Source organism: Hyperolius riggenbachi, chromosome 10 (assembly GCF_040937935.1).
Source record: "Hyperolius riggenbachi isolate aHypRig1 chromosome 10, aHypRig1.pri, whole genome shotgun sequence".
NCBI lineage: Eukaryota > Metazoa > Chordata > Amphibia > Anura > Hyperoliidae > Hyperolius > Hyperolius riggenbachi.
This window is the reverse complement of record NC_090655.1, coordinates 4428406-4490756: the sequence shown is the minus strand read 5'-3', so window position 1 is coordinate 4490756 and position 62351 is coordinate 4428406. Positions and strand designations below refer to the sequence as shown.

The 62351-nt window shown below is 46.1% G+C and overlaps 1 protein-coding gene across 1 annotated transcript; it reads right to left on the bottom strand.

Moving 5' to 3' along the window:
• Nucleotides 1-8596: 8596 nt before the first annotated feature.
• HOGA1 (4-hydroxy-2-oxoglutarate aldolase 1) lies at nt 8597-52392 on the bottom strand. Its single transcript, XM_068257911.1, has 7 exons — nt 52142-52392; nt 48065-48193; nt 45777-45904; nt 43392-43526; nt 35412-35508; nt 18865-18998; nt 8597-11256 (listed from the first exon to the last, which is right to left on the bottom strand). The coding sequence occupies exons 1-7, from the start codon at nt 52353-52355 to the stop codon at nt 11107-11109; spliced, it is 987 nt and encodes a 328-aa protein (XP_068114012.1). The 5' UTR covers nt 52356-52392; the 3' UTR covers nt 8597-11106.
• Nucleotides 52393-62351: the final 9959 nt, after the last annotated feature.

The following is a 62351-nucleotide window of genomic DNA, read 5'->3' as shown; positions in this document are numbered from 1 at the left end:
CAAGAAAAGCGGCATATTTAATGCTGCATAGGTCACTCTCTGGCAGGCGTCCCCCAGGTTATTTAAACCTATTAGGTACAGCGCCCCCGGCCCCCTCCAGACCATAAGATACAGGGGGAGTCCCAAACTAGTTTATAGTTTTAGTGGGACAGAAACATACAAACACTGTAAATACAGTGAGGTAGGGGCAAAAAAGAAAAAGAAAAATTGCAGGCAAATCTTGCCCGTACGTCCTACCGGATCCCATGGAGCAAGGTGATCGAGGAAAAAAGACTGGGGGGGGGGCCGGCTTAGTTAAGATTTATAGTAGTATGATCCTATGGGGTAGAGGGGGCGGGGCAACTACCCAGGTGTGATGACATTAAGCATAGGGAAAGCTATGCTGTGTTCCTTTTTTTCTTTCTTTGCATGAAAGAGTTAAATATCAGGTATGTAAGTGGCTGACTCAGTCCTGACTCAGACAGGAAGTCTGCTGCTGTGGTGAAATCATCCTATTTTCACCTGAAGAACATTGCAAAAATCAAGCACCTCATCCCTAAAGAAGATCTGCCAACCTTAGTCCACGCCTTCATCACATCCCGACTGGACTACTGTAATGCTCTCTACACTGGCTTTCCAAAAAAAGGTCTTGTACCGCCTACAGCTGATACAGAATACTGCTGCCAGACTGCTAACCAACCAACCCCGTCACTGCCACATAACGCCAGTCCTGCATTCCCTTCACTGGCTACCTATAGAATGGAGGGTCCTATTCAAGATCGGCCTACTGACATTTAAATCCCTGAATAATCTGGGCCCATGAAAGAAATGAATACATGAAAGAAATGTTACAGCTGCGTAGCAATCCCCGCATTCTCAGATCCACAGGTTCCAATAATCTAGTCATACCCAGAGTCCACTAGGAAACTTTTGGTCCCAGAGCCTTCTGTCATGCTGCCCCTACGTTTTGGAACTCCTTACCTCAGCAGATCAGGACAGCTCCATCCCTGGCCGTGTTTAAATCCAGACTGAAAACCCACCTGTTCAGTTTGGCATTTGCAGAATTCATCCTACTACCAATTACTGAATCTGAGAGAGCCTAAGCGCTTTGAGTCCTATGCGAGAAAAGCGCTATAGAAATGTTATTGTATTGTATTGTAAGTAACTACAGTGTGACCCTCACTGATAAATTCCTCTTTTTACCTCTTTCTTGCTCTCAGAAGCCATTTCCTGCTAGGAAATGTTTTATAGTTGGAATTTCTTATCAGTGAGGGTCACACTGTAGTCACTTCCTGTCTGAGTCAGGACTGAGTCAGCCACTTACATACCTGATATTTAACTCTTTCAGGCAGAGAAAGAAAAAAAGGAACACCGCATAGTTATTTGTGTGCTAGGCACTGTACATACATACGTCTGTCTCATCATGTCACTTCGAGTATCCTTTAAGCTTTAGAGTCTGTGGTCTTGGCTTCACGTGGACAGATGCATCAAATCTAAGAAACCTACACAGAGGGCGCCACATTCGTAAAGGGGAGACGAGTGAAAAACGTCTCACACTGGAAGCCAACATCCAGCCTCCCCATTCTCGATTTTTAATCTTTGGAGTGGGTCCAGCTGGCTACAGACATCAGATAATCGTTGCCCGGTACAACCATTTCAGATTGGTTGGGCAACTGTCTCCACTGGCATATACTGAGCTCTTGGGCTGACCTGACTTTAGTGGTTGTCCTGATTGGATATTTCAGAGTCTCAAAAATTGACGTTGTGGATACCTATGTGCTTATCCCCCTCTCCATAATAATGAATAGTGATTGGTGCAGCTAACCGTCTGTCAGATACAGGATTTCGCATCCCACAATCGTTAACATCCAGTAAATCCCGATGATTAGTATTTCCATCCACGATCTGACAATAGAATGGGAAGAATCAGAACGACGGTCTCCAATAATCTGAACACAGAAAGTGCAGCCATATTGATTACATCTGCAGAGGAGATGCTGATATAAATGGTATGTTTGTTATATATTGCCTGGAGTTCATCTTTATAGTGGTGATCTTTGAATGGATGATAGACTTCCCTCAATGGAGAGATTTCCCTTCTTACACCACTGTGGACATACAGAAGCTGTAATTTTCAGTTCTCCCTGCAGTGACCTCTGCTGGCAACTATCAGCAACTACACTTTTATAGTCAAGAGTAACAGAGGCTGCTATCAGAACCTCCTTCTATAAAGATCCTTCTATTCCTGCCTGTAATACTGATTATTATCTCTGTATAACCTATACGTTAGACGTCTCGGCCCACATTAGTCTGTTTCGCAGTTCTAAGGAGGCCGATATCCGCAGAATATAAAGCGCAAATATTATAGGCAACAATAGTGGTGCATGTCCTACACATCTAGAAATGCTATAATGTTATGTACGTTGGACAGTATGAATGTATCCACCACCATGTCTCACAGTTGGTATTGTAATCCACTGACTGAATGTTGCTGCTTTCTTTTCCGCCACCATGTCTCACAGTTGGTATTGTAATCCACTGACTGAATGTTACTGCTTTCTTTTCCTGGCACTCGCGCACACAGCCGGGCGACTCTGCTGGGCTGGACACGTTTGCATGTGATGAGCTTGCACTTTCTGGTTTTAGCTTTTATGGGATGATATTCCTGCATGTTTACATCATATGGATTCTGGACAGTTGGGAAACGAGCGTTAGATGTAAAATAGGCTGTCAATAATGGCCGCCCTGCCTGCTCAGATACTGTCTGTGGGCTCAGTGTTACCGTATTCGATGAAGCCCTGAATATATGTCCATCTCATTTACATTTGGGTGCTCCTCTCTGCTTGGATAATATTACAAGCACATCTTCCTCATTGCTGTAAAATCAACCCGGGGTAAGAGTGATATGGGGGCTGCCATATTTGTTTCCTTTTAAACAATACCAGTTGCCTGGCAGCCCTGCTTATCTAGCCGAGCTCTGTATTCCCAGAGGAGCTCCGCCTCTAGCTGGGCTCAGTGTCCCCAAAAGAGCTCCGCCTCTAGTTGGACTTAGTATCCGCCTCTAGCCGGGCTCAGTAACCCTGGGGGAATTCCACCTCTAACAGGTCTCTGTGTCCCGAGAAGAGCTCCGCCTCTAACTGGGCTCAGTATCCCCAGGTGGAGCTCCGCCTCTAGCTGGGCTCATTGTCCCCAGAAGAGCTCCGCCTCTAGCAGGGCTCAGTGTCCCCAGAAGAGCTCCGCCTCTAGCATGTCTCGGTGTCCCGTGTGGGCGTGGCAGCCGTGTGGATAGATGTACCAGTCTTGCACGGATCTCACTGATATGATATGTTTGTTTAGAGCATGAATGACGTATCCTACCCGCCTATAGTTCCTATAAGGCTAAGAGCATTGCGCTGCAACCAAACATGCTACTGTATGATAGAGCGCTGACATGTGATTAGTTCTATGGGCTGCATTATGTTGTAAATAGTCCATGTCCTGTGCACTGGCTACGTAAATACGCACAATACACGATAACACTGAAGCTCCAGTCACATTTACCTGCACATATTCTGTAGATTTTACAGCACAACCCGAAAGCGAAATTTAAGCTCCACCCACGTGTGGCAATAGGTGGCACATTCCAAATTAAGTACAAATATTTGACAACATTCAGTGTGAGTTTCCTGAGATAAACAGCTGTGTGCTCATTCTATTATACTTATGAAAATTGTTATAGGATTAACTTTCGTGGATCGCTACGCCCCTTCCTCAGGGCACAGGAATCTGATTGTAACACCTGAAAATCCAAATGCAAAGAGGCACTTTTGTCGCCTAATGCTAGAATGCAATAGCTATATACACCATTATAGATAGGATTCCAGGGGCGTGATTGAGATGCGGTCCCTACAGATGGTCGATGAGATGCAAATATTCCTATCTTGCGTAGAAATTGCATGTAAATGATATGCTACTTAGAACTGGACCTATCAAGGTTGGCAGAAAAAGCAATTGATTGGCTGAAATTCAAACTGCTGTCAACCTATGTTGTCCAAACCAATCATGATTGTTTCTTCTGCTTTCTGGTGTCCCCTGTCACCCAATGCCTGGTCACGATCGCCATTTTCCAGTGCAGGTGCCGGAAACACACTCACGCTCCTCCTCCTCTCGCCATAGAGAACATGCCGATCGGCAAATACTGTATCTCAGCAGCCTACAGAGAATGGCTGCCCAAAATCACTGAGGCCCTGGTTCAATTCTCTTTTTCTCCTAAGATTTCTCCTAGATTTTTTAATTTTCTGTTTAAAATAACTTTTCAGCAGTCATTCAGATTTGAAAAGTACCAAAAAGTAGGTAAAAAAAAGTACTGTAAAGTGTTTTCTTGCTTGTTGATGGCTGATGAGGCATTTTATTGATATGTTTTCTCTTAGGTGATATTTTTCTAGCTTATGAGAAAAAGTGAATGGAATAAGAGCCAGAGAGTGATTGGCTGCCGTATATGGGCCTAAAAGTGTATATTGGGCCTAAAAGTTACTCATATGTTGCAAATATAATACCATTGCTGATACTCTGAGGCCACCCTGATTTCACTGTGGACAAAGTTATTTGCATATGGGCCAGTGATTCTTGTTAGGTTTTACTGGGTAAAGCTGCTGGAAGCTGTGGTGGGACTCTGCTGCGATGTTAAAACGCTATGAATGTGTGTGGTGATTGTGAGAGAAGCAAAAAAAATATTGTAAAAATGCTTTTTAGCAGCCGATTAAAAAAAAAGTTCTTCCGGGAAATCTTTCGGGTAAGCTAGTCCCCATCTTCAGGCATATTTTCAGATGTTAGCTGAAGTATCATAGTGAGGCTGTGACAGTATGCCTGAAGAAGGGGACTAGCTTCCACGAAAGCTCAACTCTGGAAAAATGGACTTTAGCCTGGAAGAGGAAACAGAAAGGGTAGACAAACTGCATGCATAGAGGGAAGCCCATACAGGCACAGAAATATACAAACTCCATGCTTAGAGGGAAGCCCATGCGGGCACAGAAAGAGTATACAAACTCCATGCATATAGTGTCTGACCAGTGAGACGGGTGCCAGACAGACATCCAGGAATCTATCAGGAACAGTGTTACTCAGCAATGGCTTCCTGGACTCATGTATATCTTTAAGGAGTCACCTTTAAGAGATGATGTAATATATGCTAATTACTAACGTTACTAGCTTTTATTGCTTATTAATGTATGTAGTCCTATATTCACTTACAGGTACTGAATGTCATGCATAGATATAAATATATATATATACACTAACACTTAACAGCATCTGTCCGTATTGAGAATTGTGCCTTTCACGTTTGGATTCTGCTATACTTGAAAATAAACATTAAAGTGATATAAAGATATTCCGTCTCTTGTTCTGCCTTTCTGACCTCAAACCCGACCCCACCCAAAACCGAGGGATTCGCTTCTGCCTGGAGTCCTACAATAATCCCATCGTGGCTTTTACCTCGATAATGCAATCGTTCTGCATTCATTGGGCTCATCGGCTTCCCTGTTTTTATCCAATTCCCTCTGAATTATCTGATGGAAAATAAGATGATCCATCTGGTCACGTGGCCACAGAACTCCTTGCTGATCTAGTACTACAGGAGAGAATTGCATGATCAGCTGACAGTGGACACACAGAGGGAGGAAGGGGCAGGACCATCATGCAGAAGCTGATTGGTTAGTGAGGAGGGGGCAGGGCCCTCAATCAGAAGCTGATTGGTTAGTGATGAGGGGGCAGGGCCCTGAAGCAGAAGCTGATTGGTTAGTAATGAGGAGGCAGGGCCCTCAAGCAGAAGCTGATTGGTTAGTGATGAGGGGGCAGAACCCTCAAGCAGAAGATGATTGGTTTAACAGGAAGAGACAGAAGCTAATTGGTTAGTAAGGAAGGACCAGAATCCTCAAGCAGAAGCTGATTGGTTAGTGAGGAAAAGGCAGGACCCTCAAGTAGAAGCTGATTGGTTAGTGACCAGCAGCAATGACATAATGGGCATTGGCTGCCAATATTAAAGGATACCCAAAGCGACGTGACATGATGAGCTAGACATGTGTATGTGCAGTGCCAAGCACACAAATGCTGCAATGCTGTGTTCCTTTTTTTCTTTCTCTGCCAGAAAGAGTTAATTATCAGGTATGTAAGTGGCTGACTCATTCCTGACTCAGACAGGAAGTGACTACAGTGTGATCCTCACTGATAAGAAATCCCAACTATAAAACTCTCTCCTTGCAGAAAATGGCTTCTGAGAGCAAGAAAGAGGTAAAAAGGGGAATTTCTTGTGAATTTCAGTGAGGGTCACACTGTAGTCACTTCCTGTCTGAATCAGGACTGAGTCAGACACTTGCATACCTGATATTTAACTCTTTCAGGCAGAGAAAGAAAAAAAAGGAACACAGCCTTGTTATTTGTGTGCTAGGCATACTGTACATACACATGTCTATCTCATCATATCACATGTCACCTCAGGTATCCTTTAAAGAGACACTGAAGCGAAAAAAAAATTATGATATTATGATTTGTATGTGTAGTACAGCTAAGAAATAAAACATTAAGATCAGATACATCAGTCTAATTGTTTCCAGTACAGGAAGGGTTAAGAAACTCCAGTTGTTATCTCTATACAAACAAGCCATTAACTCTCCGACTAAGTCTTAAGCTGGCCATACACTGGCCCGATTTGCCGCCGTTTCGACAGCAGATTCGATCACTGGGATCGAATCTGCTGCCAATCGTTCGCTACACGCCGAATTTCGATCCATTTCATCCGATCCCGTCGATCGCTCCGTGCGGAAAATTACCGTCGATCGCCCGCGGGTAGGGAGCACGTCGCTAGCGGCGTTCGATTGCCCGACGACCGACGCAATAGAGCAGCAATATATTACCTGCTCCGCCGGCACGACTACCCCCGGTCACCGCTGCTCCGTGTCCGTGCTGGTCTCCGGCATGCTTTAGTTCCTCCTGCCCGGCAGGAAGTTTAAACAGTAGAGGGCGCTCTGTTTAAACTTCCTGCCGGGCAGGAAGAAGTAAAGCATGCTGGACCTGGAGATCAGAGCGCAGACAGAGCAGCGGTGACCGGGAGGACTCGCGCCGGCGGAGCAGGTAATGTATGCGGCGGGGGAGGGGAGCGGCAGCACCACCACCGCAACAGATTGTGAACGGTTTCAGGCTGAAATCGGTTCACAATCTGTTTGCAGTAAAGGTAGCCATACGATCCCTCTCTGATCAGATTCGATCAGAGAGGGATCTGTTGGTCGAATCTGATGGCAAATTGACCAGTGTATGGCTACCTTTAGTCCTGGAGAGGGCTGTTTATTATCTCAACTGTAAGTGCACTGTTTACTTTTTCTCTGACAGAGGAGAGGTCATTACTTCACAGCCTGCTCTGAAAGACTCATTTTGAATGCTGAGTGTTGTGTAATCTGCACATATTATAGAATGATGCAATGTTAGAAAAAACACTATACACCTAAAAATAAAAGTATGAGAATATTTTCTTTGCTGCTAATCTTCTAGTAATTATTCATAGTACACAACCAATTCACTATATCATATTTTTTTTTTCGCTTCAGTGTCTCTTTAAGCAACACAATTGTAGCATTTGGTTAGTGCACTCCATACAATGCAGACCTGTAGAAGGTTTACTTTAAACAAAGCAGAAGGACTTGATTGTGTCTTGGGATATTTCCTCCACTTGAGATCCCTGCAGTAAATCCTCCCGCAGGAACATGTCATTCAGCAAGCCTCTGATGTGAGATGAGGCCCCCAGCTTGGCAGGAGCACACGGCTAATTGTAGACGTATTTGGTGGCGGTGGCGCTGGGCGGTAATATAATCACTCCGCCTTCGCTCGTGTGTATTGGAGAGCCCCGCTTACACGCATCAGAAATGTTAATGTTATCACACCCGGCGGATTCGGTGACACTTTGCTGTCGCTGGCCTCGCATTTCATTCATATTCTTTGAAATCAGAGCGGGGTGTTTGTATCTGCGGACTCAGGGGGACACGTGGCTGTGCGGATCGAATGTGCTACCTTGCCTCACCCCTCATAAAACCCCCGTTCCGTTATCCGTCACTGCCGGCTGACAGCATGATGCCAGATGTCTGGTGTGTTGGAAGCATCCAGCTAAACGGGGCAGCAGACCTCCATAACAATAGGAACAGGAAGTAATAAGCACAAGGCTGCAGACCTCCATAACAGCCGGAACATCAGCACAAGGCCGCAGACCTCCATAACAGCTGAAACAGGAAGTGATCAGCTAGACACATGCATCTTTTCTTGCCTGAGAGCCTTATGGTGTCCAGCTAAACGAGGCCTGAGACCTCCATAACAGCTGGTGATGGAAGTGATCAGCACAACACACTTTTTCCTACCTGAGCAGCCCATGGCATCCAGCTACACAAGGCCCCAGATCTCCATAACAGCTAGAACAGAAAGTGATCAGCAGGACACACGCACCGCTTTCTGCCCGAGCGGGCCTGGCCTGTACATAGCCACTTGCACATTTCAGTTAATTGCCTGCTAGTTGCCCAACTAGCCATCAACTGAGAGATATGTTGTATTATTTTAACCGTGCTAAGTTGAAGAATACATTTTAGGGTTGAGGCCTATGTCTTGAGAATTCTTTTTAGTGACAAACTGAATCAAAAGCATAACAATGTTTATGTTCACATATTCTGTACCAAAATAAAAAGTAAAATGAAAACAAAGTTACAGAATTTAAAATAGAATACATAAATTGTTACCTTTGGGACTTTTTAAATATGTATGCCAGGAGGGTATATTGCTCTAATTTATGAAATAAGGGCTTGGCGTCATGTACGATCCTCCCCATAGAGAGACCGGAGCTGTGCGGGGAGGCTGCGCCGATCACTGGAGCCAGGTTGGGGGAGGGGGGGGGGGAATCGGAGGGCGCCGGCCACCTATACTAGCAAGCCTAGTGCCAGCTAAGCCTTTTGCAGCCATGTAATCAGTTGGATTAATCCTAGAGACTCTAAAGCTGCAAAACCTCCTGAGCGCCGTAACACTCAGGACGTTCACATTCTACAAGTTTTTGCCATAGTGTAAGAGCAATATGGAGGCTGCCATAATTATTTCCTTTAATACCAGTTACCTGGCAGCCCTGCTGATCACTTTGGCTCAGAAAAGGATAAAGATGAAATGGGGCTTTAGGCAAGATAGTATTTTTGCCCAGCGCTGATGGTCACCTGGCTTCTATAGTAAGATTTGCTGGGGGCTAGCATCCACCAGGCCCCTAGATTCTCTTCAGCCCCTAGGCAGCTGCCTAGGATTTTCTTGTAGATGATCCGGCTCTGCTTTGGATGCAGTAGTATCTGAATCACATACCTGAAACAAGCATGCAGTTAACCCATCACATTTCAGTCACCTGACCTGCTGCATGCTTGTTCAGGGGCTATGGCTGAAAGTATTAGCAGGACAGCCAGGCAATTTGCATTGTTTAACAGTAAATAAATATGGCAGCCTCCATGTCCCTCTCACTGCAGGTGTGCTTTGAAGGTACCTTAGCATTTTCTCTCCTTTTACTCACTACTATTTTGTAAACATAAAAACAGGTTAAAATTAAATGAAAAAATAGACATTTGCTCATGGTACCAAAGCAGAATTCTTGTTAAAATATCAATTTTGACAGATTTTATCATCACTGTACAATCTAAAGTAAAACACTGAAATCTGGATGTATTACCTGAGTGTGTTAGTACTGATATATATATATATATATATATATATATATATATATATATATATATATATATATATATATATTACATTATACATACATATTCATATAATGGGTGAGAACACTGAAGGACAGAAGTAATTGGGCATCCCCCCCGGGCCCCTGCACTGTTTCTGCAGCATAGCAAGTCATGGAGAAGAGGCAGCCAGAGGGAATGAAGACAGAGTGTGTGGATGGAGCAGCTGTCCCTGCTGAAATGTTATTATAATAGTCAGGGCTGGACTTGCATCTCAAGATCCTATAAAAAATCCGATATCTTTTAACTTCACCCATTAACACACACCACGCCCCGGTAATATATTTGGCAGACTGAAAACGTGTCTGTGTGTATACTCTGTGTTATAATGCACACATATGGACAGCTGTAAATGTTCAGCAAATTAAGAAATATCACACCCAGTAGGTGCCCCTTCCGGCAGTGGGGCCAGTAGGCATGTTCCTAGGGTGCCTCCTGGGAGATTCAGCCCTGACAGTAGCAGTCATGTGGTATGCACAGCTCAGGTTTTTGAGAGAGAGCGAGATTCAGACTTTCCTGCCAATGGGTGGCTGTTACTGTACAAACTCAGTTTCAGCACTCCTTTCTGCATTCTGATATGATCCATGTGAGGGCTGTGGTGTTGTGACTAGTTATGGAGAATCGTTAACCCTTTTGGGACCGGCCATTTTACATGCCGGTGGGGTGTCAGGCAGCCGGATCCCCAGTATGGCTAGCTAGACATGCTGTCCCCAGTGTGGCCAGGTATCCCCCAGCAGCCTCTACTCACCTCCCAGGCTCCAGTGATGAGCAGCTCTACCCCTCTGCTCCAGCCGGCATCCTCGCTCGCACTACCGTTAAGTTCCAGGTCGCGGCTTGATGACATCATCAATTCGGGACCTGACACATCAATGTGAGTAGAGATGCCGGCCAGAGCGGAGGGGAGTGCCGACCGCCGTCAGGAAGGTGAGTGGATCCTCTTCTTCCCTTCAGACCACCACTGCCAATAGTGATCACTACGATCCATCCGGCGATCGTAGTGATCACATGATCAGGAGCCAATCGCCATGGCTCCTGATCACTGAGGGGAGATGTCAGCTGTCGTATGACAGCTTAATCTCCCCTCTCAGATGCGCACGATCGCGCCGGGAGCAGAAACGGCAGGTGGCATAAATCCTACGCTGCATCAGATTTAGACAGCCACAAGTGCAGCGTAGGATTTACCATTAGCGGTCCCCAAAAGGTTAATAAATCGAGTTTAGATTGTGCAATGTGTGTCCTGTATTTTCATGATGTGTAAATTTCCATGATGTGGAGTAAAATGTATTCAGAGGGTTGTGGTGATTGGTTCTGTATCCTATAACAGATATCGTCCCGCGTTCTGATAGCGTTATAGCCAGCCGTTGTCCGTGAAGACCTTCCTCAGGTCCTTCTGCTCTTGTTCCGCCAGCGGCAGGAGAGGGGGCCGGCAGAGACCACCGTGATACCCAAACCAATCCATGGCGGTCTTCAGACCCGGGATACCGAACCTGCTCGTCACCTGTAACGGTACAAATACAGAGACTGATCATATCGTCCTCATCACTGCACAAGCCAGTTACCCAACGCATGAAACCACCTGCCGAGCATTGTGCAGCTTCCTCCCATCTGACCTGTCTGAGCATGGACTGCGCAAGACCTGTGAACCTGTGCTGTGGTATCTGACTGTATGTCTATAATACATATAATACACTATCAGTCTATAATATAGAGCAGCTCCCCCTAGTGGTCAGGCCTGGACTCCCCAAGACCTGTGAAGGTGTCCTGTGGTATCTGACTATAGATCTATAATACATATAATACACTATCAGCCTATAATATAGTGCAGCTCCCCCTGGTGGTCAGGCCTGGACCCCACAAGACCTGTGAAGGTGTCCTGTGTTATCTGACTATAGATCTATAATACATATAATACACTATCAGCCTATTATATAGTGCAGCCCCCCCTGGTGGTCAGGCCTGGACTCCACAAGACCTGTGAAGGTGTCCTGTGGTATCTGACTATATATCTATAATACATATAATACACTATCAGCCTATAATATAGTGCAGCTCCCCCTGGTGGTCAGGCCTGGACTCCACAAGACCTGTGAAGGTGTCCTGTGTTATCTGACTATAGATCTATAATACATATAATACACTATAAGTCTATAATATAGTGCAACTCCCCCTGGTGGTCAGGCCTGGTCTACACAAGACCTGTGACGGTGTCCTGTGGTATCTGACTATAGATCTATAATACATATAATACACTATAAGCCTATAATATAGTGCAGCTCCCCCTGGTGGTCAGGTCTGGACTCCCCAAGACCTGTGAAGGTGTCCTGTGGTATCTGACTATAGATCTATAATACACTATCAGCCTATAATATAGTGCAGCTCCCCCTGGTGGTCAAGCCTGGACTCCACAAGACCTGTGAAGGTGTCCTGTGGTATCTGATTATAGATCTATAATACACTATTAGCCTATAATATAGTGCAGCTCCCCCTGGTGGTCAAGCCTGGACTCCACAAGACATGTGAAGGTGTCCTGTGGTATCTGACTATAGATCTATAATACATATAATACACTATCAGCCTATAATATAGTGCAGCTCCCCCTGGTGGTCAGACGTGGACTCCACAAGACCTGTGAAGGTGCCCTGTGTTATCTGACTATATATCTATAATACATATAATACACTGTCAGCCTATAATATAGTGCAGCTCCCCCTGGTGGTCAGGCCTGGACTCCACAAGACCTTTGAGGGTGTCCTGTGTTATCTGACTATATATCTATAATACATATAATACACTATCAGCCTATAATATAGAGCAGCTCCCCCTGGTGGCCAGGCCTGGACACCACAAGACCTGTGAAGGTGTCCTGTGGTATCTGACTATAGATCTATAATACATATAATACACTATCAGCCTATAATATAGTGCAGCTCCCCCTGGTGGTCAGACGTGGACTCCACAAGACCTGTGAGGGTGTCCTGTGGTATCTGACTATATATCTATAATACATATAATACACTATCAGCCTATAATATAGAGCAGCTCCCCCTGGTGGCCAGGCCTGGACTCCACAAGACCTGTGATGGTGTCCTGTGGTATCTGACTATATCTATAATACATACTATACACTATACAGACCGCTACCTCAATACATCTTCACAGGTCTTGTGCGGTCCAGGCTGTTTTAGTCGTACAAAGAGGAGCCAACGTAATATTTCACAGGTTCTCTTAGTATTGTGGCAGATCAGCAAGTTTTTTTGATATCAGTTTTGTAAGAACCGTGAAATACGACCTTAAAGCAGACCAGTGACTGCAGCATTAAAAAGAACCCGAGATTTGAGACCTATGGAGGCTACCGTATGTATTTCCTATTAAACAATACCAGTTTCCTGGCAGTCCTGCTGATCGCTTTAGCTGCACTAGTGTCTGAATCGCACACCTGAAACAAGCATACAGCTAATCCAGTCGGACTTCAGTCAGAGCACCTGATCTGCTGCATGCTTGTTCATGGTCTATTAGAGGCAGAGAATCAGCAGGACTGCCGGGCAATGTGTATTATTTAAAAGGAAATAAACATGTCAGTCTCCATATCCCCCTCACCTGAGGTTCCCTTTAATATTCTAGGCGTCGGCCTCTCATGTGATCAGCCCTCCCAGCTTGAAGGAACGCTGTTCATTGGAAGCTCGGAGAGGTATGTGAATAGCAGGAGGCTGGTGAGCGACACGATGGACAGAGGCGGGGGTCATGCCCATCCTCCACCTCATCCCCCTCACGCTCCATCCATTAGCTTCGCTCAGTCACGTTATATAAATAGCCCTGAACAATTGATGGGAGAGTCATATGACCGGGGAAATGTGTGTAAGGTTCCTGCAGGGTACATTATGTCAGTCCCCTTGTCATATTAATGTCACTGTACCAACCCCAGCATACCTCTGACTACAACAACACGAGGACAGCTGCTCTGATACGCTACACACCCTTCTATGGCAAACATGATTACTCCAGGATAAGAATACCCCCATCTGCAGCATAACTCAGATCATAAGAGGAGCAGACACAGACAGAGCCTACAGCATCGTCACTATACCGGCCCCAGCATAACTGACTACAACACAGCTGCCCTGACACGCTACACACCCTTCTATGGCAAACATGATTACTCCAGGATAAGAATACCCCCATCTGCAGCATAACTCAGATCATACAATCAACAGACTCAGACAGAGCCTACAGCGTCGTCACTATACCGGCCCCAGCATAACTCTGACTACAACACAGCTGCCCTGACACGCTATGGCAAACATGAGTATCCCAGGATAAGAATACCCCCATCTGCAGCATAACTCAGATCATACAATCAGCAGACTCAGACAGAGCCTACAGCAACACTGGGAATCAAGGGCCTAGCACACTCCTGGCTCAACTCTTACCTGTCTGGACGTTCTTTCATGGTCTCCTATGCCAATACCAACTCCTCTCCACGCCCACTGTCTGTGGGAGTACCACAAGGGTCCGTCCTTGGACCCCTCCTCTTTTCCATTTACACCCATGGCCTGGGACAGATAATAAGCTCTTTTAGGTTTCAATACCACCTCTATGCTGATGACACCCAAATTTATTGTTCTGCCCCAGACCTCTCTACACTACTATCAAAAGTCCCCAAATGTCTATCCGCTGCATCTACATTTGTCATCCCGCTTCCTTAAACTCAATATGAGCAAAACGGAGATTGTGATATTTCCACCTTCACTCTCTGTTCCACCTCCCACTGTCACAATCAATGTAGAGAACACCCCAATAGCATCAACCCCCAAAGCTCGTTGCCTAGGGGTAACTCTGGACTCTGAGCTCTCCTTTAAACCACATATTAACACTTTAAACTACCTCCTGCTACTTCCATCTCAAAAACATTTCCAGAATCCGTCCCTTCCTTTCACAAGAAGCAACTAAAATGCTTGTGCATGCCCTAATCATCTCCCGCCTCGACTACTGCAACACCCTACTCTGTGGTCTACCAAAAAGCAGACTGGCACCTCTCCAATCCCTACTAAACTCTGCGGCCCGTCTCATCCACCTCTCTTCTAGATCCTCTGAGGCAGCCCCTCTCTGCCAATCCCTCCACTGGTTACCAGTTGCCCAAAGGATCCAGTTTAAACTTCTCACACTTGCATACAAAGCTCTACACAAGCTGTCGCCTCCATACATTTCCTCTTTAATTTCCAGATACCTCCCCGCTCGGACCCTCCGTTCCTCACAGGAGACCCTTTTGTCCTCCAGCCTAGTCACCTCCTCTCACTCTCGCATCCAGGACTTCTCACGGGCGGTCCCTCTCCTTTGGAACTCTCTCCCTCAGCCGGTTCGGCATGCCACGAGTCTGGAAACCTTCAAACGTACTCTGAAAACACACCTGTTCAGAAAAGCCTATAATTTGCTATAGGCAGCACTGAAGGCACACTGGCTCACCCACTCATCCTGGTGTTTCCTTCCCCTTTGTTTCCTCCCCACTACCCTCTAGATTGTAAGCTCGCATGGGCAGGGACCTCCTCCTAGTGTTTCTCATACTGCTGTAATTTTAACATATGCATATGTACCAACTACATATCAACTATGTATGTATCTGTATTTATTCTATTCAATGTCATGACTGTACAGTGTCTTGTATTTCTTATGTATATTTGTTCCCCATTATTTGTTTGTACTATGTACAGCGCTACGGAAGATGTTGGCGCTATATAAATAAAAAATAATAATAATAATAATACAGCATCGTCACTATACCGGCCCCAGCATAACTGACTACAACACAGCTGCCCTGACACGCTACACACCCTTCTATGGCAAACATGATTACTCCAGGATAAGAATACCCCCATCTGCAGCATAACTCAGATCATACAATCAGCAGACTCAGACAGAGCCTACAGCGTCGTCACTATACTGGCCCCAGCATAACTCTGACTACAACACAGCTGCCCTGACATGCTACACACCCTTCTATGGCAAACATGATTACTCCAGGATAAGAATACCCCCATCTGCAGCATATCTCAGATCATACAATCAGCAGACTCAGACAGAGCCTACAGCATCGTCACTATACCGGCCCCAGCATACCTCTGACTACAACAACCCGAGAACAGCTGTCCTGACACACATGGTGGGCACTGCCAGTGACGGGACACGCATGGTGGGCACTTCCAGTGACGGGACATGCATGGTGGGCACTACCAGTGACGGGACACGCATGGCGGGCACTGCCAGTGACGGGACACGCATGGCGGGCACTGCCAGTGACGGGACACGCATGGCGGGCACTGCCAGTGACGGGACACGCATGGCGGGCACTGCCAGTGACGGGACACGCATGGCGGACGCTGCCAGTGACGGGACACGCATGGCAGGCGTTGCCAGTGACGGGACACGCATGGCGGGGGCTGCCAGTGACGGGACACGCATGGCGGGGGCTGCCAGTGACGGGACACGCATGGCGGGGGCTGCCAGTGACGGGACACGCATGGCGGGCGCTGCCAGTGACGGGACACGCATGGCGGGCGCTGCCAGTGACGGGACACGCATGGCGGGCGCTGCCAGTGACGGGATACGCATGGCGGGCGCTGCCAGTGACGGGACACGCATGGCGGGCGCTGCCAGTGACGGGACACGCATGGCGGGCGCTGCCAGTGACGGGACACGCATGGCGGGCGCTGCCAGTGACGGGACACGCATGGCGGGCGCTACCAGTGACGGGACACGAATGGCGGGCGCTGCCAGTGACGGGACACGCATGGCGGGCGCTGCCAGTGACGGGACACGCATGGCGGGCGCTGCCAGTGACGGGACACGCATGGCAGGCGCTACCAGTGACGGGACACGCATGGCGGGCACTACCAGTGACGGGACACGCATGGCGGGCACTGCCAGTGACGGGACACGCATGGCGGGCACTGCCAGTGACGGGACACGCATGGCGGGCACTGCCAGTGACGGGACACGCATGGCGGGCACTGCCAGTGACGGGACACGCATGGCGGGCACTGCCAGTGACGGGACACGCATGGTGGGCACTGCCAGTGACGGGACACGCATGGTGGGCACTGCCAGTGACGGGACACGCATGGTGGGCACTGCCAGTGACGGGACACGCATGGTGGGCACTGCCAGTGACGGGACACGCATGCTGGGCACTGCCAGTGACGGTCAGGCATGGTGGGCACTGCCAGTGACGGGACACACATGGTGGGCACTGCCAGTGACGGGACACACATGGTGGGCACTGCCAGTGACGGGACAGGCCTGTGGGTAGCGTGTTTCTGTGAATAGCAATGGATTCCTGTCACGCTGAGCCTCTAATCCCTATTAAGGCCTCTCATACTGCAGAGAACCGGGTGACCCTGGAAGGCGCGAGATGCCTCCCGAGCACAAGCAAAACACTCCAGCCATATTCTGTTACCTGGAGAGCTGCCAACACGACAGCTGCACAGCCCATTACTTAACAAAATGCCAGCTGCCATGCCAAGCGGGCACTACGCTGCCCCTGCTGGTGTTCTCTTACCCAGCATGCGGGATACAGGAGACGGCGGCTGGAGACGAGCTACACTGCTACAACGGGGGAGAAAAAACTACAGAGCTGAAAATTATCTATACAGTAAATTCAAACAATTCAAGTATAAACAGAAAACACTTCTCCATATTTACCTGGGAGAGCTGGTAAAAATGTTTGACTAGATTAGAACCCAACTGCACCCAGCAGCATGTCTGTTCCTCCATCCTGCCAGTCTTGCCAGCGCTCTTGTCCTTTCTTGCCAGTCCCACCTGCACTCTTATCCTCTTCCCCTGCCAGTCCCACCAGCACTCTTGTCCCCCTTTCCTGCCAGTCCCACCAGCACTCTCGTCTCCAATTCCTGCCAGTCCCACCAGCATTCTTGTCCTCCTCTCCTGCCAGTCCCGACGGCGTTCTTGTCCTCTTCCCCTGCTAGCACCCTTGTCCTCTTCCCCTGCTAGCGCTCTTGTCCTCTTCCCCTGCCAGCGCTCTTGTCCTCCTCTCCTGCCAATCCTGCCAGTGCTCTTATCCTCTTCCCCTGCCAGTCCCACAAGCGCTCTTGTCCTCCTCTCCTGCTAGCACTCTTGCCCTCTTCCCCTGCCAGTCCCACAAGCGCTCTTGTCCTCTTCCCCTGCCAGTCCCACAAGCGCTCGTCCTACTCTCCTGCCAGAACTCTTGTCCTCCTCTCCAGCCAGTCCTGCCAGAATTCTTATCCTCTTTCCCTGCCAGTCCCGCCAGCGCTCTTGTCCTCCTCTCCTGCCAGTCCCACAAGCGCTCTTGTCCTCCTCTCCTGCCAGCACTCGTGTCCTCCTCTCCAGCCAGTCCCGCCAGCGCTCTTATCCTCTTCCCCTGCCTGTCCCACAAGCACTCTTGTCCTCCTCTCCTGCCAGTCCCACCAGCGCTCTTATCCTCTTCCCCTGCCAGTCCCGCCAGCACTCTTGTCCTCCTCTCCAGCCAGTCCTGCCAGCGATCTTATCCTCTGCCCCTGGCAGTCCCGCCAGCACTCCTGTCCTCCTCTCCTGCCAGTCCTGCCAGCTCTCTTGTCCTCTTCCCCTGCCAGTCCCACCAGCGCTCTTGTCCTCTTCCCCTGCCAGTCCCACCAGCGCTCTTATCCTCCTCTCCTGCCAGTGCCCGCCAGCACTCTTGTCCTCTCCAGCCAGTCCTGCCAGCTCTCCTGTCCTCTTCCCCTGCCAGCACTCTTATCCTCTTCCCCTGCCAGTCCCGCCAGCACTCTTGTCCTCCTCTCCTGCCAGTCCCACCAGCGCTCTTATCCTCTTCCCCTGCCAGTCCCGCCAGCACTCTTGTCCTCCTCTCCTGTCAGTCCCGCCAGCACTCTTATCCTCTTCCCCTGCCAGCTCTCTTATCTTCCTGTGCCAGTCCCGCCAGCACTCTTATCCTCTTCCCGTGCCAGTCCCGCCAGCGCTCTTGTCCTCCTCTCCTGTCAGTCCTGCCAGCGCTCTTATCCTCTTCCCCTGCCAGTCCTGCCAGCACTTGTCCTCCTTTCCTGCCAGTCACGTGGTGTTACATACTTCGAACCTCTCATTAGTGAGATAAAATGCAGACACTTACCGCCGCATTGGGCTCAATCAGCCGGTACTGGAGCTGCCTGGCCTCGTCCCACAGAGCATTGGCACACAGACGGTGCAATTCACACAGCTGGGCACCGAGTACATTCGCCAGAGCACAGACTCCTCCCACCGCGCCTGAGGCAACACAGAACAAAACAGGGTTATTATTATTTAGTATTTTCATAGCAGAACTTTACAGAAGAGCTCGCAATCTAATCCCTATCAATAGCTTATGTTCCTATTGTAGTCCGAGGCCAATTTTTGGTGGAACCAATTAAACTATCTATTTTTGGGATGTGGGAGGAAACCAGAGCATGCAGAGGAAACACACACACAAACAAGAACCATGTTGATAGTGTTCTGGCCGAGATATGAACTGAAACCCTAGTGCGCTATTCAATGTACAACCGTGGCATGGCTCTTACAGCTTCTGCATTTACCATAAATGAACAATTAAAGGTTTTACCTGCCTCTCCCAACCGGCGGCTTCTTAGAAGTAGGGGAGGGCCGATGCGATCAGAGAGGGACCGGGTCCCTCCCCACATAGTAAGTGAATTTCAGAGCATCGATCAGACTGATAGCATTTCCCTGCTCATTGCAATGCTCCGCTATGGGCCACAGATCATCTCCTGGGGCCATTGAGCCTGGCTTGTTGTGGTCCATGGGGTCTCAAAGTGTCCGACTCGACTCATTAACGACTAAACAACAATACACGCTCAATTACTGTCACCCGCAGAGATTGGGACTCCATCCCTTGGGCAACAGCTCAAGGCTAAAGCTAGCCACACACCATACAATTTTTTAAATATCTGTTCAATTTAAGAATTGCAATCAATTTTTCTGACTGATTATAACATTTCAAAAATATGACCAATGTACCACACACCTATGTTCAATTTTTACTCAATTATGATAAAAATGATTGGAAACTCTGACAAAATTGCTAGGATGTCTATATTAATAAATTGACAATCTAACACACGCCATACAATAATTAGAAGGATTGAAGAAAAATATCTGGCATTCCGGATCAATAAAAAATCGAAGAAAATAGGAAATCCGATCGGATTTTTCAGTCGAATGAAAAAAAAGCTTTCGATTTTTTCGGGAGATCCGATCGTTTTTATCGAATTGCTGTAAAAATCGGATCATTTTATTGTATCGTGTGTGGCCACCTTTAGTTGTGTAAGCTGGCAAGGGCAGGGCTTTCTCCATCTTTTGTGTCTTGGAAACCATTATACATTTTATTTATCATGTTACTTTTATCACTGTCATTACCAATTCTGTATTCTGTCACCAATTCTGTATCTTGTATATTGGTGTACACCATTGCCTGCATTATTATGTACCCCGTGTTTGTTTCTTACTTTGTACAGCGCCACGGAATATGTTGGCGCTTTATAAATCAACTAGTAAAAAGACCCGCCTGTTAAAAAACGTGCGCTAGGTCACAGCCGCTACCCCAGCAATGCGCGCACATACACGTCCCGCCTGCTCGTTCCCCACCACTGTCTGTATATGCACACAGGGAGCTGCTTGCTTGGCAGTCGGAAAAAGCTGTTATTTCCCACAATGCAATGAGAACCTCTGTGAACCACACACAGCAAACTGTCAGATCCGGCCCTGTGTCCTAACTGCCCTGGCTGCGCACATGCTCAGTACAAACAAGCCAGGGACACACAGACAGGGAAACAGGATGACGCAGGGACAGTTAGGCCCCGTTCACATTACAAACGCGGATGGCCATGCATGCGGAACGCAACGCATGTGAACGCACGCCATCCGCGTTTGTGTGCGTTGCGTGGCTGATCCCATCACTGAAAAGTGAATGGGACAGCCACGCGTTTTTACAAAAAATGCGTGCAGTGTGAACATCAGACATTGCACTCTATGCACTGTCTGATGTCGTGCGTGTCGGCCACCTGCACGCGTTTCCAAAACGCGGCTGGAAACACGTGCAGTGTGAACGGGGCCTTAGGTTTTATTATAGAGGATAATAACAATAATAATGTGCCTTGCCTACAGAGTACTATGTGTTCTGTTGCTATGGAGAGGGGCGGGGAGGAGGGATGATGGGGAAACGCATGGCATAGTGGTGAGGTTGAGTAGAAAAATGATTGGCCAGGGTGATCTGCCAATCCAGATCTCTCAGCAACACATCAGGGAGAATCTGCCCCCCCCCCCCCCCCCCTACACACGACCCGACTGACCTCCTCGGCCGAGAACCATCTAGCGTGTTTACAAGGCTTAAGCATAAGTGCATTAATTTGTTAAAGCTTCAGTTTAATACATAACCTCCTGCTGGTACAGGGTGTATAACTGTGGCCACACGTCTGCACAGGGCCGTGCGTCCTTTCAGAGGGAAGTAACATATATCAGTGCAGAGATGTGGTGACAATCAGTGAGCTGGAATAAGGATTCTGAGTCACGAAACAAACGTTCTATAAAAGAGCCACGTAACACATTACTGACTTTTAGTGGAACGGCGTGCTGCAGATCGCCGGAGCCTGGCCGCACGATGCTTTTACACGTTTACGATGCAGCTAATGGTCTCTGCATGATAGCCGGTGTTATTAGCTCTTCCGAGAGCAGCTCTGAGAGGAGCAGTAATGATGAAAGTAAAGACAGATGAGCCATTAGCTACGCCTTGGTGGCCGCCAATGCTGGAGGGGCGGCCTAGTGCTAAAAACATGACTGCTACGGAAGGTAAATCATGCAGCAAAACACCAAATAAAACACACATGAGTAAAGTGGTGATAAGAGCAGAAACAAACTGTGATGTTAATGCATTACTGGGGAGGGGATACGATACAGGGAATGTTAGAAGATAGAAGAAATGCTAGTGTTCTTAAATACCCTCTTCAAGCTTAACCACTTCACCACTGAGGGGTTTTTTCCCTTAAGGACCAGAGCAATTTTCACCTTTCAGAGCTCCTCCCTTTCATTCACTAATAACTTTATTATCACTACTTATCACAACTAAATGATCTATATCTAGTTTTTTCCCACCACCCTTTAGGCTTTCTTAGTGTGGTACATTTTGCTCAGACTTATTTTATTCTAAATGCATTTTAACAGGAATATTATGAAAAAAAATTGAAAAAAATCATTTCTCGGATTTCAGCTATTATGGTTTTGAAATAATAAATGCTACTGTAATTAAAACCCACATATTTTATTTAACCATTTGTCCCGGTTATTACACCGTTTAAATTATGCCCTTATCACAATATATGGCGACAATATTTTATTTGGATATAAAGGTGTATTTTTCTAGTTTTGCGTCAGCCACTAACTACAAGCCCTTATTTGCAAAAATAGCAATAATATACCCTCTTGACACACATATTAAAAAAGTTTAACAGCGAGGAGAACGCCAGCGCATACCACTAAGGCTGCATCTGAAATGACCACCAGCTCAGTGTGAAGCACCAAAATAGATTTTCTGCACACTTTGCATTCAATTCAGATGCAAATCATATGCAAATCTGCTACTACTTATTATGCAAACAGGAAACTCAGGAGGAGGGGCTGGGAGCAGCTAACCTGACAGTTACAAAGTTAAAAAAAGATGGGGGGAAGGGCTGCGCGTCCCTAAACACATGTTGCAATTGAATGGTTAATCGCACAGGCATACACCGCCTCTGCCAGACTGAAAAATGCATGCCCTGCATCCTAGACAAGTGCTAACATTTATTAAACTAGGAGGAACTTTAGCTTCCAATATGGTTTGCATGCAAAGTATATTATACTAGACACTTGCGCCACGGTGAGGCAAACATCCGGGCAAGTGACCGGTATAATATACTTTGCATGCAAACCATATTGGAAGCTAAAGTTCCTCCTAGTTTAATAAATGTTAGCACTTGTCTTGGATGCAGGGCATGCATTTTTCAGTCTAGCAGAGGCGGTGTATGCCTGTGCGATTAACCATTCAATTGCAACATGTATATATAGTTATTTTGGTTGAAAAAAGACATACGGCCATCGAGTTCAACCAGTACAAAGTACAACTCCAGCCTGCTCCCTCACATATCCCTGTTGATCCAGAGGAAGGCGAAAACCAATGTTAGTTACCTGGTAACATCCTTTTTAGTAACCTCCAGGACAGGTCCACCATGAGATGACTTAGGCTCCTCCTACGAACAGGAAACGTCCAGATAGAGTACTCTAAATTTTAGATCAACCCCTCAATCACTAGTCAACTACAAGAACTGTTCACCTACTACTAAAAGGGGTTTTAATATTAATTTTACATACACATAAACACACACATATATATATATATATATATATATATATATATATATATATATATATATATATATATATATATATATATATATATATATATATATATATATATATATATATATATATATATATATATATATATATATACCCATATTAGGTTGGGTTACGGACCTGTCCTGGAGGTTACTAAAAAGGATGTTACCAGGTAACTAACATTGGTTTTTCCTTTAACCTCCAGGACAGGTCCACCATGAGAAGATGAGCAAGAATCTTACCAAATTAGGGTGGGCCGACTGCTTAGAGAAGGTGCTTAAACTTGACCACGTAGCTGCTCTGCAGATCTCTTCTGGCGTAGCACCTGCTCTGTAAGCCCATGAAGTGGCAGCTGCCCTAGCTGAATGAGCCCTAACTGTATCTGACACAGTAGCTCCTGTAATCTTATAGGATTCCTCTATACAAAGTTTTATCCATTTAGCTATTGTTCTTTTTGACATTTTTCTGCCTTTTGTAGCACCTGAAGTGTTGATAAAAAGAGCTCTAGAGTTTCTAAACTCCGCTACTCTGTCTAAATAGCATATAAGGCATCGTCTGACATCCAAACCCGGCTCTTCCTTAAACGATGGTAACACAATCTCTTGGGATCTATGGAAGTTTGTAGCTACTTTAGGAAGGAACTCCTCACAAGTCTTTAATATCACTTCATCCTTAAAGAGACTCCGTAACAAAAATTGCATCCTGTTTTTTATCATCCTACAAGTTCCAAAAGCTATTCTAATGTGTTCTGGCTTACTGCAGCACGTTCTACTATGACAGTCTCTGTAATAAATCAACTTATCTCTCGTCAGACTTGTCAGGCCTGTGTCTGGAAGGCTGCCAAGTTCTTCAGTGTTGTGGTTCTGTGATGCATCTCCCCCCTCCAGGCCCCTCTCTGCACACTGCCTGTGTATTATTTAGATTAGGGCAGCTTCTCTCTTCTCTCTTATCTTTTACAAGCTGGATAAATCCTCCTCTGAGCTGGCTGGGCTTTCACATACTGAGGAATTACATACAGGCAGAGCTGTCTGCACTCTGCAGGAAGAAACAGCCTGACACTTCAGTGGAAGATAGCTGCAGGGGGAAAGAAACACATAAATGATCTCTTGAGATTCAAAAGGAACGCTGTATACAGCCTGCTTGTGTATGGATGTATTTTCTATGTGTGGACATACTGTACATCAACCTACTTCCTGTTTTGGTGGCCATTTTGTTTGTTTATAAACAAACTTTTTAAAACTGTTTTTAACCACTTTTAATGCGGCGGGGAGCGGCGAAATTGTGACAGAGGGTAATAGGAGATGTCCCCTAACGCACTGGTATGTTTACTTTTGTGCGATTTTGACAATACAGATTCTCTTTAAGTGTAATACAGAAAGGTTCATCACAACATAAGGCCTCTAACTCGCTCACACGTCTAGCAGAAGTAATTGCTATTAGAAATACAATTTTCATTGTAAGTAATTTGAAAGGAATTTCTGATATGGGTTCAAAAGGTTCTCCTTTTAACCCTCCTGGCGGTATGAAAAATTTCGCCAGGAGGGAGTGCAGCAGTTTTTTTTTTTAAATCATGTAGCGAGCCAAGGGTAGCCGCTGCTCAGCGGCATCCCCCTGCCCGCTTCGATCAGGAAATCCCGTTCAAAGAACGGGATTTCCTGGAGGGCTTCCCCCGTCGCCATGGCGAAGGGGCGGGATGACGTCACCGACGTCAGCGACGTCGTGACGTCATTGGGAGTCCCGATCCACCCCTCGGCGCTGCCTGGCACTGATTGGCCAGGCAGCGCACGGGGTCTGGGGGGCGAGCCGCAACGGATAGCGGCGATCGGGCGCGGGGCGGTGGCAATCAGTGTGCTGGCGCAGCTAGCAAAGTGCTAGCTGCGTCCAGCAAAAAAAAAAAAAAATTATGTAAATCGGCCCAGCAGGGCCTGAGCGGCACCCTCCAGCGGCTTACCCCGTGTCACACACGGGGTTACCGCCAAGGAGGTTAAGACCCTCAAAACTAAAGCTAAATCCCAACTGGGAACTTTTCTATTTATCATTGGCTTCTTTCTATTGATTTGAAGTACTGGATAATAAGGGGGTCCCTTGCTAACATCCAAAAAGGTAGCTATTGCTGCTACCTGCACTTTTAAAGTACTTAGAGCAATATTCTTTTCTACACCATCCTGTAGAAATTCTAAAACTGTCGGTACCAATTCACCTGTGAACCCTGACTCTTCCTGCCACATATTGAAAGTCTTCCAATATTTTAAGTATATTTTCCTTGTCACCTTCTTTCTGCAATCTAACAATGTACTAATGACTCTTTCTGAAACTCCTCTTCTTCTTAGAGGAGACCTCTCAGAAGCCAGGCAGACAGGTTTAGATTTGGTATGGAGCTTCCACTTCTTCCTGACCCCTGAGATAGTACTTCCCTGTGCGGAATTCTCACTGGACCCTCCAGCCTCATCCTTAGTAGCAGTGGATACCAGCTTCTTCCTGGCCAATCCGGGACTACCATGATTACTGTTGCCTTGGTCTGTAATAACTTCTGTAAAACGCGAGGAATTAGTTGTATTGGTGGAAATGCATAACCTTTCTCGAACATCCAGTTCTGACTGAGCGCATCCACTGCTTCCGCTCCCTCGTTTGGGTTCAAGGAGTAGAACCTCCTGCATTTTGTGTTTAGTTTGTTTGCGAACATGTCTAACCGAGGACGACCCCACTGCTTGGTTAGATTCCTGAACATCCTGTTTGATATTTCCATCTCTGAATTTGATAGTCTGTGTCTGCTTAGAAAGTCTGCCATCGTGTTCAGTGACCCCTTCAAGTGTATTGCCGATAATGACAGGAAGTTTTCCTCTGCTATTGTTAATAGCTCCATCGCCAGGTCCATCAGCTTTCTTGACTTTGTGCCCCCCTGCCGATTTATATAGGCCACTGCTGTGGTGTTGTCTGTTCTGACTTGAACATGATGACCCTTTAGTATCTGTAAACTCTGCTTCACTGATTCCTTTATTGCTGTTACGGTAGTTCTCTGTAATTTGATGATTGATTTCTTATCATTCTTGGCCATAGACCTTGAAACATCTTTCCTTCCAGATGCGCTCCCCAACCTAAAAGACTCGCATCTGTTGTTATGATCTTTTGTGTTGGTATCGTCCATATCCTGCCTTCGGTGAGTATTCTTTCAGATAGCCACCACTCCATCCTGCCTTCGGTGAGTATTCTTTCAGATAGCCACCACTCCAAGGATTTCAACACTGTTATTGGGTATATCACTTGTCTTTCTAAATCGTCTTGTGTTTTGTTCCAGACTTCCATCATCCAATTTTGTAAGTGCCTTGTGTGCATCATCGCCCACTGTATGGCTGGTGATGTTGAGGTTAGAAAACCTAACACCTTCATGACTTGTCTTATTGTCATCTTTGGATCTCTTATACACTCCTGTATCATTGCCTTCAACTTTCTTTTCGCTTGTTAAGTACATTCTCTCTGTTTCTGAATTTATTATAACTCCTAGAAACTGAATCTTTGACGTTGGCTGTAGGACCGACTTGTCCCAATTTACTATCCATCCTAGGATCTGTAACTGATCTAGTACTTTCTTTGTATGTTCCTTTGACTCTTGGTATGACTTTGCAACTACTAGTAGATCATCTAGATATGGAATTATGAGAATTCCCTCTGCATGGAAGTACTTTATCACTTCTGCCATTACTTTCGAGAATATCCTCGGTACCGATGATATCCCGAAAGGCAAGGACCGTGAACTGAAAGTGTTGAAGCGTCTTCTTTTCCTTTATTGCAAATCTCAGGAACTTTTGAGACGACTCTCTTATTGGAATGTGCCAATAAGCGTCCCTCAAGTCTGTTTGTCATCATGCAGTTTGGGGTTAATAAGTTTCTCACAGAGAATATTGATTCCATCCTGAATCTTTGATAAGACACAAAGGGGTTTAATGATTTTAAGTTCAGAATTAACCTGAACTTTCCCGTCGGCTTCCTTACCAAGAACACCGTCGAATAAAATCCCTGACTGCCAGGAAACTGATTTCCCGGAACCGGCACAACCACGTTCTCGTCTAACATTGACTTTATGATGTTTTGTAATGCTAACTTTTTCTCTCTGTCTCTTGGAAGAGGAGTGGAAATAAATCTTCTTGCTGGAAGGGACTGAAATTGAATCTTGTACCCCTGGCTTATAAGATTGAGGATGAAATCGTTTTTGCTTATTTTTGTCCATTGGGAATAGAATCCCGATAGACGACCCCCAACCTTTTCTTTGGCGTCAATTCTTTTCTTGGTTGTCTTGGTTCTGAAAAAGAAAATTCTTTTTCGTTCCCTCTCTATTAATGGCCCAAGGTCTCCTCTTCTGCTGAGGTTTTTCCTTGTTCTCCTGCCTATTTCTTCTAAAAAATCTTTTGTTTTGTATAAACTTTTACTTCTTCGGAAATCCCTTTTTTCTATCCGAAGTTCTTTCTAATATTTGGTCTAACTGTGTTCCAAATAGTAGATCTCCATCAAAGGGAATATTGCATACTCTGGCTTTTGAGGCCTGACTGCCTTCCCAGTTTTTTATCCATAGATTCCGCCTTGCTTTATTAATTAATGCCGAAGTTCTTGCATTTACTCTAATATTCTCGGCTGCCGCATCAGTTATTTAATCTGTGGCCTTGGATACTACTTCTAATGATTCCAGAATCTCCTCCTTAGAAGCTCCCTTTTCCACTTTTTCCTGTACTTTCTTCACCCATAGAGATAAAACTCTTGCCACACATGTTGTGGCTGCTGCTGGTCGAAAATTTGCCCCTGCTGCAGTCCAGGTTTTTTTTAAGGGCAAACTCAACTTTTTGATCTTGTGGATCCTTCAGGTACCCCAAATTCTCAAAGGCTAATTCATTGTCTTTATTGACCTGAGAAAATGCTGCATCAATTCTAGGACATCTATCCCAAGTCTTGACGTCTTCTTCCGTAAATGGAAACCTTTTCATAAATCCCTTTGACATACACAACTTCCTGTCTGGGTATTTCCACTGACTTAATATAGTATTCTTTGTAGATCTATGTATAGGGAAAGTTAAAGATTCTTTTGGTTCCATTCCCTGATACAATTTATCATGCATTGATAGTTCTTCAGATTTCTTAGATTCAATATTCAGAGTCTAATTAATAGCTAAAATAAGCTGCTCCGTCTCATCCGCAGGAAATCTAAACCTGGAAATTTTTCTGGCTTCTGTCTGGCTGTCTATACTTTTAGAAGAAGAATCTGACTCGTCATCATTCTCATTATCTTCACCTTCCATATCTTCTTCCTCAGAAGAAGATACAATATGGCCTCAATTCATAAAGCATTCCCGCATTCGGAAATGCTGAAAACGGCTCACTTTACTGACCACACAGCAAAATCTGTATTCATAAAGGCTTTTTCTGCATGAAAAGCCGACATTCGCGAGCAGAGTGATAAATCACCGCCTTGCGCGGTGATTATCATAGCAAAAGTAACAAGTAGTCAATTCATAAAGATTAGAGGTAGCGGTATGCGGACGGGTATTACCGCTACCTCTGATGTGGCGAGAAGCGTGCGGAATACAGTGCAGTGAATGGGACAGACCTCCCAAGCAGCTGCAGAGAGAACACCGCACGGAGGGATTCCGCCTGCTTCTCCTGTTTCCGCATGCGTACAACAGCCTAACGCTAGCCTACAGCGGAATATCTCCGCACGCCTGTCACATCTAGCTACATTTTTATGAATTACCACCCTGAAGGCTGAAATACCGACAGCGGTGTTTCCCCGCTCGACTTTCCCCGCTAGACAGCACTTTTATGAATCGAGGCCAATGTCTCTTAGCAGCAGTTGTACTTTTATTCTTGTGCTTAACCGGTTGTTCAGGCTGAGAATCCTCTGTATTGGGTATATCAACAGCCGCACTGCTTGTACTAGTACCCGGAATTACTGCCTCTGCTGCCGGGGTCATAGCAGAAGCAAACACCTCCTTTAATGATTTCATTGTCTCAGCCATCTCCGTTTTAACAGCTGACATTAATTCTACTTTTAAACCTCCTGATTGTTCCTGTATTAATTTTACTAGGCAAGGCTGACAAAACTGCTGCTTATAAGTATGGGCCAACTTCGTATCACAGAGCGGGCACCGCCTTCTTGGCCTTGGCGGGTCAGTAGACTCTGTGCCCTATAACAACAATCAAAAACAAAACAAAAATGGTGTCACCTTTCTTTTTACAACTACAGAAAGAACACCCTGGTGAGTATATATCAAAGAGTGATACTTAGCCCTGAACCCAAAGGGTAAGAACATGTATAGAAATATCCTATACATATGATCTAACTGAAGACATGTAATAATCCACCCATAGATGTTGGAAGGATATATCAATACCAGACTTGACATCACAGTTATATATATATATATATATATATATATATATATATATATATATATATATATATATATATATATATCCATAATGGCCCGCATACTTCATAGATATACACACACTATTTATATACACAGGCAATGCAATTGAAGTATATGCCCATTATATATCTCCAGCTATAACCAAATAGCTAATACAGACCTCAGATCAGACGCTAAGCCGGTTCTTATCATATTGTACAGTCATATAAACAAATAACAGACCTCAGTACAGACGCGGCATAAGGCGTACGGTTCATACCATATAGGTCTCCAAGCCTCCGCCACTCTTACCTTTCCTGGCTCCTGCTTAGCGTCCATCCCGCTCCGTTCGCAACACGAGAATGCCGAACCATGAAGGCTTCCGGCGTCTTCACCGGCGCGACCGGAAGTGATGCCTCGTAAGGGCGGAAGTACGTCACTGGGACACCGCCACTGAGGGCAATCAGCCGCCATCCCTCCGAAGGCCTGCGTGACTTCCCACGTCACCTCCGGCGCGCCACTTGCCTCCGCATTAGGGGAATCATAGATGCCGCGCGTGTCCTCCGGATCCACCACATCACGGGCAGCCAGGACAGCCACAGGAGAAGGTAAACCCCGCTTCTCCATACCAGACCGCACACCTCTCTAGGCAGGTCCACCATTCGCCGCCAACCGGGTCCCAAACACACCTGGTCTGACGGACCGGCGAGCGGCTAGAGCACTCCTTGTTCCCTGGAACAGGAAACGTCAACTGGTGATTGAGGGGTTGATCTAAAATTTATAAATTTATAGAGTACTCTATCTGGACGTTTCCTGTTCCTGGGAGGAGCCTAAGTCGTCTCATGGTGGACCTGTCCTAGAGGTTAATGGAAAAAAAACCTTACAAGGCATGGTCCAATTAGTCCCAAAAGGGAAACATTCCTTCCCGACTCCAGATGTAAAAAAGATGAAGCGGGCACCATCTATGTAGTTCTTCTGCTCCTTTATTTGTCAAAGCATTTCCAGTAAATAATGCAATGTTTCAAGGCTGCACGCCTCTTTGTCAAGCTTAGCTGGAAGTTACAAACATATGAAACATACACTGACATTTATAGCAGACATGGTTAACAGCAGCCAATCAGTTCAAATTACTAACCACCAATCATAATGATCCTGCTCTGTCGGACCTGATGGGGAACTTACATGTGGCTGCCCTGATAGGACACACAGGCTGAACCTTCCCATCTATTCAGCCCCTCCTGGCCGCACGCTCCATGACCTCCTTGGTCCGCCCATCGTCACCCCCACTCCACCCGCCCGCACTGGGCGGACCTGATGGGGGGCATGAGTGACGTCACGCCAGGGGCGGCGCCAAAGCGCCGTACCGGCGTGTCTAGGCGGAAACTTGGGAGACGCAGGCGGCGAATGGCCGCTGACGTCACCTATCAGATGTTAGGAGGCCCGGGCCGCCGGCCAATCGGCGCTTACCTATACTGATGCGGCATAGCTGTCACATCCAAATATCCGCATATACGCATCCACTCGGATGCATAATGGCCACATGGCTAATCTGCAAATATAAACAAACTTACGCTTGCAGCAAACTATAGGAGATACTCCATATTATTGAATTAGGAAACAGGACAGTTTTAACAGACAAACCAGGGAGGGGAAGGGGGAGGAAAAATAGGGAAAGAAGGGAAAAGGGAAGAAAGGAAAAAGGGGGGGGGGGGAACAAGGGAAACACAGAAAAACGAGGGGGCTATTACTCCATAACACTACTCCATTATTATCCACGCCATGACATTCTGGATTAAGGCATATAATAGTCAAATACTGAGTGCTTTAATAATAGATCTCAATGAAATATACAATACACATAATTAAGACTGGCCACAATGGAGCAAAATCATAAAAAGGGCAACAGGTCAAGTTCCCCGTTTAGACCCCTAGGCTCCATTGTGTCCAGTCTTTTAATCCAATACGCTTCCCTCCAAAGCAGCTTCTTCAGTCGGTCACCCCCTCTTCTTAATTGCGTAACCTGCTCAATAACCATAAATCTCAATTGGCTGACATGGTGACCTGCTTGTACAAAATGATATGGTACAGCCTGATCGGTGAGTCGTTCCCTGATAGCATGTTTATGAGATGACAGTCTCTTTTTTAATTTCTGGGTGGTCTGTCCAATATATAATAAGCCACATGGGCACTTAAGGGCATAATAAGTCAGGGGTACAGCAATAGGGTCGAATGTGGCCCCGACTGATTAGTGCATGCTGACCTGACCTCTGATACTAGTATAACACAGACACATAGAAGGGGGACCTATCCCTGCTTCAACTGTGTACATTGGAGCTCTGTAATTAAGGGCCCGTTTTTTACACACCCTCACCAAGGTACTAAAATTTCAATAAAGGGGTGCCACACATGTGACTCAGATTATGCCGTTTATGCCCGGCTTCATCTTTTTTACTTTGCTGAATGATCCAGAGTGCTGCGGGATCGCTGGCCAGGCACATCGAATTGAAAGCCACCGTTTGGGAGGGTGCAGTCACATCATTATCTTCCTGACTCCAGATGGCAATCAGATAAAATCCCTGGATCAACATCATTAGGCATTACCTAGTAATTGTAGCCATGGATGTCTTTCAACGCAAGGAAAGCATCTAAGCCCTCTTTAAATGCAGGTATAGAGTTTGCCATAACGACTTCCTGTGGCAATGCATTCCACATCTTAATCACTCTTACTGTAAAGAACCCTTTCCTAAAGAAATGGCTAAAACGTTTTTCCTCCATGCGCAGATCATGTCCTCTAGTCCTTTGAGAAGGCCTAGGGACAAAAAGCTCATCCGCCAAGCTATTATATTGCCCTCTGATGTATTTATACATGTTAATAAGATCTCCTCTAAGGCGTCTTTTCTCTAGACTAAATAAACCCAGTTTATCTAACCTTTCTTGGTAAGCGAGACCTTCCATCCCACGTATCAATTTTGTAGCTCGTCTCTGCACCTGCTCTAAAACTGCAATATCTTTCCTGTAATGTGGTGCCCAGAACTGAATTCCATATTCCAGATGTGGCCTTACTAGAGAGTTAAACAGGGGCAATATTATGCTTGCATCTCGAGTTTTTATTTCTCTTTTAATGCATTCCAAAATTTTGTGTTTAGGGACGCGCAGCCTTTCCCCCCATCTTTTATTAAAAAAGTTTAGTTCACTTTTTTTTATTAAAGTGTTTTATTTTGGTAGCTATGGGAGGGCAGGTAAGGGGTTGATTAATAGGGTATTATATGCATTTTTATTTCATGGCAAGTATGTAGGTGTAATTTTACTTTTTGGCCTTTAGATGTCCTCCGGTTTATTCAGATTGTTTACTTTTTACAGGAAATAATGTGTGTTTGCTCTACTTTCACTTTTGTCAATGACCACAGCTTCTCATTGCTGCAGGTGATCATTGATCACAGGCATTTAGATCGGTGAATGGGAACGGTGTTCCCATTCACTGATCTGGGCAGCGACAAGAACGCACGCAGGAGTGAGCGAGAGATAGTGCGCACAGTAGCAGTCGACGAATATCTACATCCCTGGGACTTCAGATAAAGTCCTGCAGGGCGTAGATATAATGCATGATGTGCAGTAGCTAGTTAAAGAGGAACTCTGGGCAAATGATTTACTATTGGGCTAGCTTCAGGGATGGGCGATCGTATCAGGGGTGGGCATGTGTGAGCAAGGTCTGAGCATGCTCAGTAAAATGGAGCGCATGCGCACCGAGAAAAGAAGCCATGCACTAGCAGCTTCATTCTGGGCATGTGCAGACCTTACTTGCACATGCCCAGTCCGGACGTGCTCATTCACGGCCATAAGATGAAGAGGGGGTCTGTGCGTTACCAGTGTGCTGCAGGAGGATGCGGGATGTCTCCTGACCTGAGTGGAGATGGGTCTGTCCTCCACCACCTGCCCTAGAGAAGTGGCTGAGTGTGGCGACATTATCCCCGAGTATATATTCACGGACAGGCTTTAGGTTATTCTACACTTAGCGGTTCCCGGCAATCTCCTCATGTCTCTTTCTGCTGCCCCTGGAGGCGCTGAATTTCATAGAGGCAGCTTTTAGTGTCGCCTCCCTGGTGGGAGTGCAGAGGTGACCCCTGATTTCGTACAGGGTGACTTCACACATCCTATTCCAGACACAGTGTGCCTGCATTCTCTCCGCCGCCTGTGTTGGAGGAGCACGGGGACGAGTCTCGCACAATGAAATTCACATAACGCTCACTGGTCCCTGAGGGGTTCGGGGAACAGAGAGTCCTGCTATTCCGAGGAGCGTCAGAGCGACGTGCTGCAGGCGGGGAGGGTTAGGGGGATAAGAGGCTTTTACACTCTCTCCAGGGAAGATCTGGCTTCTTCCTCTTCTGCTCGGTCATTTCTCTCCTTCTTAGTGTATCATGTGACGGATCTTTTGTTTGATTAATGGCATCTATGTACATACCATACAATCCATCATCATATAGAAAAATAGAATTGTTCATATAAAATTGTACCATTAAAGGGAACCCGAGGTGAGTGGGATATGGAGGCGGCCATATTTCCTGTTAAAACACTATCAGTTGCCTGGCTGTCCTACTGATCTTTGGCATCAGTAGTGTCTGAATCACACACCTGAAACCGGTCAGATTCGATCAGAGAGATCTGTCTCTTGGTCGGTAGATGTATGGGCAGCTGAACACTAATCTTTACTGCTACAACGAGATGTGAAATCCACCAGATGGAGTCACTGGAAAGGAAACAGGTGCTGAATAGATTGCCTTTCCCACAGACAGAGGAGAGGATGCTGGAACTGCGGAGAGCAGGCCTGTACCGGACATTATATCAGCGGCCAGAGCTGTCCTTGTGCTGAAAAACACTTACCTAATCTAACTTCTAACTTTAAAGAGGACCTCCTTATACTGCTGTTGCTTACACTAGGCAGAGATTTTGGACTAATCCATCTCCTCATGGGGGGTTCTCATTATTTCCTTTATTCTTTACAAAAGCACTCCCTAGAGAGGATCTATACAAACATGCTGGCCTTTCTACCTGTTGTGGCACTATTGTGGCAGTTGGACTGCACCACTGCCGTTCAGGAAATGCTTTTGAAGTCTAAAACCAAGAAAAAAAACAAAACACTACAACAGAACAACTATATAAATCTTCCTTTCTCAAAGTAACGTAGTCTTTGAACTTAAAGGTGTACATAATATGTAACATATTTATACTGTATATATTCCAATTTAGTTTTATTAGCAGTCAGAGTCTGTACATGATTACCATTTCCAGTAATCTGAGACTTTCCTGCGACTTCACAGCCCTGATGATAGCAGTGACAGTCATGTGACTACTGCCGCTCCTCGTTTCCCCCACACACCACTGCATTGCTTTATGGGAAGGGAGGTGTGGCCGAGCTGCTGCTCCATGGGGGAGTTTTATCAACGCATTACCAACAGTTTTTTCTTCTTAATCTGTTCTAACCAGCAGGGAGAACAGTCCTGCATGATAATAAGAACCTTCTTAAATCCTAGGTAATAGTGGCAGTTTAGCATGAATTTCTAGAGCTGCACTACAGTTAAGAGAAGTGTAAATCCATCCCTAAACTGGCACAGATTTAGAAGTGCTTGATAGCAGTTCTACAGGCTAGACATGGCTGCAGAGTGCAGGCTAGACATGATTTGTGATGTGCTCCTCCCCCCTGCTGAATTCCTCAGTCAGAGCCTGCTGCTATCAATACAGCAGATGTGTTGGTTACCTCAGCCACAGCAATTCCCCTCACACACTGCACTGTCTGAGAGACCTTCCTAGCTTCTTCTATTTTACAACTGCTTTAGAAGGAATCTGCACTAAGATCAGTAATCGCACTTACCTACGGAGTATCCCGCCAGCAGGAACCCAGCAGATCCCGATAACACTTGGAAGCCCAGATGCCGAGTTTTGTGGATAATAAGTCCCATTCGTGTCACCTATGGCAGAAAAGAAAATTAAATTGTATGTATATATTACCGTCTAAAGAAAGGAAACCCTAACTTGTACTGAGCTGAGATTACTTTGGGATAAAGGCAGGCAGGATAACTATATGGGCATTAAAGCACATCTGAGGCTAGTTTCACATAATATGCGGTACGATTGTCCTGCGGCAGGAAACCCTGGGGGCAGGTAGATCGCACTGCAACATGACCACAACACGATGCGCCGTGTGCAGTATGAAAGCAGCCTAAAGTGAGAGGGATATGGAGGCTGCCATATTTACTTAATTTTAAACAATGCACATTGCCTGGCTGTACTGCTGATCCTTTGCCTATAATATATTATGCCGTAGCCCCTAAACAAACATGCAGATCAGGTGATCTGACTGATGTGTGACTGGATTACCTGCATGCTTGTTTCAGGTGTGATTCAGACACTACTGCAGCCAGAGAGATCAGCAGGTATACTTTTGACCTCCACCTGACTCCGGATCAGCAGAGTTGCTGCAACATAGTTACATAGTTATTTTGGTTGAAAAAAGACATACGTCCATCGAGTTCAACCAGTATAAAGTACAACACCAGCCTGCTCCCCCACATACCCCTGTTGATCCAGAGGAAGGCGAAAAAAAACCCACAAGGCATGGTCCAATTAGCCCCAAAAGGGAAAAAATTCCTTCCCGACTCCAGATGGCAATCAGATAAAATCCCTGGATCAACATCATTAGGCATTACCTAGTAATTGTAGCCATGGATGTCTTTCAACGCAAGGAAAGTATCTAAGCCCCCTTTAAATGCAGGTATAGAGTTTGCCATAACGACTTCCTGTGGCAATGCATTCCACATCTTAATCACTCTTACTGTAAAGAACCCTTTCCTAAATAAATGGCTAAAACGTTTTTCCTCCATGCGCAGATCATGTCCTCTAGTCCTTTGAGAAGGCCTAGGGACAAAAAGCTCTTCCGCCAAGCTATTATATTGCCCTCTGATGTATTTATACATGTTAATTAGATCTCCTCTAAGGCGTCTTTTCTCTAGACTAAATAAACCCAGTTGATCTAACCTTTCTTGGTAAGTGAGACCTTCCATCCCACGTATCAATTTTGTTGCTTGTCTCTGCACCTGCTCTAAAACTGCAATATCTTTCCTGTAATGTGGTGCCCAGAACTGAATTCCATATTCCAGATGTGGCCTTACTAGAGAGTTAAACAGGGGCAATATTATGCTAGCATCTCGAGTTTTTATTTCCCTTTTAATGCATCCCAACATTTTGTTAGCTTTAGCTGCAGCGGCTTGGCATTGAGTACGATTATTTAACTTGTTGTCGATGAGTACTCCTAAGTCCTTCTCCAAGTTTGATGTCCCCAACTGTATCCCATTTATTTTGTATGGTGCTAGACCATTGGTACGACCAAAATGCATGACTTTACATTTGTCAACATTGAATTTCATCTGCCATGTATGTGCCCATATAGCCATCCTATCCAGATCCTGTTGCAATATGACACTATCTTCCTGAGAGTTGATGATTCTGCACAATTTTGTATCATCTGCAAAAATAGCAACATTGCTCACTACTGCATCTACTAGGTCATTAATAAATAAATTGAAGAGCACTGGACCCAGTACAGACCCCTGTGGGACCCCACTGCTAACAGTCTCCCATTTTGAGTACGATCCATTGACCACAACTCTTTGTTTTCTGTCCATTAGCCAGTTCCCTATCCATGCACACAGACTCTTCCCCAGTCCTTGCATCCTCAACTTTTGCACCAGACTTTTGTGGGGAACAGTGTCGAAGGCCTTTGAAAAGTCCAAGTATATCACATCTACAGTATTCCCAATATCCATATTAGCATTCACTACCTCATAAAAGCTGAGCATGATAGTCAAACAGGACCTGTCTTTAGTAAACCCATGTTGATGCTGAGAAATAAAATTATTTTCTACTATGAAGTCATGTATAGTATCTCTTACTAACCCCTCAAATAGTTTGCATACAACTGATGTTAAGCTTACAGGTCTATAATTTCCTGGATCTGATTTTTTGCCCTTCTTAAATAATGGGAAAACGTGGGCTGTACGCCAATCCACTGGGACTCTGCCAGTTGAAAGAGAGTCACAAAAGATAAGATAAAAGGGGTTTATTTATAACTGAACTTAAAGCAAGGCTCCGCTGGGCACGGCAAGGTCACATACAGCAGTGTAACTGACAGACCCCACAGATCATTGTCCTACAACGCTCTAATGAGCAGAGCAAGGAGGGCGGGCACAGGGTAGCGGAACCATCCTCTGGATTCCCGCCAGGCTGCTGTCACCATGCCTGGTACAGATGACAGGAGGCTTAGAATAGTAACATCAGAATAATATGAGATAATAGGTACTGACGGCCTGTAAGCTAATTATCATGCTAAGCTCGGCCTGACGCTCCTCCAAGACTTCAGGAATGGATAATATTCCATAAAGGCCCGCCAGCGGCTTGTGTACAGGGCTGGACGTTCATCCAGGAAAGAGTTACACCCCTAAATCCTGACAACGCAAAACCTCCACCCCACTGGGGCTCATTCATACAAGCAAGTTAAAGGGACGCTCATTAAGCCATCCTGACGCTTGCAGGGCGCCCCCTGTCTGCCCAATAATAAGTAATAAATTGAGATAGATGGATTCCTTTGCTCTGCAGTGGTTGGCTGCCGGTCTTGTGCCAGGAAAGAGCTGGAAAGCTTTAGAAACGCCATATGTTACATTCAGGGGGGCAACCAGACTGCGTCCGTCATTCAGCTCGCACTGTGTCGGCATCATCCTCAATGTCCTCCCAGAGGGGCGCCAGTCATCATTGCCAGCCAGTGAGGGGAACGCCAGGGGTGGGCTATGTCCAGTATCTCCTTGCACAGCGGTCTTCCTCCTTGCATAGCGGATTTGCTAACTTATCCTGTATAATGAAATGCCAGGGTAGCTGTGTCCGCCTGCATCTGTTCCAGAGCTGATCACACTGGAAATCACAGGAAAATTGCAGGGCTGTGGAGTCGGAGTCGTGGAGTCGGAGTCGTGGAGTCGGGCAATTTTGGGTGCCTGGAGTCGAAGTCGGGAAAAAATGCACCGACTCCGACTCCTAATGAATTTGTAACTGTAATTAAAATAGAAAATATGATAAAATGTTCTATTTCTCAGATAATAGTCATTAAAAATAATGTATATATACACTATATATACAGTAATAGCTGTGCTTAGTCCACAAAAATGAAATAAACCAATCAAAATTAGTTACTTGTGCTGCTTCAATAAAGCAGTCCCCGTATTTTTAAGGTCAGATATACATATCTGATTATGACTGTATATATGATGTGTACACAGGAATCTCTTATATATACTAAATAACATCTATGCTGTAAGAATAAAGCCTGATGTTTAGCTGTGTCACTAATAGAGATGGTCAACGAGATGGAAATAATTCTGCATTGATGCTGATTTATGCAAATGTATGCATTCCCTTTGCTGATGAAATCAAATAATTTGATATGTTGTTAAAATTTGGTTTGGTGACTACAAATTAAAGGGTACCTGAGACGGATGAAAAGTAAAGTTTTATACATACCTGGGGCTTCCTCCAGCCCCCTTCAGGCTAATCAGTCCCTCGCTGTCCTCCACCACCCGGATCTTCTGCTACGAGTCCTGGTAATTCAGCCAGTCAGCGCTGTCCGGCCGCATGCCGCTCCCACAGCCAGGAACATTTTGCACCTGCGCAATAGTGCTGCACACAGTGCACAGGTGTAGTATGCTCCTGGCGGCGGAGTGTGTGCATGCGCACTACGCCCGACTGACTCAAGTACCTGGACTCATAGCAGAAGATCCAGGTGGTGGAGGAGGACGAGTGACTGATTATCCTGAAGGCAGCTGGAGGAAGCCCTAGGTATGTAAACTTTAATTTCATCTGTCTCAGGTTTACTTTGTTACACAGTAGTACTATACTCTACATATGCACTCCCCACAGAGCTGCAGGGAATCCACTGAGAATGCTGTGCACATTGAACACAGAGGTGTTGTCTGTTTACAATCTCCTCATTCCCCTGCAGAGTACCTGCACATCATTCTTACATGTACCCACAGTTACATTGCCTAGGGCCTGATAGATGTTCTTTGTTCCGGTTTGTACCTTTTACAAGTACTCTTACCAAGGACTAGTTTTAGTCTAAAGGGAATAAATATAGTAGTCTACATATCCTTCTCACTTCAGTTGTCTTGTAAAATTCCTAAGCGTTGGCAGTTAAGAGACGAATTTCACGTTACATACTTTTAATCAACAAAATTGTAATATGCAAATTAGAGGAGTCGGAGTCGAGGAGTCGGAGTCGGTGGAATCCTAAACTGAGGAGTCGGAGTCGGTGGATTTTTGGACCGACTCCACAGCCCTGGAAAATTGTGCTTATGATTTTTATTCAGTGAATGAAGACTGTTGCAGAATTGTTCCCAGTAGAGTCAGCCCTTTAAAGTCCGCCGTTGTGCGAATGCACGATTCCTGGTGGCAGATCCGCTGCCCGCGCATGCACACAACAACAGCAGACCGTGACAGCGACTGGTGGCGGGGAGGGGGGGGGGGGGTGCCTGTTATTCTACGGCCTAAGGTCTAGTTGTCAGAGTAATCCATTTCTTCTTTGTTCTAAAATATTTTTACAGCCTTAAAGAAAACCTGTACTGAAAATGAAAAGTCAACATAACCATACACAAGTTATACTTACCTGCTGCATAGTCTACTCATCAATCTCTTTCTCCTCTCCTGTGTCCTGTATGTCCACTGTGACCAATGGAATTCTCTGTCCTCCATTTTGAAAATAGCCAATACCCCATAAAAGCTTCCTGGTCAGCACACTGTTAAACTGTAACATTGCCCACTTGAGCCATAGGGAAACATGGACACATCAGTTCTCCTCTCAGCTGTAACTGACAGCAACTGGTATATTTCAGTTCTGACAAAATGTCAGAACTGGAAGGGATCACTGTAAGAAGAAAATGGTGAGCTTCTGAGAGGAACTGATGGCGAAGTAATTATGTAATGTTCATTTGAAGTTACCTCATGTGTTTATTTTAAATAATTTTACTCAGTACAGGTTCTCTTTAAACCTACTAGCACAAAAAAAAATTGTAGAAGAACAGCATTCAAGCAGTTAAACAGCACTTTTTCCTGCAGTGGAAAGCCCCTTCAGCTTGTGATCTGCATCCAGAGAGGAGATAACATTATCTTTTATTTACATTCCTCGGCTGTTACATTATGTGTAACAACTGAAAAAGGAGCTCTCTCTTCTTCAAGCATGTACACAATTCAGAACAGCTCACTTGAAGATTTTAATATATAATAAAAAGCAGCTTGAATAAAATGCAACGGCAGCTTTCAGAGCAGATAAACTGTGCTTTGGGAACTTGTAATTTGTAGACAGACAATATTGCTTGTGCACAAAAACAAATATGGTAACTGAATGGATAAGAAGTAAGAAAACACATTTTCATTGAATGTTATGTCAGAGTTTCAGACGACTTTGAAGTATACCCGAAGCGACATGTGACATGCTGAAATAAACGTGTGTATGTACAGCACAGAACATTAATAACCAGGCCCTAGCAATAAGACTGCCTCCATTTACTCCTATATCAAGTTCTCGGTCACCAGAGAGAGCCCTGTTGCGCTGCTTGCGATGACCATTGTGGCAGCATTCACTCATCACCAGCAGAGACCCCTCTTATGTGGCGTGTATCTGCTTCACACAGGTTCCTCCTGGGCACAAAGCTTAATAAGGGAACTTGGCGGGAAGCCTTGTAAGAGTGCTACCAGCCCCCCAACCTGCCCAGCTCAGCCAGTTTCAGCCTGTAGGTTGTCAGCTAATACTCTTCTGTTTATAGACGCTAAAGGATTTTTACCTCATAAACTTAAAGTGGATCCGAGATGAACTTTTACTCATTGCATAATTGTGTTCCTTTCATATAGGTTATAGGGCATTCCTCACGCCAAATACTTTTTTTGTTTTAATACACTAATTCCCTATAAACTAAACAAGCCTCGCCCACAGCTCCTTTTGTGCCTTGGTACTGTAGCAAGGGCTTATGGGAGCTCAGTCTGGGAGGGAAGAGGAGGTTACTAGCCAGAGATTTCAGAGGCAGAGGGGAGGAGGAGAGGGGATTGAATTTACACACAGACAAGCTGATAGCATCTCCAGCCCTCAGCCTGTGAATGTGACAAACAGAACATGGCCACTCTCATTGTATCACAGGAATAAATAATCATAAACTGTTGAAGTTTTTTGCAGGTAGATTTGCTGTGTAAACTATCTAAACTTTAGATAAGATTTACAGACAAGTTACTTGCTATAGTTAGTTTTTCATTTCGGATCCGCTTTAACACTGGCTGTTCACCACAGGTTTGGCGGGAGAGATCGCGAGCGTGACCGGTCAGCTTTACATCAATGGAGAGGATCTCTTATTACATAACAGGAGACTGTATGGTAAAGTGGAATTACCGGGCATTCTGTGTAAGGTTTACCAGTGGTGAGAGCCTCCGAGGAAGGGTAACACTGCAATGGGCTTCCCTCGCTAAAGTGGTGATCAGGAGTATAAGAAGGTCAGTCAATGTCCTTACTGTGGAGCAAAGTCCCTGGACCTGGCGACTGGCAGCAAAGACCTGATCCTCTCTATGGGGATACTGTTTGTCATCACAATCTTTTAATGGAGATGTATCTGAGATGGGGCCACATAACAAATGTATACATACCTGGGGCTTCGGCGCAGTCTGACCAGGAGCGCTCCTCCGTGTTCTGCGCCTGGACAGTAGTACTGCGCAGCATGCGTAGCTGGCCCCGGACTGGAGGACTTTCCTGGGCCAATTGCGGAGGAACAGGGAGGCGGAGGAAGATGGCAAGGAAGCTAACAGCCTGGAGGAAGCCCCAGATATGTATATTTTATTGTTTTAGCCCCTCTAAGGTTCCCTTTCAGTTCTCAACTGTAAACAGATCTCTAAAGGCGCCCATTAATGATCCAATTACCCAAAACGATTGTTCAGGCCCGCCGCCGGAGGGGAAAATAATAAGAAATCAGATCAGACTAAAAGAATTGTTCTGAAATTCTGATTGACGGAACTATCGATAGAACAATCGTTCGTCATCACAATTAACGGCACCTGATTCCATCGATCATACATTTGGAATGGATATAATCCTTTTGGCACAATCTCCAGCAGGGTCATATGCCATTTTGTGCATTGCAGTGCGATGGGGTGGGACATTGCACTGCAAACGCACTTTTCAAGTGTAAATCCGGCCGAACTTCATCCCAATCAGTAGCTGATACCCCCTTTTACATGATAAATCTATTCCTTTTCACAAACAGATCAGGGGGCGCTGTATGGCTGTGATGTCAGGACCATGGTTCTCACATCACACTGTGGGAGACTTGTTGCATTGTGGGAAATAACTGTTTACAGCTGTTTCCAACTGCCTAAAAAGCAAGCAGTATCTCCTTCCACTGACATCACCTGCCAGCAGTAAAAATGTCACCATGTGATAAATGTCAACATGTAAATCAGGGAGAGGAAAGAGTTTACAATGGGCAAACACAAACTAAATCATTTATACATAATTATTGTAAAAATTAAGCACTTTTGTTCATTCCGTTATGTTCACTAGAGTTCCTCTTTAAGCTCTGCCTGTTCAGTAAGCCAGCACCTATTCAGTAAGGAGTTTCTTGGGCAAGTCTCCTTAACACTGCTACTGCCTACTGAGTGCGCTCTAGTGGCTGCCTCGCAAGCGCTTTGAGTGCGACAGGAGAAAGGCGCTATACAAATACTGCCATTATTATTATTAAGCTGCCATTACTACACATGAGCTCCTGGCATTACTCACGTCTCCTCCGCTGTCCTTCATCCCTATGATGTTCGGGTGCTGAGCCAGGGTGGCAATGGCATCCACAGGCAGATCCAGGCCGGTGTTCCCGGGAACGCTGTATAGGATGACAGGGACTGGAGAAGCGTCTGCAACCTGCACACAAACACCGGGTTACACTAACAATTCTAACTCGTTATGTATGGAAGCACACAAACAAGTACATCATGGTTTTTTTGGAAATGTTAGATTTAAGGTACGTCTCCCACCAGTTCGACCATCAGACCAAACCTTCTCTGAATCCGATCAGAGAGGAATCTATCGCCTGAAATCTATTGGAAATCGCCTTGGCACCACCTCTGCATGTAATGTGTCTCTGCGCCCCCTGGGCCCGTGGTCACTTGTCACGCCGGTGCCCCTTCTCACCTCCTCCTACGTCAACTCTTTGAATTGCCACCACGGCTGCCTCTAACACGTGAAATCGCTGCATGCAGTACATGTGGCTGTGTCGCGTGGTACGGGCATTCGTGGTGGCATTTCAAAAAGACGCCAGGAGAGTAAACCTGCAACACTCACCACGTGCCCATGGGGTACACATGCGGGGTGACCGGCTGAGGGTCCTCCTGTCGTTAGCAAAATGAACACAGTTACCGCTGCACACCCGATTGATCCCTCGCGGCCAGGATTTTCCAGCATGCCCAATCGTTACTCGCGACAGAATTTGATTCCAGATCACATTCAGTCCGGGCCAATCAAATAGACTTCCTGATGATTCTGATTGGCTTATTTCCAAGCAGCAGACAGTCTGCATTAAACTTAAATGCGAGCCAGTATCATTATCGCTAACTGTCACTTGTCCATTGCGGAGCCACTCCCCCCCACACACCACTAAACACTGATGAATGATCCGATGTGTGCAGAAACTGCGAGCTGCCTTGTACTGCAGTGCTGCAGGCGTAGCACGTGTCATAGCTGCACTTACTGACCAGCAGCTTCCTGGCTGTGTGCAAGTTCCCATGCACACACACCCAGCAGCACCGACCTGGTGCTAACACACAGCAAAGCAGGGGTAGCGGCCCAGTGCCCCCTATGGGGTACTCTAGTGGAGACCAGTGGCACCCTGGGAGTGCCCACGCCTACCACTGATGCAACATGTGCCCACACCACAACCCCAAAGTGTACCTGTCATCACAGGAATGGAACTATCCAGCGCTCAGTACGGCCAAGCTGAAATCTGACAGCCTGTTATTCCATGAAATGCCCAGGAAGTCTTTCATCAAAATACAAAGAAGTTAATGGCTTGAAAGGATTCTTTGAATTACTACAGTACTTCATGCTGCTGAATACTGAAAATTGAAAGATCAGTGTAAAAGCACACCTGAAGTGAGTGTTATACGGAGGCTGACATATTTATTTCCTTTTAAATAATGTACATTGCCTGGCTGTCCTGCTGATCCTCTGCCTCTAATAATTTTATCCACAGACCCTGAACAAGCATGCAGCAGATCATGTGACTGAAGGGTAACTGGATTAGCTGCGTGCTTGTTTCTGCTGTGTGATTCAGACACTACTGCAGCCAAAGAGATCAGCAGTACAGCCAGGCAACTGGTATTGTTTAAAGCGGACCTGAACGCAGGACTTCCTCTCTGCTCTTAAAGATAAGCAACAGCATAGAAAAACATTTCTTTGTTCGTTTAAACAAATCCTGCAATAAATCTGCAGTGTATCAACTTCCTGCTTTCATGGAAGCAGACATATTGTTAACATCCTGTGCTTTCAATTTAGTCTTAATGCCATGGTAGTCAGCTGACACAGCTGAGGGATAACATTTCAACTTGGGTGCAATTTTCTATGTTTTCCTTCTGTCCTGTGCAAGAGTTCAGGTCAATTTTAAAGGAAATAAATATGGTAGCCCCCATTTCCCTCTCAGTTCAGGTGTCCTTTTATATGGTAATATTAACATGACAAAATTACTTTAGTAGCACTGATCAGTCATTGGACCTAAAGCCCAATCTACACAATACGATTCTATTTACGATTCGATTTACGATTCGATTCAATTCGATTTGCCATTGTTTTGCAATGCCAAATCGAACTGAATCAAATCGAATCAGGATCGGACATGTCGGATTTAATCGAATTGTAAATAGAATCGTAATTGTATCGTAAATAGAATCGTATCATGTAGATTGGGCTTTAATGTAGGTGGCACTATATTTTATTTATTTCCTAGTGATTAGCAGTTTTAGTATCTGTTCACCAGGTATGTGTGTGGGGGAGGGGTGGTGTGCTATTATACTGTAATAAAAACGCATGCTGTGTTGTCACTAGCGTATCACAGACCAGAGATCTGTTGTATAAGTTAGTGTGTGTTTAGCTTGGCTTTGTGGACTGTTGGCGGATTACCGTGGTGTAATGGTGAACCATGGCAGCGACGTTCATTCTGGCTCTGTAGTAACAGGGAGTCACCACAAGGGCGGCGTCTGCTCCAGCCTTCACCATCTCCAGGGTCATCTCCACCGTAGCTTGGGTGGCTGCAAATAGTACAACAGGGAAGATATAATATAAGCAGAAAGTATACATTAAGACAGGCCCGTCGGTGCAACGCTAAGGCCCGTCGGAGCAACGCAAAGGCCCGTCGGAGCAACGCAAAGGCCCGTCGGTGCAACGCAAAGGCCCGTCGGTGCAACGCAAAGGCCCGTCGGTGCAACGCAAAGGCCCGTCGGAGCAACGCAAAGGCCCGTCGGAGCAACGCAAAGGCCCGTCGGTGCAACGCAAAGGCCCGTCGGTGCAACGCTAAGGCCCGTCGGTGCAACGCTAAGGCCCGTCGGTGCAACGCAAAGGCCCGTCGGTGCAACGCAAAGGCCCGTCGGAGCAACGCAAAGGCCCGTCGGAGCAACGCAAAGGCCCGTCGGAGCAACGCAAAGGCCCGTCGGAGCAACGCAAAGGCCCGTCGGAGCAACGCAAAGGCCCGTCGGTGCAACGCAAAGGCCCGTCGGTGCAACGCAAAGGCCCGTCGGTGCAACGCAAAGGCCCGTCGGTGCAACGCAAAGGCCCGTCGGTGCAACGCAAAGGCCCGTCGGTGCAACGCAAAGGCCCGTCGGTGCAACGCAAAGGCCCGTCGGTGCAACGCAAAGGCCCGTCGGTGCAACGCAAAGGCCCGTCGGTGCAACGCAAAGGCCCGTCGGTGCAACGCAAAGGCCCGTCGGTGCAACGCAAAGGCCCGTCGGTGCAACGCAAAGGCCCGTCGGTGCAACGCAAAGGCCCGTCGGTGCAACGCAAAGGCCCGTCGGTGCAACGCAAAGGCCCGTCGGTGCAACGCACAGGCTCGTCGGTGCAACGCTAAGGCCCATCAGTGCAACGCTAAGGCCCATCTGTGCAACGCTAAGAAAATTGAAGCCCCCCCGGCGGCTTTACTGCTCACTCGCATTATGGTGAAATATGCAAATGTCTCCCGTTTTATGAAAGCAAATTCATGTTCCCCTGATGAGATCATGAATGGGGATGGTTAATAGGATGCTAATAGTTTCAAGTTGATGTAAATGTTATGGAATTACACAGCCTGGACACAGACCAATCCAATGCAGGAGTCTATTCCCAAGCTACATAAATATAGATATTGGCCTCAATTCACTAAGCTTATCTCCTGTCTTTAATAACTCTTCTAGAGTTATCACCATGGTGATAAGGCATGTAGTATTCAGGAAACATTTTACCTCAGGCAAACCTAAAGTTAACTCTTCTGTCTTTAAGTTAACTCTTCAATCCTTAAAATAACTCCAGAGTTAAAGACAGGCTTTATTAACTGCGTGTGAAAATAACTACAGAGGAGTTAAATTAACTACAGAGGAGTTAAATTAACTACAGAGGAGTTAAATTAACTACAGAGGAGTTAAATTAACTACAGAGGAGTTAAATTAACTACAGAGGAGTTAAATTAACTACAGAGGAGTTAAATTAACTACAGAGGAGTTAAATTAACTACAGAGGAGTTAAATTAACTACAGAGGAGTTAAATTAACTACAGAGGAGGTAAATTAAGGAATGAAGAGATAAAATAACTCTCTCTTATGTGGAGGTAAGTTTTCTCTTGCCTTATTATCTCCAGCATGATCTTAGTGAATTGAGGCCAATATTATCTGCAATAACTTCAGTTTATCAGCCGCTTATTAATCTCCTCTATTGGTAAATATGAGCCTCTCTGGGTTTTGCAACAACAGATAAAAATGTCATCCTGTAAAGTGTTTGCCCATTATCGGTGCAATATTTTCCTCAGATGAGATCATTCGATTGAACATCACAATCGATAATCACCTTTCCCATGAGTTAAGGTGACCACACACCATTCAATTCTTTAAATATCTTTCCAATTCCAAATGCAATCATTTTCATTTTTTCTGACTGATTGTAACATTTGAAAAATTTGACCAATATACCACACACACACACGTAAACTCCCCCCCCCCCCCCCCATTGACTAAACAGGAAATTCGATCAGATTTCTTATCATATAAGAAAAAAAGCTTTAGAATCTTTGGAGAATTCAATCGTTTTCATTGAATTGCCGTAAAATCGGATCATTTTATTGTATCATGTTTGGCCCCCTTTCCAGTCCTGCAAATCTGATGGAATGATCACATCTGAGGAAGATATTGTACTGTTAATGGGCACCTGAACATCATGGTGGTCCGTACATTCACATCCCGATCCGGCAATCAGGAGCTTCTCCTTCGGCACCATCTCTCGGACCCTGCGGACCACCTCCAGCCTCTCTTCCCGGCTCAGGTAGGCATATTCTCCGGTGGACCCCTGAACCACGAAACCTGAGGAACAGAAAACATAGGATTATAACAAGTATATCATGCACAGCTCCATCTATAAGCGATCTGTCCTGCTATACAAACGTTAGATTGGACAACCCACTCAGCCAATGATTGTCTAGTGTATGTACAAGGCTTAACCACTTGCCGACCAGGGCTGTATTGGCTGATCTGTGCTGCGTGGGCTCTCCAGCCCGCAGCACAGATCAGTATTATGCCAGGGCGATCAGACTTCCCCCCCTTTTTTCCCCACTAGGGGGATGTCCTGCCGGGGGGGTCTGATCGCCGCCGGCCATCTGCGTTTTGCGAGGGGGGGGGGGCCTCCGCAGCCATTTCCGCCCTCTGCCTCCTTACCTCCCTCTCTCCGTAATGCGCATTGAAGGATAGGCTTCCGCCTATCAGATGCCGGCGATCCCCGGCCAATCGGAGGCCGGGGATCGCCGATCTGCCTTACGGCGCTGCTGCTCAGCAGCGCCGTATGATGTAAACAGCGGGGATTTCTTCCCCGCGTGTTTACATTTTGCCGGCGAGCCGCAATCGGCGGCTCTCCGGCTGTTCACGGAGACACCCTCCGTGAACTGACATGGAAAGGCCGCTCGATCGAGCGGCCGTTTCCATGGTAACCCGCAGACGACCAGTTTACGCCGATTGGCATTAGCTGGTCGTCAAGAGGTTAAAGGATCATACCTGAAGTGACATGTGACATGATGAGATAGACATGGGTATGTACAGTGCCTAGCACACTAATAACTAGGCTGTGTTCCTTTTTTTCTTTCTCTGCCTGAAAGAGTTAAATATCAGGTATGTAAGTTGCGGACTCAGTCCTGACTCAGACAGGAAGTGACTACAGTGTGACCCTCACTGATAAGAAATCCCAACTATAAAACACTTTCCTAGCAGAAAATGGCTTCTGAGAGCAGGAAAGAGATAAAAAGGGACAATAGTTCATAGATTTTAGCTCTGACATACTTCAATGTCAATGAAGGTGTCACTGAGCAGAGACAAACAGTAAAAACTTAAAAAGTAGATTTAAATTTAAAATAAAACTGCAGGATATCTTAAAAAGTAATTTTTAAGAGATGAAGGATCGATACAATTATTTATCTCAGTTTATTTTCACCTCGGTTGCCCTTTAAGGGGCCAGAGACTGCTGATATGGAAAGGGTTAAGATGGCAAACTTTTGTTTTGCCTAACATTTTAGTAAGGAGGCTTTTTGGTCCTTTGCAAGCCCCTTACACACTCCTTGGAGTTCTGGTTTGCTGTGAGCTTTCCGAACGTTTGCGATCCGCTTGCGGGTGTGCATACGCTAGGGTAATGTATTTCAATGGGCTGGTGCACACCAGAGCGGGAGGCGTTTTGCAGAAACGCATACTCCCGGGCTGCTGCAGATTTTGGATTGCGGAGGCGTTTCTGCCTCAATGTTAAGTATAGGAAAAACGCAAACCGCTCTGAAAAACGGCACTTCAGAGCGGTTTGCCAGGCGTTTTTGTTACAGTAGCTGTTAAGTAACAGCTTTACTGTAACAATACATGAAATCTACTACACCAAAAACGCTTCACAAAACCGCAAAACGCTAGCTGAAACGCTACAGAAAAAAATAAGAAAAAGCGTTTCAAAATCTGCTAGCATTTTCCGTATCTGCTAGCGGTTTCTGGTGTGCACTAGGCCTAACTCATGATGGAAGACATATGGTGATTGGCCATCTGTCTATATATAACTTCTAGTGTATCTGCACCGGCAGAGGAGCTGAGGCCTCATCTGATATCCCACAGCAAGCATGGCAAAGAGCCCTAATCTAATTTCTACTCATGCAAAGTGATAATGTGGTAATGCCAGCCTGCTAATACCCCCTGTCAGTGGCATCATCACCCCGTGTCAGTGCAATCACTGTGCAGCCACAAGGGCTGACGCACAAACTAACATGGCAGGTGCTCCGCAGACTGCTGATGAGAGAGTCACTTCCACGCCTCGTATCCCGGGAGCTGCAGACTGCACAGGCCTGACACAAACATACAAGCAGGGGAGTTTTTAGGAGTAGCCATTACAGGCCATTGCCTGGAGTGCCATTGGTCCTGGGGGCACCAATTGCCCTTGATTAAGCCCCACCCCTGGAACAAAGCCCCACCCCCCAGATGTTCTATCACCTGCTTCTGCTGCATCTCAGAGGCATAAGTTACAGGAAGCTGCCACTGTGTGTGCCTCTGTGCCACCTCTGGACAGAGGCGCTCAAACCTATTGCTTAACCCACTGAGTTGTGCTCCCATTTGTGCCTGAGGAAGCGTGGTTACGCCCGCGAAACGCGTCGCATTTGTGGAGTGGAAAAAATTATTTGTCAATTCTGTTTTATAGAGACTTAAGTGAGTTTTCTTTTTTTGTAAGAGGGAGGTAAGTCCACCCTAACACCCCCCTCTGCTTTTAAGCGGTTTTTAAAATGTTTTACGCTACTCTACCGTAAACTACCTGAACTCTTAGAACTCTAAACCTGACCGCACAGAAGCATATTGCTATGTAAATGTGTTCAATTGTGACCATTTGCTGAAACTGTATCTCTATATTGTTGATGTATGCATGTTGTTGTATTGTATGTCCTGTCCTTTTTCACACTTGCCCTGTACTTGCCAAACCCAATTCCAGGCATGGCCCAGTCTTGCTTGGCGAAATAAAATATTCTGAATCTCGTTCTACTCTGGCGCCTCTGTATACCGAGTTTTTGCTGTTCTGCTGCACCTGGGAGGCTTACGTTACAGGAAGCTGCCACTCTGTGACCTCTCCCTCCCCCATGTGCATCCCCCTTTCCCCCGTTGTGCCTCCTTCTGTTCCCTTTCAGCATCTTGTCCCCCATTGTGCCTCCCTCTGTCCCCTTGTCCATCTATCTGTTCCCATCCCCCTCCTGCGCTTCCCCAGCCCAGTGTGTAGATGCAGAGTATAGCGCAGCAAAAGCTCTCCCCTCCCCTCTGGAGTCCAGCGCTGTGCCTGTGCGACCATCCTGTCTGTCTTCTGCTCCCTCTAGCGCTGGATCCCCTTATGTATTGTGCAATCATGCTACATATGCGAGGAGATGCTGAGCACTAGGGCGAGTGGTGAGTGGACAGGCGGAAGCACAGCACTGGACTCCGGCGGAGAGGTGAGAGCACAGCTTCTGCTGTAAAAGTCACACACAGCCCGTGAGTCAGGCACAGGCAGTTAGTCAGACAATGGTTCAGACACTGGCAGTGAGTCAGGCAGTAATAGTCTAGACACAGGCAGTTAGTCAGGCAGTGGGTCAGACACTGGCAGTGAGTCAGGCAGTAATAGTCTAGACACAGGCAGTTGGTTAGGCAGTGACTCAGGCAGAGGGTCAGACACAGGCAATAGTTCATCAGGCAGTGAGTCAGACACAGGCAGTGGGTCAGGCAGTAATAGTCAGACACAGGCAGTCAGGCAGTGGGACAGACACAGGCAGTTAGTCATGCAGTTGGCCAGGCAGTTATAGTCACACACAGGAAGTGAGTCACACACAGGCAGTTGGTCAGGCAGGTATAGTCACACACAGGCAGTAAGTCACACACAGGCAGTGGGACAGATACAGGCAATTAGTCATGCAGTTATAGTCACACACAGGCAGTGAGTCAGACATAGGCAGTGGGACAGACACAGTCATGCAGTTGGTCAGGCAGTTATAGTCACACACAGGCAGTGGGACAGACACAGGCAGTTAGGCAGTACTAGTCAGACACAGGCAGTAATAGTCAGTGAGTCAGGCAGGCAGTGGGTCAGCAGGCGGTGAGAGTGAGGCAGTTAGTGAGACACTGGCAGTGAGTCAGGCAGTAATAGTCAGGCACAGGCAGTAGTTAGTCAGGCAATAATAGTCAGTGAGTCAGACAGTAGTCAGTCAGTGAGTCGGGCACGGGCAGTAATAGTCAGTGGGTCAGCTGGTGATGAGTCAGGCCGCGCATGCGCAGTGCACGTACCGCGGAGAGGGAGGGCGCTGTAGCGCTGCAGGTTCTCGGCCAGCTGCTCGTAGTGCACGCGGCCCCGGGTGGTGAAGGGCGTGGCGAGCGGCGGGCAGATGCCGGAGAGGTCGGGGGTGGAGGGGGCCCGGGAGCTGTATGTGCGGCGGGCCCCGGAGCAGAGCACGGAGCGGACAGCGGCCCTCAGCATGCTGCACAGGAGGGGGTTAATCATTAATACAATCCCCAGACATTGCACCGGAAACCGCGCGCCCCTCACTTCCGGCCAACTAACTACTACAACTAGTACTGTAATTGCCATAACTAGTCTTCCCTCTGGTGACTGAGGGGGAGGGGAACTGAGGAACTCAGCGTTGAGCAACCAATTCAGTACTGTTACCCTGAGCAACCAGTGCAGTATTGTTACCCTGAGCAACCAGTGCAGTATTGTTACCCTGAGCAACCAGTTCAGTACTGTTACCCTGAGCAACCAGTTCAGTATTGTTACCCTTAGCAACCAATTCAGTACTGTTACCCTGAGCAACCAGTGCAGTATTGTTACCCTGAGCAACCAGTTCAGTACTGTTACCCTGAGCAACCAGTTCAGTACTGTTACCCTGAGCAACCAGATCAGTACTGTTACCCTGAGCAACCAGTGCAGTACTGTTACCCTGAGCAACCAGTGCAGTACTGTTACCCTGAGCAACCAGTTCAGTACTGTTACCCTGAGCAACCAGTGCAGTACCGTTACCCTGAGCAACCAGTTCAGTACCGTTACCCTGAGCAACCAGTGCAGTACCGTTACCCTGAGCAACCAGTGCAGTACCGTTACCCTGAGCAACCAGTTCAGTACCGTTACCCTGAGCAACCAGTTCAGTACTGTTACCCTGAGCAACCAGTTCAGTACTGTTACCCTGAGCAACCAGTGCATTATTGTTACCCTGAGCAACCAGTTCAATACTGTTACCCTGAGCAACCAGTTCAGTATTGTTACCCTGAGCAACCAGTTCAGTATTGTTACCCTGAGCAACCAGTTCAGTATTGTTACCCTGAGCAACCAGTTCAGTACCGTTACCCTGAGCAACCAGTGCAGTACCGTTACCCTGAGCAACCAGTGCAGTACCGTTACCCTGAGCAACCAGTGCAGTACCGTTACCCTGAGCAACCAGTTCAGTACCGTTACCCTGAGCAACCAGTTCAGTATTGTTACCCTGAACAACCAGTTCAGTAGTGTTACCCTGAACATCCAGATCAGTACTGTTACCCTGAGCAACCAGTTCAGTACTCTTACCCTGAGCAACCAGTTCAGTACTGTTACCCTGAGCAACCAGTTCAGTACTGTTACCCTGAGCAACCAGTGCATTATTGTTACCCTGAGCAACCAGTTCAGTACTGTTACCCTGAGCAACCAGTTCAGTATTGTTACCCTGAGCAACCAGTTCAGTATTGTTACCCTGAGCAACCAGTTCAGTACTGTTACCCTGAGCAACCAGTTCAGTACTGTTACCCTGAGCAACCAGATCAGTATTGTAACCCTGAGCAACAAGTGCAGTATTGTTACCCTGAGCAACCGGTACAGTATTGTAACCCTGAGCAACTAGTGTAGTATTTTTACCCTGAGCAACCAGTTCAGTACTGTTACCCTGAGCAACCAGTTCAGTACTGTTACCCTGAGCAACCAGTGCAGTGTTGTTGCCCTTAGCAACCAGTTCAGTACTGTTACCCTGAGCAACCAGTTCATTATTGTTGCCCTGAGCAACCAGTGCAGTATTGTTACCCTGAGCAACCAGATCAGTACTGTAACCCTGAGCAACCAGTTCAGTACTGTTACCCTGAGCAACCAGTGCAGTACTGTTACCCTGAGCAACCAGTGCAGTATTGTTGCCCTTAGCAACCTGTTCATTATTGTTGCCCTTAGCAACCTGTTCATTATTGTTGCCCTGAGCAACCAGTTCAGTAGTTTTACCCTGAGCAACCAGTTCAGTATTGTTATCCTGAGCAACTAGTTCAATACTGTTACCCTTAGCAACCAGTTCAGTATTGTTACCCTGAGCAACCAGTTCAATACTGTTACCCTGAGCAACCAGTGCAGTATTGTTACCCTGAGCAACCAGTTCAGTATTGTTACCCTTAACAACCAGTTCAGTATTGTTGCCCTGAGCAACCAGTTCAGTACTGTTACCCTGAGCAACCAGTGCAGTATTGTTACCCTTAGCAACCAGTTCAGTATTGTTGCCCTGAGCAACCAGTCAGTATTGTAACCCTGAGCAACCAGTTAGTATTGTAACCCTAAGCAACCAGTTCAGTACTGTTACTCTGAGCAACCAGTTCAGTACTGTTACTCTGAGCAACCAGTTCAGTATTGTTACCCTGAGCAACCAGTTCAGTACTGTTACCCTGAGCAACCAGTTCAGTACTGTTACCCTGAGCAACCAGTTCAGTACTGTTACCCTGAGCAACCAGTGCAGTATTGTTACCCTGAGAAACCAGTGCAGTATTGTTACCCTGAGCAACCAGTTCAGTACTGTTACCCTGAGCAACCAGTGCAGTACTGTTACCCTGAGCAACCAGTTCAGTATTGCAACCCTGAGCAACTAGTGCAGTATTTTTACCCTGAGCAACCAGTTCAGTACTGTTACCCTGAGCAACCAGTGCAGTACTGTTACCCTGAGCAACCAGTGCAGTACTGTTACCCTGAGCAACCAGTTCAGTACTGTTACCCTGAGCAACCAGTTCAGTATTGTTACCCTGAGCAACCAGTTCAGTATTGTTACCCTGAGCAACCAGTTCAGTACTGTTACCCTGAGCAACCAGTTCAGTACTGTTACCTAACCTGAGCAACCAGTTCAGTACTGTTACCCTGAGCAACCAGTTCAGTACTGTTACCCTGAGCAACCAGTTCAGTACTGTTACCCTGAGCAACCAGTTTAGTACTGTTACCCTGAGCAACCAGTTCAATACTGTTACCCTGAGCAACCAGTGCAGTATTGTTACCCTGAGCAACCAGTTCAGTACTGTTACCCTGAGCAACCAGTGCAGTATTTTTACCCTGAGCAACCAGTGCAGTATTTTTACCCTGAGCAACCAGTGCAGTATTTTTACCCTGAGCAACCAGTGCAGTATTTTTACCCTGAGCAACCAGTGCAGTATTTTTACCCTGAGCAACCAGTTCAGTACTGTTACCCTGAGCAACCAGTTCAGTACTGTTACCCTGAGCAACCAGTTCAGTACTGTTACCCTGAGCAACCAGTTAAGTACTGTTACCCTGAGCAACCAGTGCAGTATTGTTACCCTGAGCAACCAGTTCAGTACTGTTACCCTGAGCAACCAGTGCAGTATTGTTACCCTGAGCAACCAGTGCAGTATTTTTACCCTGAGCAACCAGTGCAGTATTTTTACCCTGAGCAACCAGTGCAGTATTTTTACCCTGAGCAACCAGTTTAGTACTGTTACCCTGAGCAACCAGTTCAGTACTGTTACCCTGAGCAACCAGTTCAGTACTGTTACCCTGAGCAACCAGTTCAGTACTGTTACCCTGAGCAACCAGTTCAGTACTGTTACCCTGAGCAACCAGTTCAGTACTGTTACCCTGAGCAACCAGTTCAGTACTGTTACCCTGAGCAACCAGTTTAGTATTGTTATCCTGAGCAACCAGTTCAGTTTGTGTACTGACAGAGCATCACTGAAGCGAAAGTAAACTTGTGAGATTTGGGGCTTAATTCACTAATGCCTAGTACACACCATACAATTTTCTGTTAGATTATCTGTTACATTTACCTACCAGATAGATAATTTCCAATATGCTGGGAATTATCTATCTAACCATCTATCTGCCCAGCAATTAACCACTTCAGCCTTCAGTCGTTTTCACTTTATGCATCCGAGCAATGTTCGCCTCCCATTCATTAGCCTATAACTTTATCACTACTTATCACAATGAACTGATCTATATCTTGTTTTTTCCGCCACCAGTTAGGCTTTCTTTGGGTGGTACATTTTGCTAAGAGCCACTTTACTGTAAATGCATTTTAACAGGAAGAATAAGAAAAAAACGGGAAAAGTTCATTATTTCTCAGTTTTCAGCTATTATAGTTTTAAAATAATACATGCCTCCATAATTAAAACTCACGTATTGTATTTGCCCATATGTCCCGGCTATTACACTGTTAAAATTATGTCCCTATCACAGTGTATGGCGACAATATTTTATTTAGAAATAAAGCTGCATTTTTTCCGTTTTGCATCTATCACTATTTACAAGTTTAAAATAAAAAAAAATAGAAATATTTAATCTTTACATTGATATTTAAAAAGTTTAGACCCTTAGGTAAATATTTGCATGTTTTTTTTTTATTGTAATGTTGTTGTTGTTTTTTTATATTAAACATTTTATTTGGGTATTTTTGGAAGGGTGGGATGTAAACAGTAGTTTTATAATGTAAATGTGTGTTGTTTTATTTTTTTTACTTTTAGTTGTAGTTTTACTTTTTGGCCACAAGATGGCGGCCATGAGTTTGTTTACATGACGTCACTCTAAGTGTAACATATGCTTAGAGAGACGCATGGGGGACGCAACAGCCAGAAAAAGCGAAGCTTCCGAGAGAAGCTGTCGCTTTTTCTGCGGGGAGAGGAATCAGTGATCGGGCACCATAGCTCGATTCACTGATTGCCTGGCTAACGAACTGCTGGTCAGGAACGCGCGTGCACGCACGCGATCGGCAGCGGGAGCGCGCGGACGTGCACATGGCCTCCTGGGCGTAGCTAGTACGTCCAGGAGGCCGAAGTAGTTAAAGTGATTGGACCCGCAGGGGCTCAGGGCAGGATGAGTGGAGCTCTCGTCATTGCCAATTGGCAGGCATAAGTTCATAGTGCTCGCTATGCTACTCTGGTAAGGCGTGTTAACTCTCATAAGGCGTGTTATTTGTCTTAGTCAGTGGTCCTCAAACTGTGGCCCCCTGAGTCTTTTTTACCAGCCCCCACACACAAAATGTATTACTTATAGATGCGGTCAGCTACATCTTTAAATATTGGTGGTCCGCATATAGCATAGCAGTGCTGGCACCACCCATCCACATGGAAGCCAGAAAGCAGTCATTCGCTGGTTTCCAATCAAATTCCACATCAGGTGACACTGCTGTCCACTGCAGGTTGTCACCTGGGTATGCTTCACTGTCTGGCCCGTAAAGACTTCCACATCATCTCATGCATACTCCGGCCCCCCAGCAGTCTGTATGTTGACCCGGTCCTCGACCCAAAACCTTTGGGGACCCCTAGTCTTAGTGAATGAAGCCCATTGATTTGTATGTGCATTACAGTTAATAAATAGAGCATTAGTTGCAAAGAAAAAAGTCTCAGGACTGGAACCCACTACCAGCACTTTACTAAGCCATTTCTGAGCACTTTGTGATTTGAGAAGCTCTTGCTAATGCAATGCTATGGGTGTGATCCCACTGGAGCGATGTGATTTTATAAAAATACCCCAAAGCATTGAATTAGCACGAGCACTACAAATCCCTGGTGCTTCGAAAGCATTGTTAGTGGGTCCCGGGCCTCATATTGTTTTCCAGTACAGGTAGAGTTAAAGGACAACTGCAGTGAAAGGTATATGGAGGCTGCCATATTTACTTCCTTTTAAGCAATACCAGTTGCCTGGCTATCCTGCTGATCCTCTGCCTCTCATACTTTTAGCCACAGCCCCTGAACAAGCATGCAGCAGATCAGGTGTTTCTGACATTATTGTCAGAACTGACAAGATTAGCTGCACGCTTGTTTGTGGTCTAATTCAGACATGACTGCAGCCAAATAGATCAGCAGGGCTGCCAGGTAACAGGTATTGCTTAAAGGGGAACTGAAGAGAGAGGTATATGGAGGCTGTCATGTTTATTTCCTTTTAGACAATACCAGTTGCCTGGCAGCCCTGCTGATCCTCTGCCTCTAATACTATTAGCCATAGCCCCTGAACAAGCATGCAGCAGATCAGGTGTTTCAGTGGTTCAGACTTATGAGTCTGATCTGACCAGACTAGCTCCATGCTTGTTTCTGGTTTTCATCAGATACTACTGCAGAGAAATAGACCAGCAGGGCTGCCAGGCAACTGGTATTGATTAAAAGGAAATAAACATGACAACCTCCATATACCTCTCTCTTCAGTTCCCCTTTAAAAGGAAATAAATATAGCAGCCTCCATATCCCTCTCATTACCGTTGTCCTTTAAAAAAAAAAAGTTCTGTTATCTATGCAAAAGAGCTTCTCTGAGCTATTGAACCCACTGGGTGGGATACAGTCCTGTTTTCTGAAGCACTTAAAGAGACTGAAGCGAGTCTAAAATCATGTTATTACCGTAAAGCACTATAGATAGTGCTAAACCGCCGCATCCCCACGGCAAAATGAGGGGTTTATACCCCCCAAATCCCCTATGCAAAATCCATGACTTTCTTAGCCGTGGATTTTGCTGCCCCGGGAGGCAGAGATTTGAGCTGCAGCTCTGCCTCCATGCGCGTCAATTGCCCCACGGATCTCCGCCTCTCCCCCACCCCTCTCTGTGAAGGAAGACTTAGAGGGGTGGGGAGAGGCAGGGATCAGCCGGGATTGAAGCGCTGAGAGACGGAGCTACAGCCCTAAGCTCTGCCTCATCAGGAAGCGCTCCCCGGAAGTAAGAGAGGGGATTTGGGGGGTATAAACCCCTCCTTTTGCCGCAGGGATGCGGCGGTTTAGCACTATCTATGGTGCTTTACAGTAATCTCGCTTCAGAGTCTCTTTAAACAGCCAAGAAACAGTGAGAGACAGCTTGTGTTTAGGTTTTACTGCAGGAAAGTTCCACGGTTCATTATTTCTGCTTTGTTCTATAGCTTAAAAGATAGCGTGTGGTTTTTAAAACTGCAAGTGTGACAGAATGATGCAAGGTTATTAAAAACCAAAAAAGCTATATAACTGTCAATAGAAATCTTTTCTTTGCTGCTAATGCTCTATTCATTATCCGTACTACACGTACAATTCATTATATCATCATTTTTTTTTCGCTTCAGGATTACTCTAAAAACAACTTGATCCTCTAATGAGGGTGAGTTATAACAGGCGGCAATCTTCATTTGGTGTGAATGTCACTTAACGCATACGCTGAAAAAGGGCGTAGCGGTAATTTTGGTGTTGGGTGAAGCTGCTAGTACAATATTGGTAAAATGACTGATATTCTACTATTGGACACTGGCTAATACCGACAGTAGAATGTCTGTAATTTTACCGATATTCTCCTATCACTTTACCCATCCCTCCTCTCATACTAACCCTCTCTCTACCCACTCCTAACACTAACATCCCCCCCCCCCTACCCAATATATGCGCCGTACTCTCCGCTGTTAAAGTATCCCTCCTCTGATACGTATATATTCACTGCCTTCCACTGCTGTTTGACGCCGCTAAATTTTGTTTGTAGAGTTTGCCTCTGGCACCCAAATTATATACTCTGCGCGCTATATCTGCACCTCACATTGTAGTGCCAATATTACCAGGCAGCCACAGGCGCCTAAATGATCGGCAAAGCCCCGCCCCTTTGAAGAATAAGACCTTTTGTATCTCCAGTACAGGACGGGGGCATTTTCTTCAAGGAGACAGGGCTACGTGACAGAGCACAGCTGATATGGGCTACACTGACACATCGCATGCAGTTTGACAACAACAAATAACATTTGTAAAGCGCTTTTCTCCCGCAGGACTCAAAGCGTATAAGCTTGTCTCAGACCAATAATTAGTTGATTGGTAAATCGTGGTACAGAAGAAGAACTCTATAAGTCTTCAAATGCCAAGCTGAAGGGACTCAGAGCACCTCTCATGGGCATGCCTTTAAGACTCCAACCAGTACTGCAAAGTACTTAAAGGAAAACTGTAGGGAGGAGGCCATGTTTTTTTCCTTTTGTGCAATACCAGTTGCCTGGCTGTCCTGCTGATCCTCTAGCTCTAATACTTTTAGCCATAGACCCTGAACAGACATACAGCATATCAGGTGTTTTCGACATTAATGTCGGAACTGACAAGATTAGCTGCATGCTTGTTTCTAGTGTCATTCAGACCCGACTGCAGCCAAAGACATTAGCAGGGCTGCCAGGAAACTGGTATTGCTTAAGGAGGAATAAATATGGCAGCCTCCTTATACCTCTCCCTACAGTTGTCTGCATACCATTCCGTAGCTTATGCTCTCCTCTTTCATTTGATGCCTGAATCACCATTCTACACCATATAGTTTTCATTCGATTTCAATTTAAAAATCACGGCTGCCATCTTGGCTATGTTATAACTTCTGGGTCACCCCTGTCTTCTCTGTTAGAGAAGTGCATCACTGAATGAAGCAGGAAGAGGAAGTGACACGCATGGCCATTGCAAGAGGCACCTCCAGAGGGCTCATAGCACGACTTTATTGGAAGTCGTATGGGTTAAAGGCATGCCCATGAGAGGTGCTCGGAGTCCCTTTAACAGGTGGCTTTTCAGTCTGGATTTAAATACCTCCAGGGATGGGGCTGTCTTTACTGGGTGTGGAAGGGAATTCCAAAGGGTAGGGGCAGCATGACAGAAAGCTCTGTCTCCAAAGGTTTTGAGGTTTATGGATCCTGCTGATCTGAGGTTGTGAGAGGTGCGGTGCAGCTTCAGCAAGTCCTTCATGTATCCAGGACCCAAATTGTGGAGGGATTTGAATGTCAACAGTCGTTAGAGGATGGAGTTGTTTTTACTGGTCACAGAGGTGCGCTTCAAAGTGGAATTCTAAACAAATCGATCATAATTTCTATTGATTTTTTCTGAAAATGTAAAACGTTATCGGACAGAAAGTCTTGACCAATCAGGGGTGGTGGGAGGAGCATCAGTAGATCAATGGCCCATAATGTTGCTGCAGTACTTCAGTTCCATAGGTTTTGCTGAATTCTATTGACAACCAGTGTAGAGTGTATGGGGAGATTGGATCAGACCAGAGAGGAATCGATCTGTTCAGGGCAGCAGTCTACGTGTGTATGGCCACCATTAGCCCTCCTTTCTCTCTTCCTTTCCAGGTCCATTTCCCTGTGATGCCGCCGCCCTGGTGGTGAAGATCTCTGGACTTCCCAGATGACTACCAGCCCCCCCATGCCTGGCATGCTGTTATGGCTTTAGTGGGCAGGACAACGAGCCAATCAGGAGAGCCGTTTCTGGCAGGAGCAGAGATGGGCGGACATCACTGGATGCAGACACTTTCACACCTCTTGTTAGAACTGAAAGCGAGAAGCAGTGGGCACTTACCTGGACAGGTCAGTAGCAACTTTTTTTTTTTTGAATGCTAGATTTTAAAATTTCTCTGCAATCCCCCCATAAAGAGGAACTCTAACTCAGGATTGAACCTCATTCCACTCAGTAGCAGATATCCCCTTTCCCATAAGAAATCTTTACCTTTTCTCCAATAGATCATCAGGGGGGCTCCGTATAGCTGATATTGTGGTGAAACCCCTCCCACAGTGTGATGTCATGACCATGGTCCTTACACTTTGCTGTCTGTGAGCCTCATTGCATAGTGGGAAATAACTCCAATTGCCAAGAAAGCAGCATCTCCCTCTGTGCGTAGAACTCTCAGTAATGAACATCCCACACAGATCACCTGGTAGATGTAAAGAGGTCACCACCGGTGGTACATTTCAGAACCTAAATCACGGTGAGGACAGATTACAGTGAGCAAACACTGACTAAATCATCTATAAATGAATATTGTAAAAAATAAACAATTGTATTCATTGCTATTTTCACTACAGGTCCTCTTTAAGTATTAGCACATTGCTACTTTTAGGCTGCTTTCACAGTAAAACGTTACAGGCGCACATTAGAGCAGCCTGTAACGCAGCCCACCGCACAGTAATGAAAAATCAATGGGCTGTTCACAGTGCCCACGTTGCGTTACATTGTAACGCAGGACGTCAGTTGAATGTGCTGCATGCTGTGCGTTATACTCGGCTAAGCCGCGTTAGACTGTGCGCACATGCTCAGTAGTGTTGGAGGAGGAGGTCTTTCCTCCTCGGCCAGGCACATCGCTAATTAATATTCACTGCACTGTGTGACGTGCAGTGTTTACTTCCTGGAGCGCCGCTCTGTGCGGCGATTGGCTGGCGGGACCACGTGATGCCGCATGCGTTCAAGAGTACGCATCACGGCATCACGGACGCCAGAGTGAGCTGCACAACGTGGCTCACTCTGACGTCCACATCTAAGAGCACCAGGCGTT

What these genes read in the sequence shown, in the direction of transcription:
- HOGA1 (XM_068257911.1), bottom strand. Translation starts at nt 52,355, where the DNA reads ATGATTAACCCCCTCCTGTGCAGCATGCTGAGGGCCGCTGTCCGCTCC. An exon ending in CAGCGCCCTCCCTCTCCGCG is followed by an intron (nt 48,194 to 52,141) that starts GTACGTGCACTG and finishes TCTGTTCCTCAG; the next exon opens with GTTTCGTGGTTCAGGGGTCC. An exon ending in TGATTGAGCCCAATGCGGCG is followed by an intron (nt 11,257 to 18,864) that starts GTAAGTGTCTGC and finishes GTACCGTTACAG; the next exon opens with GTGACGAGCAGGTTCGGTAT.